Source organism: Neovison vison, chromosome 4, assembly GCF_020171115.1.
Source record: "Neovison vison isolate M4711 chromosome 4, ASM_NN_V1, whole genome shotgun sequence".
NCBI classification, from domain to species: domain Eukaryota; kingdom Metazoa; phylum Chordata; class Mammalia; order Carnivora; family Mustelidae; genus Neogale; species Neogale vison.
The window spans coordinates 59,315,185-59,387,273 of NC_058094.1; the positions used below are offsets into that span (position 1 = coordinate 59,315,185).

General features: G+C 36.7%; 1 protein-coding gene across 3 annotated transcripts; it reads right to left on the minus strand.

Annotated features, from left to right (window-relative positions):
- Positions 1-41,106: 41,106 nt before the first annotated feature.
- Positions 41,107-59,967, minus strand: GDAP1 (ganglioside induced differentiation associated protein 1). Of its 3 annotated transcripts, XM_044245434.1 has the most exons (8): positions 59,752-59,967; positions 58,870-59,062; positions 48,773-48,946; positions 47,474-47,568; positions 45,312-45,426; positions 44,126-44,304; positions 42,888-42,996; positions 41,107-42,602 (listed from the first exon to the last, which is right to left on the minus strand). In XM_044245434.1, the coding sequence occupies exons 1-8, from the start codon at positions 59,866-59,868 to the stop codon at positions 42,265-42,267; spliced, it is 1,320 nt and encodes a 439-aa protein (XP_044101369.1). In that variant the 5' UTR covers positions 59,869-59,967; the 3' UTR covers positions 41,107-42,264. The 3 variants fall into 3 exon arrangements, with proteins under 3 accessions (XP_044101369.1, XP_044101372.1, XP_044101371.1); XM_044245437.1 differs by lacking the exon at positions 59,752-59,967 and having other exon boundaries at positions 59,015-59,062; XM_044245436.1 differs by lacking the exon at positions 41,107-42,602 and having other exon boundaries at positions 42,912-44,304.
- Between the last annotated feature and the right edge of the window lie 12,122 nt (positions 59,968-72,089).

A 72,089-nucleotide genomic window follows, 5' to 3' on the forward strand; every position in this document is an offset into this window, starting at 1 on the left:
GAGATCTTTTTACTCCTTTTGGGATTTTTTAAATCACATCAGCATATGTAGTCAATCATGTCATCTCTGAATAGGGAAATTTTGATTATTTCTATCCAATCTGGATACCTTTTAGTTTTTTCTTATTACACTAGTTTAGACTTCTAGTATGATGTCTAATGGAAATTATTACTGGTTCCTTTGGTAAAACATTCAGATTTTACCTTGGAGTATGACATTAACTCTAAGGTTTATAGATGCCCCTCATCAGGTTGAAAAAATTCCCTTCTAAGTATGCTGCCAGTTTTTGTCATGAATGGATATTGAAGTTTGTAAAAAGTTTTTATGTTTTGCCTTATTTTGTTACATGGTTTTTCTTCTTCTGACTGTTACTATAGTGGTTTACAGTGATTGATTTTCATATATTGAATAAGCCTTGTGTTGGGGAGTGGTCATCAAGAGGACATGAGCTAGACCCAGGTAATCAGAGGCTCCTCACCCCATCCCCTGTCCTTGGACTATGCATTCTACTTGCATTTCCTACTTTCATAAGCTGCCCCAAGGGTATAACCTTGAGACAGTGATGTGGTATTGAGACCATCTGGTTGGTATATATGACTGAACTCAATTAAGTCTTCTGTATAAACATGTAGGATTTGGCAAATGGGTGTAGAAGTCTACTTATCTTGCATGTGCAATTTGCCATTGATGAGTCTGAGATTTTGGTAGTGATCTATCCCATGGTTCAGTTCTTAAAATCTATGTTTTAGATCCAGGCTTACACAACTCAAGGGTGAAACCAGGATTCATAAACAACATAAAGGGTTGTTTTTCAACAGCCTCCTTCTCTGCAGTCTTCCCAGTACTTTCTTATTCCCCACTGCTCCACTTTTCTAATCCTCTGGCCTGAAAACTGGGGCTTTATTTACCCATTTCTGCTATGCAATTCCCATAACTGCTACTGCTTTGAAACCAAATAGTGATAGAACAGAAAGGGGAAAAAAGCATCAGGGGAGTCATCCCACCCTCTGGAAACCACCACTTCTCTAATCTCCAGTTGGAGAGAAAAACACCCCTCTTTCAAGTTTTAGATTTCTACTGGTCTCTTTTTTTTTTTTTAAATTTCTTTTCAGTGCTCCAGAATTCATTGTTTATGCACCACACCCAGTGCGCCATGCAATACGTGCCCTCCATAATGCCCACCACAAGGTTCGCCCAACCTCCCACCACCCCACCCCCACTGGCCTCTTATTACTGCTGCCACCACACCATTACAGGAATTCTTGAGAGGATGAGGTGAAAGAGAACAGAAAATAATGATTAATTTCCCTACTGTCTCTGAACATTAGGAGATCCCTCTACTACTCTTCCAAACAGAACTAACACATAACTAGGACATCTTTCTTCATTCTGTCTGTCCCTACTTTCTCCCACTCACCACAATGCCCACTTTGAGATTTGGACTGAATTGAATCCATAGTGACTGAATACAGGAAGAACATTGGTAAATTCACAATCAGCAACATGGTTCTTCAAATTCTTGCATTTTTCTACAATCTGCCTGCTACTCTTGACTTTTAGAAGTCCTCAAATAGCTCCTCAGTGTATTCTGTCTGGATTTTATAGTTGTATTCAGTGGAAGAAACAGAAAGAAGTGTACTTACTTCATCTTATCAAAAAATGCAACCCTCTTTACTATTTTTAGCATACCCACCTAAATTGAAAAACCATATATAAGGGCTTCTGAAATCTTTGTATCTAATCACTCTCTTCCTATCTTATATATGCTCATATGCTTACTAGTGTTTATTCTATCCTGTTATTCTACCTTGTTATTCCTTTGTCTCAGTTTTTGTTAGCATGAAAATTTGTTACCTAAATATTAAATTTATGATTGGCAGTAATGGTCTCTTAGTACTCTGAAGCTATTATTTGCACTCTTCTTTCTTCTGTTTCTTTTTGTTAACATATATGCCATTAGTTTGGTTTTATTTAACTTATGAATAATATCTTTTCTTTTTTGTTGCTTTTAAAATCTTACTCACTTTCCGTGGGACTTGCTATGCTTCCTGAATCTGAGAATTTGTGTCTTTAATTATTTCTGAAAATTCAAAACCATTGTCTTTCAAATATTGTCTTTCCCCTCTCTAGTCCTTCTGAAATTCCAATTTGACTTTCATGTGTTTGACTTCTTCATTCCATCCTTCATATCTGTTTAATATTTCTCATCTCTGTGTATCTTTTTGTTACTTTTGAAAAATTCTTTGGAAATATTTTCCATTCATACTTTTCCCTTTGGCTAATTATAACTGCTTTTTAACCTATCCAATGAGTATAACTCACACATAGTAAATTTTTTTATTGTATTATTGTAGATTGTGAACTCATTTTCCAATGGGGTTTTATCTGTAGTAATCTTGAATGATAAAGAAAATGCTCTGAATTTTATCTCAATTTTCTTAAATGCTTTTAAAAAAAGAAACTGTCTCTTTGCTTCCAAGTTCCTGACAGATATTAATATTGAGATTTGGGAATAATAAATTAGAGTTCTCAAGAATTCCCCAAATTCTAAATGTTCTTAAAATACCTCAACATTCCCATACTCTTTATACTGTTATGGATACATACAATTTTGTTTAATAAATAAGAAATGCTAATTTAGTAGTATTTACAAGGAACTGTTTGACTATAGCAAACACTATTAGATAATATTCTCATAACATAACATTTGGATCTCTTAGCAAATTTAACACCAATATACAGAGTCAGATTTGGCACTTGGAGGTGTTACTCTGCTTCCCAAACTTGTAATTTCTTAGAACACCACTCAAAGGATGTTATAAAACATATTACATGTTAAAACATTGATATTTATTTACAAGGACAGCTCACCATTACCAATAGGGCCACTAACACATGCTTATAAATTCAACAACAGCTAGAAGCAAGACTGACTCAGTCCTGACCACTGAACTACTTCTTCTGTAGGTATTTGCCCTTGGCCAGTTCCCACAATTGTCCATGTTAACTTTCAGCTCTGCATGTCTGTATTTCCTACCCTTGTTTTTGACTTGACATCAGTGGATTCTTTTGGACCAGTAATGCTGTTATGGTGACGGTTAAGCTTTAATTCTTGCAGAGAATTATGATACATTTTCCCCATTTCTCTACTGAGTTTTCTCAGGATTAAGAAAAATCATTTAAATACTCCCAAGAAATTTGGGAAAGAATTTCCAAAAGGAAACACTAATATAGAACTATTTGAAATTATATCTAGCCTAATATTTCGTGGTCATAGACTCTGAGCTTTGCCTCTGAGTCTAACTTAGTACCCAAGTCTCCATATCTTCTGATGGTAAAAAATCTAAATTGTCATTTCAAGGTATTCCTTTTTTTTTAATTTTTATTTTTTATTATGTTCAGTTCGCCACTGTACAGTACCTAATTAGTTCTTGACTCAGTATTCAGTAATTCATTAGTTAAGTATAACACCCAGTGCTCATCACAGCATGTGCCCTCCTTGATACCCATCACCCTGTTACCCCTCCCCCATTCTCCTCCTCCAACCCCCAGGTTGTTTCTTGGGGTCTCTAGTTTCTCATGGTAACTGCCTACGTTATTCTCTAGGATTTTGATAGATTCCTGTCTCTCATTGAGGTCTTTCATCCATTTTGAGTTTATCTTTGTGTATTGTGTAAGGGAATGGTCCAGTTTCATTTTTCTATATATAGCTGTACATTTTTCCCAGCACCATCTATTGAAGAGACTGTCTTTTTTCCATTGGATATTTTTTCCTGCTTTGTTGAAGATTAGTTTACCATAGAGTTGAGGGTCTATATCTGGACTTTCTATTCTGTTCCATTGGTTTATGTGTCTGTTTTTGTGCCAATACCCTGCTGTCTTGGTGATCACAGCTTTGTAATATAGCTTGAAGTCAGGCAACATGATGCTCCCATCTTTTCCCATTGATAATGATATTTGCTGTAGGCTTTTCATAGAAGGTTTTATAATATTAAGGAATGTTCCCTCTATCCCTGTGCTCTGAAAAGCTTCAATCAGGAACAGATGTTGTATTTTGTCAAATGCTTTTTCTGCATCAATTGAGATGATAATATTGTTCTTGTTTTTTCTTTTATTGATGTGTTCTACCACGTTGATTAATTTGCAAATGTTGAACCACCCTTGCATCCCACGCATAAAACCCACTTGGTCGTGGTGAATAATCCTTTTAAGGTACTGTTGGACCCTATTAGCTAGGATCTTGTTGAGTGTTTTGGCATCCATGTTCATCAGGGATATTGGTCTTTAATTCTTTTTGATGGGGTCTTTGCTTGGTTTGGGGATCAGGGTAATGCTGGCCTCACAGAAGGAGTTTGAAAGTTTTCTGTTTCTATTTTTCGGAACAGCTTCAGTAGAATAGGTATTATTTCTTCTATAAATGCTTGGTAGAATTCCCCTGAAAAGTCATCTGGCCCTGGATTCTTGTTTTTTGGAAGTTTTTTATCACTGCTTCAATTTCGTTACTGGTTATTGGTCTATTTGGATTGTCTATTTCTTCCTGTTCAGTCCTGGTAGTAAGTTTCCAGGAAAGCATTCTTTTCTTCCAGGTTGCTTAATTTGTTGGCATATAGTTGCTGGTAATAATTTCTAACAACTGTTTCTGTTTCCTTGATGTTAGTAGTGATCTCTCCCCTTTCATTCATGATTTTATTAATTTGGGTCCTCTCTTTTTTTGGGGTAAGTTTGGCCAGTGTTTTATTGATCTTATTAACTCTTTCAAAGAACCAGCTTCTAGTTTCATTGACCTGTTCTACTGTTTTTCTGGTTTCTATTTCATTTATCTCTGTTCCACTCTTTATTATTTCTCTTTTGCTTGAATTGGGCTTTATTTGCTGTTCTTTCTCCAGCTCCTTTAGGTGCAAGGTGTGCATTTGGGATTTTTCCACTTTTTCGAGAAAGTCTTTGATGCCTATGCATTTCCCCCCAGGAACACCTTTGCAGTATCTCATAGGTTTTTGGACCAATATGTTTTCATTCTTATTGGTTTCTATGAACTGTTTAAGTTCTTTAATTTCCTGACTGACCTATGCATTCTTCAGCAGGATGCTCTTTAACTTCCAAGTGTTTGAATTCCTTCCAAATTGTTTCTTGTGATTGAGTTTCAGTTTCAAATCATTGTGGTCTGATATCATGCAGGGAAAAATATCAGTCTTTTGGTATTTGCTGAGACCTGATTTGTGGCCCAGTATGTGGTCTATTTTGGAGAAAGTTTCATGTGCATTAGAGAAGAATGAGCATTCTGATGTTTTAGGGTGGAATGTTCTATATATATCTACGAAGTCCATCTGGTTCAATGTGTTGTTCAAAGCTCTTATTTCTTTATCTTCTGTTTAGTTGATTTGTCCACTGCTGAGCATGGACTGCTAAAATCTCCTACTATTAATGTATTATTGTCTATCTGATTCTTTATTTGGGTGAATAGCTGGCTTATATAGTTGGCTGCTCCCATGTTGGGGACATAGACATTTACATTTGTTGGATTATCTTGTTGGATAGACTCTTTAAGAATGATGTAGTGTCAGGGCACCTGGGTGGCTCAGTGGGTTAAGCCTCTGCCTTTGGCTCAGATCCTGATCTCAAGGTCCTGGGATCGAGTCCTGCATCAGGCTCTCTGCTTGGCAGGGAGCCTGCTTCCTCCTCTCTCTCTCTCTCTCTCGCTGCTTGCCTCTCTGCCTACTTGTGATCTCTCTCTGTCAAATAAATAAAATTTTTTAAAAAAGAATGATATAGTGTCCCTCTGCATCTATTATTACAGTCTTTGGTTTAAATTCTAGTTTGTCTGATATAATAATTGCTACCCTAGCTTAATTTTGATGTCCGTTGGTATGAAAAATGGTTCTCCATCCCCTCACTTTCAGTCTGGAAGTGTCTTTAGGTTTAAATGAATCTCTTGTAGACAGCATATAGATGCGTCCTGTCTTTGTATCCAATCTACAGCCCTGTGCCATTTCATGGGAACATTTAGGCCGTTCACATTGAGGATTACTACTGAAAGATATGTGTTTATTGCCGTACTACTATCTGTACAGTCCCAGTTTCTGTGGATTGTCTCTGTATATTTCTGGTCCATATTACTCTTGGGGTCTTTCTTCTTTTATAGAATCCCGCTTAGTATTTCTTGCAAGGCTGGCTTGGTGGTCACATATTCTTTCAATTTTTGCCAGTCCTGGATCCTCTCTATCTCTCCATCCATTCTGACTGACAGCCTTGCTGGATAAAGTATTCTTGGCTGCATGTTCTTTTCAGTTAGTACTTTCAATATCTCTTGCCAGGCCTTTCTGGCTTGCCAGGTCTCTGTGGCCAGATCTGACATTATTCTGATAATCATCCCTCTGTATGTAAGGAATCTCTTCCCCCTAACTGCCCTTAGGATGGCTTCCTCAGTTCTAAGATTTGTGAGTTTTACTATTACATGCTGGGGTGTTGGTCTGTTCTCCTTGATCTTGGGAGGGGTCCTCTCTGCCTCCAGAACATGAATGCTTGTTTCATTCCCCAGGTTAGGAAAGTTCCCACCTGTGATTTGATCAAATATATCTTCTTGTCCTCTCTCTCTCTATCCTCTCAGGGATCCCAATAATTCTGCCATTGGGACATTTCATGGCATAACTGATTTCTCTAATCCTGTTTCCATAGATTTTAAGCTGTTTGTTCCAGGCCTCCTCCTTTTCTTTCCTTTTTATCAGTTTAACTTCTAGATCACTAGTTCATTCTTCTGCCTCATTTACCCTGACAGTTAGATTATCTAGTTTAGACTGCATCTTATTCATAGCGTTATTAAGTTGGGTCTGAATAGCTCTCATTTCTGCCCTTAGAGGGCTGTTAATGGTTTTCTTGCTGTTAATGGTTTTCTCAAGCCTTGCTATTGTCTTCATAATTGTTACCCTGAAGTCTATTTCAGACATCTTGCTTATATCCATATCCATTAAGTCTGTGGGAGAGGCCATTGTTTCTGGCTCTTTTCTTTGTTGGGATTTCCTCCTCCTAATCATTATGTTCAGTTATGGTTAAGGGGATGTACAGAGTCAAAAATATCAACCAAAATACAGGCAAGGTGAACCTTGGGAAAGTTCAGAGCAATCAGAAGCCACCACCAAAAAACAAACAAACAAAAAAAACCCAGAAAGAAAAAAGGGGAGTGAGGGGAAAGGGCCTATATTCCTTTGATGTGGGTGAGGTAGGGTGTTTCTGTTCTTCCTGGGTGTATTTTGTTCTCTTTGTTAGAGAACACTACATCCCAGAGATACTGGGAAATATCAACTGGTATAGTTGAAAAGGGAAGAAAAGACTACACTGAATCTTATATCTAGGTAGATAGAGAGAGAGAGAAAGAAAAAAAATATATGTGTGAAAAAGTTCAAGTTAGAAGTTACTATGGAATATGTTGTATTAAATATCTGTTTGAAATGATAAGTAGGTAAAAAGAAACAATAGAAGCAAGATGAGAAAGGATTTAAAAAAATTTGTAATCTAAGAAATGCACAGGCTGTGAGACAATACCAGGTACTTAATATACTGTTTTCCCCTGGTGTTGGAGGTTTACAGTTTTAGGGGGAACCTCAGGTTGTTGTCCTCTTGTTCTTCCAGCTTGTCTTCTGGGGTTGGGGACTGTCATATTGTATTTCAGTCAGTCCTGTTTGGGTGGATTTGCCCTGCCCCCTTCTAAGAGGCTGGGCTCCATGGGAAAGTGATTTTTTTGGGCTTTTGTTCTCTGGCGGCTTTTGTTTTCTGGTGGCTTTTCCCACGTTTTCAGAGGGCCAGGGCAAAGGAGAATGATCCCACCCAGACCTCCACCTCAGAGGAGAAGAGCCACAGTCAACTCCTCTCGTGCTCGCTTCGGCAGCACATACACAGTCAACTCCTCTCTAAATCTTCTGGAAGACACAGCCTCCCCCTCTGTAAGCACCACTGAAAACCACAGCCTCCAACAGGCGGCACACACCCCCAGCGATCCTCTTAGCAGAGGACCTGGCCCCCACTTGTCTCTGCCCACTGTGCCTTCAAACGTGCCAGTGATCCAGGTCTGGGCAGACCCAGGATGGGCACCGGCATGGGCAGAAGCGGTGGCAGGCCCAGGTCTGCGGGCACAGTTCCAAACCAGTCCTCTCGAGTGTGCGTGTGCAGGTAGTGGCAGTGGTGGCCAGGCCCCAGATTGGTGGGCTCAAATCCATGCCCATAGCTACCCTGTCCCAGCATTTGTCCCTTAAGCCCCTATATTCTGTTTGAGTGCTGTTATCAGTCGCTTCCTGTCCCTCTACCACTGCTTTCCAATCTATCACTGGTCCTCAGTGCAGGATATTTTACACTGGAGTATTACTTTCCAGTGACTAGTTCCTGGTGATTCCCTCCTCCTTTTGTTTATACTCCATCATCTGTCATGCAATCACAACTCCATCGTTCCTATCTCTTGACTGATGATCCTCTGCCCCTGCAGAGATCTAGACATACAGTCTTATATCTCAGGCTGATTTCATGGGTGTTCAGAGTGGCTTGGTAGATATCTTGCTGAATTCAGGGGACCATTTGAAATGGAGCCTCCCACTCCTCTGCCATCTTGCCACTCCAACCATTTCAAGGTATTTCAGTCATTTCTGATTGTAAATGTGGGCAAATGCAATCAATCAAGATTTCCTCATATTCCTCCTTCTCTCTTTTCCATGGGAACTTTTTTTTTAATTTTTTATTTTTTATAAACATATATTTTTATCCCCAGGGGTACAGGTCTGTAAATCACCAGGTTTACACACTTCACAGCACTCACCAAAGCACATACCCTCCCCAATGTCCATAACCCCACCCCCCTCTCTCTCCCTCCCCCCAGCAACCCTCAGTTTGTTTTGTGAGATTAAGAGTCACTTATGGTTTGTCTCCCTCCCTATCCCATCTTGTTTCATTTATTCTTCTCCTACCCCCTTAACCCCCCATGTTGCATCTCCACTTCCTCATATCAGGGAGATCTTATGATAGTTGTCTTTCTCCGATTGACTTATTTCGCTAAGGATGATACCCTCTAGTTCTATCCACGTCGTCGCAAATGGCAAGATTTCATTTCTTTTGATGGCTGCATTCGTTTTCCATTGTGTATATATACCACATCTTCTTTATCCATTCATCTGTTGATGGACATCTAGGTTCTTTCCATAGTTTGGCTATTGTAGATATTGCTGCTATAAACATTCAGGTGCATGTGCCCCTTTGGATCACTACATTTGTACCTTTAGGGTAAATACCCAGTAGTGCAATTGCTGGGTCATAGGGTAGTTCTATTTTCAACATTTTGAGGAACCTCCATGCTGTTTTCCATAGTGGTTGCACCAGCTTGCATTCCCACCAACAGTATAGGAGGGTTCCCTTTTCTCCTTATCCACGCCAGCATCTGTCATTTCCTGACTTGTTAATTTTAGCCATTCTGACTGGTGTGAGGTGATATCTCATTGTGGTTTTGATTTGTATTTCCCTGATGCCGAGTGATATGGAGCACTTTTTCATGTGTCTGTTGGCCATCTGGATGTCTTCTTTGCAGAAACGTCTGTTTATGTTTTCTGCCCATTTCTTGATTGGATTATTTGTTCTTTGGGTCTTGAGTTTGCTAAGTTCTTTATAGATTTTGGACACTAGCCCTTTATCTGATATGTCATTTGCAAATATCTTCTATTCTGTCAGTTGTCTTTTGGTTTTGTTAACTGTTTTCTTTGTTGTGAAAAAGCTTTTGATCCTGATAAAATCCCAATAGTTCATTTTTGCCCTTGCTTCCCTTGCCTTTGGCAATGTTCCTAGGAAGATGTTGCTGCGGCTGAGGTCGAAGAGGTTGCTGCCTGTGTTCTCCTCAAGGATTTTGATGAATTCCTTTCTCACATTGAGGTCCTTCATCCACTTTGAGTCTATTTTTGTGTGTGGTGTAAGGAAATGGTCCAATTTCATTTTTCTGCATGTGGCTGTCCAATTTTCCCAACACCATTTATTGAAGAGGCTGTCTTTTTTCCATTGGACATTCTTTCCTGCTTTGTCAAAGATTAGTTGACCATAGAGTTGAGGGTCTATTTCTGGGCTCTCTATTCTGTTCCATTGATCTATGTGTCTGTTTTTGTGCCAGTACCATGCTGTCTTGATGATGACAGCTTTGTAATAGAGATTGAAGTCCGGAATTGTGATGCCACCACCTTTGGCTTTCTTTTTCAATATTCCTTTGCCTATTCAAGGTCTTTTCTGGTTCCATATAAATTTTAGGATTATTTGTTCCATTTCTTTGAAAAAAATGGATGGTACTTTGATAGGGATTGCATTAAATGTGTAGATTGCTTTAAGTAGTATAGACATTTTCACAATATTTGTTCTTCCAATCCAGGAGCATGGAACATTTTTCCATTTCTTTGTGCCTTCCTCAATTTCTTTCATGAGTACTTTATAGTTTTCTGAGTATAGATTCTTAGCCTCTTTGGTTAGGTTTATTCCTAGGTATCTTATAGTTTTGGGTGCAATTGTAAATGGGATTGACTCCTTAATTTCTCTTTCTTCTGTCTTGTTGTTGGTGTAGAGAAATGCAACTGATTTCTGTGCATTGATTTTATATCCTGACACTTTATTGAATTCCTGTACAAGTTCTAGCAGTTTGGGAGTGGAGGCTTTTGGGTTTTCCACATAGAGTATCATATCATCATTAAAGAGTGATAGTTTGACTTCTTCTTTGCTGATTTGGATGCCTTTAATTTCCTTTGTTGTCTGATTGCTGAGGCTAGGACTTTTAGTACTATGTTGAATAGCAGTGGTGATAATGGACATCCCTGCCGTGTTCCTGACCTTAGTGGAAAAGCTTTCAGTTTTTCTCCATTGAGAATGATATTTGCAGTGGGTTTTTCATAGATGGCTTTGATGATATTGAGGTATGTGCCCTCTATCCCTACACTTTGAAGAGTTTTGATCAGGAAGGGATGCTGTACTTTGTCAAATGCTTTTTCAGCATCTATTGAGAGAATCATATGGTTCTTGTTCTTTCTTTAATTAATGTGTTGTATCACATTGATTGATTTTCAGATGTTGAACCAAACTTGCAGCCCTGGAATAAATCCCCTTGGTTGTGGTGAATAATCCTTTGAATGTACTGTTGAATCCTATTAGCTAGTATTTTGGTGAGAATTTTTGCATCTGTGTTCATCAAAGATATTGGTCTGTAGTTCTCTTTTTTGATGGGATCCTTGTCTGGTTTTGGGATCAAGGTGATGCTGGCCTCATAAAATGAGTTTGGGAGTTTTCCTTCCATTTCTATTTTTTGGAACAGTTTCAGGAGAATAGGAATTAGTTCCTCTTTAAATGTTTGGTAGAATTCCCCCGGGAAGCCATCTGGCCCTGGGCTTTTGTTTGTTTGGAGATTTTTGATGACTGTTTCAATCTCCTTACTGGTTATGGGTCTGTTCAGGCTTTCTATTTCTTCCTGGTTCAGTTGTGGTAGTTTATATGTCTCTAGGAATGCATCCATTTCTTCCAGATTGTCAAATTTGTTGGCATAGAGTTGCTCATAGTATGTTCTTATGATTGTTTGTATTTCTTTGATGTTAGTTGTGATCTCTCCTCTTTCATTCATGATTTTATTTATTTGGGTCCTTTCTCTTTTCTTTTTGACAAGTCTGTACAGGGGTTTATCAATCTTATTAATTCTTTCAAAGAATCAGCTCCTAGTTTCATTGATTTGCTCTATTGTTTTTTTGTTTGTTTGTTTGTTTCGGTTTCATTGATTTCTGCTCTGATCTTTATGATTTCTCTTCTCCTTCTGGGTTTAGGGTTTCTTTCTTGTTCTTTCTCCAGCTCCTTTAGGTGTAGGGTTAGGTTGTGTTCATGACACCTTTCTTGTTTCTTGAGAAAGGATTGTACCACTATATATTTTCCTCTCAGGACTGCCTTTGCTGTATCCCACAGATTTTGAACCCTTGTGTTTTCATTATCATTTGTTTCCATGAATTTTTTCAATTCTTCTTTAATTTCCCGGTTGACCCATTCATTCTTTAGAAGGATGCTGTTTAGTCTCCATGTATTTGGGTTCTTTCCAAATTTCCTCTTGTGATTGAGTTCTAGCTTCAGAGCATTGTGGTCTGAAAATATGCAGGGAATGATTCCAATTTTTTGATACCAGTTGAGACTTGATTTAGGACCCAGGATGTGATCTATTCTGGAGAATGTTCCAGGTGCACTGGAGAAGAATGTGTATTCTGTTGCTTAGGGATGAAATGTTCTGAATATATCTGTGATGTCCATCTGGTCCAGTGTGTCATTTAAGGCCTTTATTTTCTTGTTGATCTTTTGCTTGGATGATCTGTCCATTTCAGTGAGGGGATTGTTAAAGTCCCCTGCTATTATTGTATTATTGTCTATGTGTTTCTTTGATTTTGTTATTAATTGGTTTATATAGTTTGCTGCGCCCACGTTGGGGGCATAGATATTTAAAATTGTTAGATCTTCTTGTTGGACAGATCCGTTGAGTATGATATAGTGACCTTCCTCATCTCTTATTATAGTCTTTGGCTTAAAATCTAATTGATCTGATATAAGGATTGTCACCCCTGCTTTTTTCTGATGTCCATTAGCATGGTAAATTGTTTTCCACCCCCTCACTTTAAATCTGGAGGTGTCTTCGGGCTTATAATGAGTTTCTTGGAGGCAACATATAGATGGGTTTTGTTTTTTATCCATTCTGATACCCTATGTCTTTTGATTGGGGCATTTAGCCCATTAACATTCAGGGTAACTATTGAGAGATATGAATTTAGTGCCATTGCATTGCCTGTACTGTTACTGTATATTGTCTCTGTTCCTTTCTAATCTACCACTTGTAGGCTCTCTCTTTGCTTAGAGGACCCCTTTCAGTATTTCCTGTAGAGCTGGTTTGGTGTTTGCAAATTCTTTCAGTTTTTGTTTGTCCTGGAAGCTTTTTATCTCTCCTTCTATTTTCAATGATAGCCTAGCTGGATATAGTATTCTTGGCTGCAAGTTTTTCTCGTTTAGTGCTCTGAATATATCATGCCAGCTCTTTCTTGCCTGCCAGGTTTCTGTGGATAAGTCTGCTGCCAATCTAATATTTTTACCTGTATGTTACAGACTTCTTTTCCCGGGCTGCTTTCAGGATTTGCTCTTTGTGACTGAGACTTGTAAATTTTATTATTAGGTGACGGGGTGTGGACCTATTCTTGTTGATTTTGAGAAGGGTTCTCTGCACCTCCTGGATTTTGATGCTTGTTCCCTTTGCCATATTAGGGAAATTCTCTCCAATAATTCTCTCCAATATACCTTCTGCTTCCCTCTCTCTTTCTTCTTCTTCTGCAATCCCAATTATTCTAATGTTGTTTCGTCTTATGGTGTCACTTATTTCTTGAATTCTCCCCTCATGGTCCAGTAGCTATTTGTCCCTCTTTTGCTCAGCTTCTTTATTCTCTGTCATTTGGTCTTCTATATCACTAATTCTTTCTTCTTCACTAATTATCCTAGCAGTGAGAGCCTCCATTTTTGTTTGCACCTCATTATTAGATTTTTTTTATTTCAACTTGGTTAGATTTTAGTTCTTTCATTTTTCCAGAAAGCGCTTTTATATATCCTGAGAGGGTTTCTCTAATATCTTCCATGCCTTTTTCGAACCCAGCTAGAACCTTGAGAATCATCATTCTGAACTCTAGATCTGACATATTACCAATGTCTGTATTGATTAGGTCCCTAGCCTTTGGTACTTCCTGTTGTTCTTTTTTTTGTGGTGAATTTTTCCCCCTTGTCATTTTGTCCAGATAAGAGTATATGAAGGAGCAAGTAAAATACTAAAAGGGTGGCAAAGACCCCAGGAAAATACGCTTTAACCAAATCAGAAGAGATCCCAAATCATGGGGCAGGGGGAGAGAGGGGATAAAAAGAGGTTCAGAAAAAAAAAAGAAAGAAAAAGAAACAATTAAAAAAAGAAAACAAATAAAGAAAAAATATAAAAAAGAAATGTATATATATATTAGATAAGCTTGTTAAAAAGTGTTAAAAATGAAAAGGGTAAAAGTTAAAAAAAATTAGCAGAAGAAAAAAAAATTGAAAAAAAAAATTAAATTAACTGCTGCAAGACTAAAGAATCATGGGGAGAAAGCCATGAGTTCTGTGCTTTTCTTTCTCCTCCTTTGGAATTCCACTGCACTCCTTGGTAGGTGAACTTGGTCCTGGCTGGATTTCTTGTTGATCTCGGGAAGGGGCCTGTTGTAGTGATTCTCAAGTGTCTTTGCCCCAGTCAGACTTGCACCACCCTTAACAGGGGCCCAGCTGAGTAATCAGTTCGGGTTCACTTTTGGGAGCTTTTGTTCCCTGAATGCTTTCCGTAGAGTTTGGGAGGACGGGAATGAAAATGGCGGTCTCGCAGACTCTGGCCCGGAGAAGCCGAGATCTCAGGGCCTCACTTCTCAGTGCTCCCTCAGAGAATAGTGCCCAAATACTCCCGTCTCCCTGTCCTCCCTCCCTGCCAGAAATTACACTTCGAGCTCACTGAGCCTACGACTGGTTCAAGGTAACCCCGATCTGAGAGTTCACTCCTCGGCTCTGTCTCTGTAGCCAGCTTCCCTGTTCTAATACCTGCAAGCTCTGTGACACTCTGACACCCCTGATCCTTCTGTGACCCTGGGGGACCTGAGGCCACACTGACCCTGCGTTTAGCCTTCACCCGGTTTAGCCTCTGGAGCAATGACCCTCAGCAGAACAGACTTTTAAAAGTCCTGATTTAGTGCTCCATTGCTCCGCCTTTTGCCGGTAGCTGGTCCCTCCCCCCACAGTCTATCTTCCCGTTGCTTTGGATTCACTTCTCCGCCAGTCCTACCTTTCAGAAAGTTTCTAAATTGCTGTTCTTCTTCTCTTCGATCTCCCATTGGATTTGTAGGTGTTTGCAATGTTTAGATAAGCTATCTAGCTGATCTCCTGCTGCCTAATGTAGTCTCAGCCTGATACTTCTCTGCTATCTTGACTCCTCCCCTTCATGAGAACTTTTATTTGCATCCAGCCTCACAATTTCCTGGCTATATGCTGAGGTCTTAATGGAGAAGTTGGCATCAGATTTGACATCAGTGTGTTCCACTGGTGACTGCCTATAACCAATTCAAGACACAGGTGGATCTTATGTCATATTCTTTTATAGTCAACTGTCTCTTTATTCTCTTCTCTATGATAATGTGGATACTATTACACAAAGCTAGGGATATTTTCAATTTGTTAAGTGTACCTAATTTTAGAAGACCAAGAAGCAAAAGACCAAGGGGAGGTGGAACATTAAACAAAACTAATCATATCTGTTTCTAGTTTGGGCTCGTATACAAGATTCAAAATTCAGAATTGCCCATGGAGCATTTTTTTAAACTTACATTCCCTGGGCTTCAGAATTGCCCATGGAGCATTTTTTTAAACTTACATTCCCTGGGCTTCAATGCCAGAAATTAAGGAAACCTAGGATAAAGTCCAGAAATCTTCAAATTTTCAAGTACCTCAAGTGGTTATGATGTGCTGGTCTGGACCAAACATTGCCCTTAGCATTCTACAAATGATCCATCTCAGTTCACCTAGGAAAGTGATAAAATGGAATTAGTGACCAAATTTCCAACCAACAATAAAGGGTACATTTGCCTAGGCCTGTGCTCTATAACCCCATGATTCTAGTGTGGATCTCATGGTTACACTGGAAGGACTCAGAGATGGGAGTCCAGGTTGGTCCTCATGTAAGAGATACCATTCACAAGTTAGTGCTGAAATTAGCACAGGGCAGAGAACTGGAAGAATGATACCACTTTCACCACCTCCCCCTGACACTGGGACATAACCTGGAAGAATTCAATAATCTCTGGTGGAGAGTATATTACAAACCACTATAGAAATGCAAAACAACATTGCCCAGATACAAGAAAAATGTTTTAAGTCCATCCTCCAAGAAGAGAAAGAAGCAGATACATCCCCCTTTTCTCCCCTCCTCTTTTATTTTGAAGCATTACAGTCCTGGTATATGAGAGATTTTGGTTGCTCATTAGTGTAAAAGGATTGTAAAATTTGAGGATAAAAAATACTTAAGCAGGGTATGTCTGGATGAAGGTATAATTTGGCCTCTATATTTTAGTTTGGGGAACTCCATTGATTCTGAAAAGTTGAGAAAGTGATAAGGCTTAAGTCCAGAAGAGAAAGATACTATTGTAGGCTTGTAATCAGATATGATTTTAAAAAGAGAGGTAAAGAGATAAGTACTTTTCTGGTTGTCTAGGCTAGTTTGCCAGCAAAATAAAAGCAGGATATGAGGATAGATGTTTTTCCCAGGATAAAGCCTGTATTTGTTAAGGTGTCACCAAGAAATTGTTCCAGAAAGGTATTTCTCTCTAAGAGCTACAATTTCTTTCTGATTATTGGAACATACACACTTTCCTTTGGTACTTTCTATTGTTAAAGCCTAAAAATTGCATGTCACAAGTGGAATTGATACAGAATTTTTTTTCAGTTATGTCAACTGCAATTAAGCGTTATAGCAACAGTCAAAATTATTACTCTAAGAATAAGTAGCTAAGATACACCTGGTGGGCCTCCTTACCGGCCTTTATTCTGAGTAAACCCTTCCTTAAAAGTTAGCTGCACACAGCTATCAATACTTTATGGAACCTTCCCTTATAAGTTAACTGCATACAGCTACCAATACTTTATGGAAGCCTCACTCTAGCTTTGAAACATGAATTATCTCATGATAATGATATCTCATGGAACCTCTCAGATTTCACTGTAGCAATGTGATCAATTATTAGTCAAAAGTCACAGTTCCTAGGGGACTCCATGGCAGAAGCAAAGGATAAAGTGGTATTTAACTATTATATAAAATTCTCCACAATTTATAAACTTCACAAGGTTAAAAAAAAAAACAACAATTAGGAGACAGATAACACATTCTATCACCTATCTGTTGGTTTCAGAGTAAGAGTAGTAGTTGCAGAATTTATTAAGGGACTTTAAAGTTGTACCAAGTACAATAGCTCTTTAAATGACTCTTTAGCTCTAAGTGTAATTTTCCATAGTTTCTTGTCATAAGTGAAAGAAGCTGTTCACTTAAGGCAGAGCTCATGTCTCAGACCAGATTTTCTTGGTATCACAGAGTATTTTATTAATGCCAGTCCTGTTAGAAGTGCATGTGTGTTTATAGGGCCCACTCCAAAGTAAAGTCTCAAGCATAAAAAATAAACAGTGTTGTTGAGTCACTGTTTATTTATCATTGCTAACTTAGAATTCATTAAATGGTGCTGACTGTCCTAAACTTTAATTCGAGCCACAAATATTCTCAATGTATTGCCATGTTGCTGAAAAGACATGTGCACCACACATTTTTACCTCATCTGCCTTTCAGCATCTAAGAATTATAGCTCAGTAGTGATTAAAAACAGGATTTAAACTAAGACGAGGTCAGGTGAGTATCTTGGATGATCCAAGGCATGTCATCTGCCTGAGTGGTTAGCTTTTGTTTACGCCAGGGGCTTTTTATTCCTACATTAAAATGGTGTAAAAGCCTATGCAAGCTACTGACATTTATTGATTCCAATATATTTTTGGATCCTTTGAAAATGTCCCATATGGAAACTTTCACAATTTGGGATGTCTGAGAAGACCTCTATTCTTTGCCAGAACACAGCATTTCGAACCCCAATAGCTCCCCCTTAATGTTCTCAGTGTCATATTCAGGACTGGCCTCCAGTGCTGAAATACTGAAATTCTACTCCTGTGGAGAGAATTTGCCTTCAAGAAATTCACTCATGTTTTAGTCCCTCAACCTCATCCCTTGCTCAGTGTCAGAATTTACTAAAATGCTTCAACTCTGGTATATCAAAACTGACTAAGCAATCTTGAAAATAATGTGACTATTCACTTTAAAAATATTATTGGTAAATCCAAGAAAAATGTAAATGCAAGTATAAAGATATGACAAAGATACTAGCAAAGCACAAAGGAGGACTCTTAGACCAGGGCAGTGGTAAACTTTAATTTGGTTTGATTCAACAAATACTGTGTACCCTCAATGTCTCAAGAATATTCTCAAGGGGTGAGGGAAGAGGCTGGAAATGAGAGATAACTCTAACAGATTCAAATGTCACTGAGGAAAGAAAAAGTTTTCCTGAGAGATCAATCGAGAATACCAACAAGCATAAATTTTGAAAGTAAGCAGCTTTAAGAAGTATGGTGGTATAGTTTTTAAGAATGTAATTTTCAGAATCAGATAGACTTGCCTTTGGAGTCTTGACTCCATCACTGACTACCTGTGTGACCTTGGGTGAGGGACTTAAGTTCTCTACATCTCTGTATGCTCACTTACAAAAATGAGAATGATAGAAATATATACCTTAAACTGTTTTTGTCATGATTGAATATGGTAATTCATATAAACTAACTGGCACATAGTAATCACCTAGAAAATGATAGCCACTGTCCTTATGATTAGAGTAATGCTATCATTACTCTATCAATAAGCCCAAGATAAGATCTTTGGTTTTAGTTAATGCACAAAGTAAATAATTCTCACTTAGCAATCAAATGAGAATATGTACACATCACTTAATGTATTTTCTAGTACATTGTAAGCACTCAAAAAATGACCATTATCATTGTTCATTAATTGCAAATTACTGTCTCACCATTTTTTTGTTACTGGGATTTTTTACATTCTGAGTTAATGTGTACTATCTAAACTCAAAACACTATCCTATTTTCTCTCTTTAATATGGTCTGTATTTGAAGATTGACCATTGTAAGTTTTTAATAAAGAGACTTAAAAATCAAAACTTTCCAGGTATTTTAAGCCTCAAAGCCTTACACACAGCACCAAGTTAGAGTACTAACTTTTTAAATCTTCATTGAATCTAAACCAAAAAGTAACTCTATCAAGGTTCATACTTAAATATAGGAAGTGTCTTTCACATGATTAAACTTTATCCTTGCTGCTCTACCAAGTAGTCTCTAAAAGTCAAGGAGGCATACACAATGGAGACACTGCAGCTTGAGAAATCGGCCTTACCCAAATAATACTAACCATACGCCATCTACTCTTACTGGAACTGCTGGTGTAATTCAGTGGAGAAGCTTCATCAGCAAAAGCTGAAATGTAAGCATGTTAAACTTATAAATATTTGGCGGGCTTGTTTAGAAAGGAAAATTCCACCATCTGGCTTCATTTGCAATCGTACTCCTCTCCCATGTAGAATGGGTAGATGGGGATAGTCACCCAAATAAAACGTGTAAACATGTCCTGTGCTTTTCTCTGACTGGATGGGAATCAGAGAATAAGCTTTTTAAGAATCAAGAATTAGACTTTTAAATCAATTTGTAATCCTCCTTCTTATATTTCTTTTTTATTTTTAATTTTATTCAAGTGAAACAATAACATGCAATCAGTACTATAACAAAACTGGTAGGATGGAAAATCCAATACTAACAAACCTTAAACAAAAGCTGAAGCACCTATATCGTTAAAAAAAATACCTGAATGTAACCAAACTTAAAATATTCTAATATTTTTAATACATCAAACATAACCAGTAATGACCCTTTCTCCCATAATTTCAAAGCATAAAATTACATTTTAACATGGTCTTTGGTCATTATGGTCATGTATATATTTGTCCACTGTTATATCATAGAGGTATTCTATTTATGTAAATGTCTATTAATTTTTTTACAAACTTTTGAAGAATGTTATACATTGAAACTGAGATTTTCTTTACCTAAACAAAGCTCAACAGAAACAACAAAAAATAATGAGAAGGATTATTAGTATATCTGTTAAGATATATTTTGATAGCAATTTTATGGAACCCTAACTTCTATTATATTAGAGTTTTAAAGATTAACTTCAAGACTTTTCACATATTCAAAAAGTCATTTGTTTATATTTGAGGAAAAAGTATTTTTGCTTTCAGCACAAAAATTAATTTTTCATGAGATAATATTACATTGGAATTGTGAGAACCATTGCATAGGCTTTTGTTTCAATTTTTCTGATATTTAAAAAGATCTCTCTCTTAGGAATCTCAAAAATAAAAAGCTATATGGAGAGAAGGACTTCAGGTTTCAAAAAGATTATAATGGGGCGCCTGGGTGACTCAGTTGGTTAGCATCTGCCTTTGGCTCAGGTCATGATTCCAGGGTCCTGGAATCAAGCCCCATGTCAGGCTGGGATAGAGCCCCCTGTCAGTCTCCCTGATCAGCAGAGAGCCTAGTTCTCTCTCTCCCTCTGTCTGCTGCTTTGTCTACTTGTGCTCTCTCTCTCTCAATCTGTCAAATAAATAAATCAACAAAATCTTTTTTTTTTAATTACATGTAAATTCCACTGTTTCTATAGTAGAACTCCTTATGGCAATGGTTTTGAAACTCTTCTGATTATAACACAAGGTAAGGAATATCTTTTACATCATTAGCCAATGTACACATGCATACACATGGAAAAAAATTGCAAAACAATACTCCTTACTATATGTGAGGCACTCTATTTTTCTGTTCCATTCTATACTGTCCCTTTCTTTTTCAATCCCAATCTTGATCCACTGAATCAATTTCACCATCCTTTAATGGGCTATTAACACTATTTTGACAACACCGCTTACTCCTTAACTGTGTCTTTCAGTCCTTTTAACCTGTTTCTCTATCGCTGGTAACATCAAAAATAGCATGGTGCATATACTGGATGCTAAATAAATGTGAATTTGTATGGTTTTTGTAAACAAACTTTCCTTAAGCCTAACACCAAATGACTAGAGATACCCATACAGATATGATAAAAATTTTCTTTATTTAGGTTTGACCGAAGATGAAGTTAAGCCCATTGCCAGTGCTAGAACACCACAGTCTTACACCCACAAGCAATAGGACAGCAGGGAATTAGTAAAAGGCAGTGTACCCATGGCATCTGTTTGAAGGCAGGATTATGTGACACTAAGGTTCATCTCAAAGTATTCCATCCATACTCATTATCGTGCCCTTCGGACTGTTATACAGTGAAACAGTCTTTGGTACAAAAGAGAATAATTCTTTTCATCCAGTTTTCTCACTGTTCTGCACAAAAAGAGAAGGCATGAAATTATTCCTGTCTGACTGGATTCTTCGCTAACACACAGCAGAGCCTTTACATATAAATCACATACAGTAGTTTTAAGGCACAATCTGTTTTCTAGGCTGAAAAGATTATTAGGCACTAAATTGCCCTGCATTCTAACTGAAGTATTATGGTAGCTGTGTCCATACTCACTAATGTGTAAAAGCTTTGCTGAGCCCCTAGGTTTATCATCTGTAAAATGAGGTAAACAGTATCTTCCAGAATTTTTCCAAATCATTTAATACTCATTGTTTGAACACCAGAAACTGGGCAAGGCACTGTGAGCTCAGGTGAATACAAAGGATGCCCGCTAGAGGGTCACAGGTTGACCAAGAAGACAAGTATGACCAAGGGCTACCAACAGGACTGATGAGAGATGAAAAAAGCAGCTAAAGCAGTATGTGGACCCCAGGCACACATTTTATTTGCTTTTGGTGCAACTTCAGGTATCTTTCAACTTGGTGTTTCATAATTTTGCTTCCTGACCTGACCTGACCTTGTTATCATGATAGTTCCCTTCAGGTTTGAACATTCCTTGGATTCTAATTCCCAGATCCCCACCTTTTGGCTGTTCATCATTTCATTGGGACTGTATCATTTCAGTCCCAACTTGGCTTCATTCCACCTACCTTTCAGTGCTCTCTCTGGATAATCACTTCATCACTTTTGTACTCAAACCTCTGGTCAGTATAAGTGCATTTGTGTGAGTGTATGTACAACAGAGGGAGGAATCAAATACTCTAGAAACAGAGGAAGGAATGATTAACTCTGCCAGGAAGTCAACAAGTACATTTAACCTGAACATTGAAGCAGAGAAGAAGAGGACCTGTGAGAAGACATACCAGAGGGACAGCTACTAGGAAGTTCTATCCAACGGTTGATTGCCTCTCCTCACTCAAGGCAAACATGCACATGAGGACTTCACTAAACAGTCTTATGGAAAAAACAGAGTTATACAAGACTAGGAATCAGGGGCAAGTATATAAGAAGAAAAATATATTTCACAAAACATCCAGTGTTACTATCACCTTGATGGTTCTATTTTCTTCAGCTATATTTCTCAGAAGCTCAAGAGTTATTTAGCACATAAAAATATTCACAAAAACATATGTCTTTTGAAAGATATTTGCCCCCATTTAATTGAACTTAAGTGTTAACTGAGGTTTACTGTAATTTTGTAAAGTATTAGTTATGATAATATTTAATCATCTACTTTTGGGTAGGAGTTTAGTTTTATAATCAAACATACAACACATATATTGTGTCTCAGAACAGCAGAAGACACTGAGATTGTAGTCAAAGCCCATGGAAATTTATTTTTAAATCTCTTCCCCATATTTTTTCTTTCCTTATTACCAAAAAAACAGATGTAATATAGTCATTATCAACTTTCTAGACTCTTCAGGACATTTTGATCCAGGATACCTTACATAGTAGATACACATTAGACAAAAATTGGGGGCCAAGTTTTTTCATCTAAAATACCTTGAGGCCTTAATCATACTTTATGCCTATCACCCCTTATCCCAAACTTACTGAGTTCACTCAGCAGAAAAAAGATAAATAATGTGCCAAGATTTCAAAGCCAATTATTGGGAAAGTGGACAGAGGACATTGAAAAGTCATTTTTCTCATTTTTTGTCCGTGCCAGACATGTTCAGGTTCTCTTTTATGTTTTTGTCAAGCCCTTTACTAGAAAGGAAAAATTATTTAAATCATTTAAATTAAATCATTAAATCATTTAAATTAAATTAAAAATTATTTAAATCATAACTAATAAATCTAGATATGATTTATGCACTATAAATTTCATGGTTATTAAGAATACTACACCCATGTGATGCACTTCTAAGACACTGCCAAATATATTGAACTTTCTCCTTATAAATTTAAGGTTTTTTAATACCTTAATATTTTGGTATTAATAAAAATAACCACATAGAAAGTGAGTATAAAATACATTCTGTATTTATAAGAATAATGCTAGCGTCTATAATAAACTCCCAAATGTCCACACCTGAATCCTATAGATCTTTCTTGCTAATGTAAGTTCTATATGGATATTCCTAATCATTAGCAAATTTCCTTCAAGCTATGTAGCTACTTTTGTCTTTTGGCTTTGTCACTCTCTGTCTGAGCCTTAACATTTAAGTTCCAATGGTAAAAGAAAGTATATGGGAAAGATAGGGAAAATTTGTGTGTACCAGGTCTCTTTATGGCATCTATCACTTGGATTTGGTAATATCCAATTTCTGAAGAAATACCATAGTAAAAAAAAAAAAAAAAAAAGGAAGAAGGTAGAAGGAAGAAGAAGAAGAAGAAGAGGGAGAAGATGATCAAGAAGATCCCTGAAGTCTCATTTATTTCTGTGCTTTTAGGTCTTTTGAAAGTTAATAAATTTAACTTATGAGCATCCAGATCATTAGTTTTTCTGGCCTGAACATCATTCAGCTATGATTTACATCAGATCCACTTCCATATAGTGTTGTTCTTTAGTATACATTTTTGTGTAACTTCAAGATGTAAATTTAGCTACAAATAAAATGTGCATAGCTGTGTTGGCTGCAAAACATGCAATAGACTTCACTCAAAACTTAACGACATAAATTCATACTGGCGTGCAATAATACATAAGCATGGCATTTCACTGGTGGCAAGGATCATCCCCATCCTGTATTGCTTTAGTGTTTTTTTCATGAAGTTATATTGAATTTTTGTAGTGAAACCTGAAACCAAATGAAATTTTCTTGATGCGGGATTTGTTTCTAGAGGTTTGGGGTTTGTCTATAAACTCCAAATCCATGTGTGGTTCATAGAAAATGTTGGTAAGACTCAATCAACTTTTAGAAAACCTGGATAGAATTTCAAGCAGTTAGGAATGAAAAAATAAATGTGTTTTGCTTTCATTAGACCAAATTCTGTGGGTTTTGAATTTAGGATTGAACAATTGAGGTTTAAGTTCCATTCACAGGAAAACATGACTTCCTAGTGGAAAGAAAAGACCTGAAGAAAACAAATTTTACTTTGGAAAAATATAAAACTTATTCATGCATGGGTTCTGGAACAAAACATAGTGGTTGAAAAGAGGTTGCCTGAGAGGAATTTAAAGAAATTGTGTAATACAGTATGTTTCTCCTGGTTGTTTTTCTCCTTATTGAAGTGAATTCCCAAAAGTTGTAAGAGGTGTCAACACACGCCATCTTCTTGGGCAAGAAAATATTAATGTAAGTCATATCTAATAGACAAAATTAAACAAAACTTTTTAAAATAACAGTATGTTTTTAAAAATAAATAAAATAGCAGAATGTTTTAAAAAGCAAACAGTTATCGGTGTACTGTCTGGATTCAGCTGATTATATTCCAAATTATAAGTTCATGGGAGGTAAATAAATGAAACCATTATTCTCATCATTTCAGAGGCATGAAATCTGTAACCTGGTGTTAAGAGTTGAATTCATGGGTACTGGTGATAATGTGTGAGACTTACAACCTTACTGCTGAGACACCAACTAGAACCAAGACCTGGGTTAATTCACAATGTAAAAGAAAACTGTTATATTTGTGAGTACATACTTTTCCTTTTGGGCATTTCATGAGTTTTTATTGGAAGGCTTCATGGAAGAACTGAACCTGCAAGAGGAACAGTTAAATAACTGATAAACTGGCAAACTAAGAGAAACAAATAACCTCTTACAATTATACGGAGAGAGTGTGGAGAAGAGTGTGGATCACGAATGTCAGAGGACATAGTTATAGAGGTGATTAAGCCCCAGGCCCACGGAAGATGAAGAGATTTGGAAATGAGAAAATGTCTCTCCTGACTTAGATACAGTGTTGGATTCTTTTTTGCTAGAAAAACACATTTTTAAATTAAGGATGGAAATATTTGTAAAAATTCAAACAGATTATTAAATCTAACATTTTTGAAGTCACTCCTACTGCCCCAAAATACAGCCAGATTCTTCTCTCCCAAGAGAAAAAATGAGATTTCTAGAGATGAGTCTTGGACTCATCTGGGCTGCAATTTGAGTAGGATGATTTCAGGTCAAATGTAGGTCAATTCTAGAGCCAACACAGATTGGGTTTCAGATAAACTTGGATGGGGTTAAAAGGTGGAATGAAAGCCATCAGAAACCTGCAAACAGGTGAAATTTAACAAAACAAGCTAATTTGAATTGATTTTTAAGATTTCCTTCAACTTAATTTTGAAGAGTCCAACTCAAGTGTTGAATGGCTTTCCAGAATTGGATTTGTTTAAATATGTTTATCTGCAACACCCAGGGAAACAAAATGTCATGTTTCATGAAATTTTGCTTAATTTGAAAACTAAATCCAGAAAAGACCCAGACTTAACCCAGGTTTATAAAAAGCATTGGAAAGTTTCACATTTTGTAAGCTGACTGATTTGTAAGCAAATTGAGGAAGAAGTTCTTGTTTTTTGTTTTTGTATTTTTAGTTTAAATGTAATTCAGTTAAATTTAATTCTAAGATTTCAGTGCAACAACTGGAAGCAGAAGATTAAAAATGCTGGAAAGAAGAGATTCCAAATCAGAAGCAATTGAAATAAAAGATAGACAGAATTAATAATCCAAAAATTCTCCACTTAAATAATTCAAACTCCTAAGCTGATATATACTCAGGGGGAAAAAAAAGTAGAATTCTAAGCAGAGTACATTTGTTACAATTCCATAGATCATAGAAGACACAAAAACTCCAGCCTTCCATTTCTCCTCACTAATAATTTTTCTAAACAACATCTGAACCCAGCACTGAAAACAGAATTCATAAGCAGTATTCACCTATGGAGAAAAAGGATGATAGACTAGAGGGATTTATTCAAAGCATATTACTCAATATTTTTTATTCTTAGGCAAAATTAGTAAACTCCAACTTACTGAATATCAATGACAGTATTTTCTATTATCATTTTTCTAAATACCTAACAGTATCTAACAGTGTGTTAGCTGAAAGGTTACATCTTATTAAAACTTCATGCTCTTAAAGATGATTTTAGAATATATGAAGTTCTATCTACTGAAAAGATCTAGAAAAAATTATCAACCCAATAGCAATCACCAACTCTCACATCAATTTCCCATTAACAGGAATCAGGTATCTATGGAAAATTAGCTGATTCAAAGTTTGTGGCAGGAAATGTAAAACATGTACTTGAAGCACTTTATCATAGCAAGAATCAAGCTGTTAAATTATATCATGAGCAGAACTCAGAAGCCAACTTGAATAAGCATATAGTGACCAAAGATAGGATAATTTGAGTATAAGTAAGATAATAAAGGTGATGGATTGAAATACATGAAATACGTATAAATCCCTGAGTTCAGTCTAATCTCCCCCCCCAAAAAAAAAAAAACTGGAAATAATAGAAAAGGATGAAGCTTTTAGTTCTTAATGTACCTCCCAGAATAGGTTTTAAAATTAGAGGATATGAAGGAGAAAGCAGAGAATCAAGCTTTCAAAATAAGCAAGCTATTGATATAACATATGAAAGATACAGTAAAAAGTTTAAGTCTTCTCCCTCACAGATGCCTTCACAATTCCAATTCCCTTTTCAGAGTCAACCATAATTAAGAGTTTTGGTGTTAATTTTTTCTTGTGTCCTAACATGTTTCTTTACACAAATGGAATCACACATAATATACATATATACTAATCTTCAGTTTGCTCTTGATCTTTCCACCTGTTCTTTTAATAGCTGCATAGAACTATGGATGTACCATAACGTATTAATTTTCCTATTGATAAACAAGGTTGTTTCCTTTTTTTTTTTGTTCCAAACTCTACTGTGCACATCCTTATCATATGTCTCTGTATACATATGCAATTATTTTAATAGAGCCCTAAAAGTCGAATTATTGGGTCAGATGATACATGTAATTTTAACAGCTTTATAGAGATATAATTAATAATTAAATAATTTGTTACAAATATACTCATAAAACCATCACTATACCCACACACACAAAATAACTATGTCTACAATGCCCATGTTTTGTTATTCACATTTATAATCCCAGCTTCCCTAATCCCCAGTCACTGGTCTGTCCCTCATCAAAGAAAATGTTCATCAATAGGTAAATGGAAAAATAAATGCATTGTGTAAATACAACACTACTTGGCAATAAAAAAGTATAAGCAATTGATACTGCAGTAGCATGGATGCACAGAAACATATTTAAGCTGAGAGAAGTCTGATGAGAAGGCTACTGCTTTTATGATAACATTTACTTGAAATTCTAAAAAAAGTAAATTAATTTAGAGTGTGTCCAAGGTTCCTTAATGTTCCCCTCAGTGTGACTAAACTGTTATTTTTCTAATTTTGTTAAATATAGTGCAATATAGGTTTCTGAAGTAGAATTCAGTAGTTCATCATTGACACACAACACCCAGTGCTCATCATATCACGTGCCCTCCTTAATGCCCATCCCCCATCCATCCCATCCCCCACCCGCCTCCCTCCATCAACCCTCAGTTTGTTCTCTATCATTAAGGGTCTCTTATGGTTTGTTTCCCTGTCTCCTTACCCCTCCTCCCCATATGTTCATCTGTTTTCTTAAATTCTACATAGGAGTGAGAACATATGGTATCTTTCTCTGACTGACTTATTTCACTTAGCATAATATACTCTAGCTCTGTCCACTTTGTTGCAAATGGCAAGATTTCGTTCTTTTTGTTGTTATGATCAGTCTTTTTAATTTTAGGCATTACAATAGGTATACAGGAGTATTTCACTATAGCTTCAGTTTACATTTCCTGAAAGACTAATGATAAGCATCTTTTCTTTTTTAATTTTATTTAAAGATCCCATTTATTTGAGAGACAGCATGCACACAAGAGAGATGAGCACGTGCAAGGGTGAGGGGTAGAAGGAGAGGGAGACGCAAACTCCCTGCTGAGCCGGGAGCTTCATACTGGACTTAAGTCTAGGACCCCAGGATCGTGACCCAAGCTGGAAGGCAGATGCTTACCCGAATGAGCCACCCAGCTACCCTGAGAAGCATTGTTTCATGTGCTCATTTCCATCCATATATTTTCTTTGATAAAATGTCAGTTCAAATCTTTTACCTAGATTTTTGTTGGGTTGTTTTCACATTTTAAATTTTGGTATATTTAGCATAGAAATCTTTTATCCGACACAAGAATTTCAAGTAACTTTTCCAATTTGTGGCTTGTCTTTACATTCTGATAATGGTATCTTTTGAAAAGTGGAAGCTTTTAATTTGAAGTCCAATTTACCAATTTTTTTCTTTTATGGATTGTTCTTTTGGCTTGTTACTAAGAAATCTTTGCCAAATACAATGTCACAAGATTTTCCTTGGTGTTCTCTACTAAAAGTGTCATTGTTTTAAGTTTTATATTTATATCTATGATCTATTTTGAGTTGGTTTTGTATATATGTGAGGTTTGGATCAAAATTCATTTTTTACACATAGATATCTAATTATTCTAGCATCACTTGTTGCAAGACTATATCTTGCCACTGAATGACTTTTGCATCTTTGTCAAAAATCAATTGATGACGTATGTCAGTTGGTAAGAAAATTTATGAGGCATTTGCTGAGGAAAGCAATGGAAAATAATGGATTGCTAATTAGCAATTATTTGAAGTAATTACATCAGATTTAATTGATATGAACCCATTGTCTTAGTCAAACGATTATTTGGCCATACCTTTTGGGTTCCCTCTTGCATAGACTTTCTCATTTTTTTTAATGTATATAAGCTATGAATTTTCCAAATCTTTAAGGTCTTTTTTCTAATAATTCCATCTTTAAGTCTTTTTTCTCTTCTCACATTTTACTAATAGATGCTGAGAGAAGCCAAAGTACACTTTCAGCACTTTGGTTAGAAATTTCCTTAGCCAAATATCCAATTTCATTGCTCATAAGTCCTATCTTCCACAAAACAAAAAAGACAAGAACATGAAGACAATTCAGCTAAGTTTTTCACCACTTGATAACAAGGAGGGCCTTTCCTCTAGTTTCCAATAACATCCTGAGACCTTATCAAAATGGGCTTTACCATCCATAGTTCTACCAAAATTCTGTTTAGGATTACTTGGGTATGCCCTAAGAAGATTAAGACTTTATCTACAGTGCCCCTCTCTTCTTTCTGTGCCCTTAGCAGAATCACCCTTAAAAGTTTGCTCACAGCAACGTAGACTTTTTCTAGCATGCACCCTGAAACTCTTCGGCCTCTTTCCGTTATGCTGTTCCAAAGCATCTTACACAATTTTAAGTATTTGTTTAAGTATTTCAGCATTTGTTTTAAGTATTTGCTGCTGCTGTTACAGCAGCATTCCCAATTCTCAGTACCAAGTTCTGTCTTAGTCTGTTCAGGCTGCTATAACAAAATACCATAGACTTATAAACAACATTTTAGACCCCACAGAATTCAACTTGAAGATGCTCAAAGAAAAATTATTATTTTGTCTTTTGAATAATTTCCAATGGCTTTAGATTAATAATATTGGACTATTGAAAGCAGGAAGTAAATTTTAGTACTTCCACACTATCTGAAGAGGGATAGGCTGTGAGTCAATGCCTTCTATTTACATACTTGCCCTAGAGCTATAAGGAAAGAGATGGACCTGGCCACAGGTCCTTTGGTAAAACATTGAAAAAGTATTTGTCACATACTCTTGTGGAAAATTGCAAATTTCTTTCTCAAATATACATAGTCTCCTCTTTAGACAGTAGATCCTAGATCTGAGAATCTGTTTAGATCCAGTAACTGAGTGAAGGATTTCCCATTATAACAGCTGTTATCAGACTTCTTGTCACCAGCTCAATTTTTCGGGTGATACAAGTTAAGACCCTTGAGGTTTGCTCCTCTGAGAACAAATGATCCATTTGCTGTCACAACAGATCCCTGTGGGTTAAGAACTGTGACTCCAGCTGTACTCCTCATTTTGGTAATTATATATGCCATTCCTCTGTTATGTGCCTCTAACTAGACTCTGTTAGTTCACAATCCTATGTAATTAATACTAATTTGATGACATTGGTACTAGTTTAATGGTAACATCTTCTACTATCAACCCTGATCAGTTAAGGATAGCCACCACTGAACTCCTCAAACATTCTCCTCACCATTATTGCCCTTAAAAATCAAGCAGTCTGTACCCCCTTGATACAACCCAATGGTCACTGCACTTTAGAGGGTATTCTTCAAAATTTTCTAAGTCTTCCCCAGATGCCAGAACTGGCCATGGCCAGCAATTACGTCCAGGTAAAGCTTAGACCAGAACCAAACCTACATGAGACTTATCTCTGCTTTTCCTATTTTTGATATTTTCCATCCATATAGCCTACATGTAAGTTTACCAGATGCCCTGAGGAACTCTACAATAAGCACCTGTAAGACTTGCCTGGAATCCCATGGCCAGTTCCCAATTCCAGGAGGGTGGCCTAGTAGGCAAATCAGTCCACCAACCAGCAGTTTTTCTTTCATGAGATCACACAAAGTTGGTTCACCAAAATAGTGTTGATACACTGACCTGGAGTGACTCTTTATTGAGACATAGGAAAACTTCAGGGTTCTGGGCCAATGACAACCACCCTTTGGTTTGAGTCACATGTGTGAAACCATTGCTTGTTTCAAATAACATGTTTTTTGAGATTCAGCTACACTTGTGTGTAAATCAATAGTGTATTCTTTTTTATGATGAATGGTATTCCATTGTGTGAATTTAGTACAGCTTGTTTATTATTCATCTATGACATACATTTCAATGGCTTCCAATTATTTACTACTATTAATAAATCAGCTATAAACATGTATAGGCCTTGCACATAAATGTAGATATTGGCTCTCATTGCATTGGGATAAATCCCTAAGAGTGGAATTGTAAGATTGTATGTTAAGTGCATGTTTAATTTGTATAAAACTACAAAACTGTTTTAACAAAGTAGATGTAAATTTTACATCCCAACCAATAATTTCTAAAAGTTCCATTTACTCCATATCTTTGCCAATATCACTCTTTTTTTAATTTTAGCACTTTTAGCAGATATGAAGTAGTACCTCATTGTTTAATTTAAATTTGGCTTGAACTATATAACATTAATAAATCGTATGTTTGTGCAATAATTGGTGTATTGACTTCTAATTGAATCTAATTGTTTTATTGGATTCGGTGAATAAAGATGTTGAGCATCTTTTTGGAGGCCTACTGACCATATATCTTCTTTTGTGAATTATCTATTGAAGTTCTTTTTCTTTTCATTTTTTATTCAATTTTCTGTTCTGCTATTACTGAATTGCAAGAATATATATTCTGGCTATAAGCCCTTTATTAGGCACATATATTGTGAATATTTTCTTCCATTCTGTGGTTTGTTTTTTCAGTTCCTTAATTGTGTCTTCTGGAAAATAGGCAGTTATAATGTTGATAAAGTCTAACATCATTTTTCATGGTGAGTATTCATCTGTGACTCTTTGATAAATTTTTGTCTATCACAAAGTAGCCAACATTTATTCTTATATTTTCTTATAGAAATTTCATGATGGTAGTTTGTATATTTAAATCTATGATAGATTTCAAAGTCATTTTTGTGTACAGTTGGAGATTACTGTCAAGGTATATATTTTTTATAAGGCTATCTAGTTGTTCCAGCATCATTTTTTGAAAAGACGATCTCTCCTCTATTGAAAAATAATTGGTTCTAATGTTAACAGAAAAAAAAAAAATTGACCGTACATGGAAAGCCTATTCTGGATTCTCTATACTGTGCCACTGACCTATGTTTACCTTTATGCTAAGACCATTCTAAGTTGAACACCATAGCTTTCTTTTAAGTCCTAAAATAAAATAATGCAAATCCTCTTTGTTCTACCTCAAAATTTTTTTGGCTATTCTACATTCTTTGCATCTTCATATAAATTTTAGGATAAAGTTTTCAACTTCTTTTTATTTCTTTATTTTGCTTTTCCTTTTTTAATTATGCTCAGTTAGCCAACATATAGTACATCATTAGTTTTTGATGTAGTGTTCAATGATTCATTAGTTACATATAACATCCAGTGCTTATCACAACACATGCCCTCCATAATACTGATCACCTGATTAATCCCCCCAACAACTTCCTCCCTTCTGTAACCTTCAGTTTGTTTCCCAGAATCCAGAGTCTCTCATGATTTGTCCTCCTTTTTTATTTTTTCCCCCTTTTTTATTTTTTCCCATCCAGTTCTCCCACCCTTCCCCTGTGGCCCTCTACACTATTCCTTACATTCCACATATGAGTGAAACCATATGGTAATTTTCTTCCTCTGCTTGACTTATATCACTTAGCATAATCCCCTCCAGTTCCAACCATGTTGATGCAAATGGTGGGTATCTGTCCTTTCTGATGCCTGAGTAATATTCCACTGTGTATATGAACCATATCTTCTTTATCCATTCATCTGCTAAAGGGCATCTTAGTTCCTTCCACAGTTTGGCTATTGTGAACATTGCTGCTATGAACATTGGGGTGCATGTGCCCCTTCTTTTCACTGCATCTGTATCTTTGGGGTAAATATCCAGTAGGACAATTGCTGGGTTGTAGGGTAGGTCTATTTTTAACATCTTGAGGAACCTCCATATTGTTTCCCAGAGTGGCTGTACCAGCTTGCATTCCCACCAACAGTATAAGAGGGTTACCCTTTCTCCATATCCTCACCAACACATGTTGTTTCCTGTCTTGTTAATTTCTGCCATTCTAACTGGTGTAGGGTAGTATCTCATTGTGGTTTTGCTTGTATTTCCCTGATGGCTAGTAACGTCGAACGTTTTTTCATGTGTCCGTTAGCCATTTGTATGTGTTCTTTGGAGAAGTGTCTGTTCATGTTGTCTGCCTATTTCTTGACTGGATTATTTGTTTTTTGTGTGTTGAGCTTGATAAGTTCTTTATAGATCTTGGATACCAGCCCTTTATCTGTAATATCATTTGCAAATATCTTCTCCCATTCCATGGGTTGTCTCCTAGTTTTGCTGATTTTTTCCTTCGCTGAGCAGAAGTTTTATCTTAATGAAGTCCCAAAAGTTCATTTTTTTCTTTTGTTTCACTTGCCTTTAGAGATGTGTCTTGAAAGTTGCTGTGACGATGTCAAAGAGGTTACTGATTATGTTCTCCTCTAGGATTTTGATGGATTCCTGTCTCACATTGAGGTCTTTCATCCATTTTGAGTTTATCTTTGTGTGTGGTGTAAGAGAATGGTCCAGAATGAAACTGGACAATTCAACTTCTTTTAAAAGTGTAGGAGGGTTGCTAAGATGTTCATTGACATGTCATTGAATCTACAGATAAATCTAGGGAGAAGGGACTTCTTAACAGTATTGAGTCTTCCAATCAATGAACATGGTAGAACTATTTAGGTCTTTTTAAAGTTCTCTTATGGACTATTTGAAGTTTTCAGTGTAGCTGTCTTACACACCTTCTATTAAACCTAAATATTTTATCTTTTTTGATGTATTGTAAAAGAAAATTTTTCATTTTTCAAATGTAAATTGTTAGTACATATAAAAACAACTAGTTTTACATATTGATCCTGTATTCTAAGTGGTTTTAGAAAATCCTTAGGATTTTCTATATAGACTCAAATGAATTGTAAATAAGGAATTTTTCTTCTTCCTTTCCAATTTTATGCCTTCTATTTCTTTTAGTTGCTTGTTGTACAATTATTCCAGTAGGATAGTAAAAGTGATAACATTGGACCTTGTTGTCTTAATCCTGATCTATAAGAAAGAGAGAGAGAGAGACTGCTGATCAGTTTTTTATCATTAAATTATGTTAGCTTTGGATTTTTCATAGATGCTTTTATCAGATTGAAGAAATTTCCTTCTATTTCTACTATGCTGAAACTTTTTTATCTTGAATGTGTGTTGAATTTTACCAAAATATTTTTCTGCATTTGTTGAGATGATCATATGATGTTTCATCTTTGTTCAGTTAGTGTGGTTAGTTATATTGTGTGATTTTTCAAACATTAAAACAAGCTTGTTCTTCTTAGATAAGTCGTACTTGTAGCATGTATCCTTTTATAAACATTAATGGGTTCAATCTGCCATACTTTACTTAGGATGTTTTAATCTATGTCTGTGAGGGATACTGGTCACTGTCTTACTGTCTTAGTCAATTCAGGCTACTATAACAAAATACCATGGAATAAAAGGCTTGTAAACAACAGAAATTTATTTCTCAAAGTTCTGGAAGCTGGAGGTCCAAGATAAGGTATTATATGAACCTTGGATGGACACAAACATTCAGTCCATAACTGTCTCTTCTCTCTTGCTTTATAAATCTTTATCAAATCTTGGTATCACTGTTACACTGATCACATAGAATAACATTCTATTCTCTATTTTCTAAAAAATTAGTTTATATGTATGATTGGTATTATTTCTTACTTTGTGCATGATAGAATTTACCAATAAAACAAACTTGATCTTGAGTTTTCTTTCTCAAAAGGTTTTTTTTATCATTATTACAAATTCAAGTATTTCAATAGTTATATAGCTATTCCAATTTTCTATTTTTTCTTTTGTCACTTTTGGTAAGTCGTGTTTTTCAAGAAATTTACCCATTTTATCTAGTTATCAAATTATTAAGACAGTTTTTTTCCTAATAATCTTTTATTTTCCATTTACAAATGAACCAAAAACAGTAAGATACCTAGGAATAAACCTAACCAAAGAGGTGAAAGAACTGTACTATGAAAACTATAAAATACTGATGAAAGAAATTAAAGAGAACACTAAGAAATGGAAAGACAGTCCATATTCATAAATTGGAAGAACAAATACTTTTTAAAAATATCCATACTACCCAAAGCAATCTACACATTTAATGCAATCCCTATGAAAATACCACCAATATTTTTCACAGAGCTAGAACAAACAATCTTAAAATTTTTATGGAGCCACAAAAGACCACTGAACAGCCAAAGCAACTGGAAAAAGAAAAACAAAGCTGGAGGTATCACAATTCCAGACTTCAAGTTATATTACAAAGGTGTAGTAATCAAAACAGTATGGTACTGGCACAAAAATAGACACATAGGTCAATAGAATACAACAGAAAACCAAGAAATGAACCCACAACTTATGTGGTCAATTAATCTTCCACAAAGTAGGAAAGAACATTCCATGGGAAAAAGTCTCTTCAACAAATGATGCTGGGAAAACTGGACAGCAACATGCAAAGGAATGAAATTGGACCACTTTCTTACACCATACACAAAAATAAATTCAAAATGGGTGAAAGACCTAATTGTGACACTTGAAACCATTAAGGTCCTAGAAAAAAACACAGGCAGTAACTTCTTTGACATTGATCATAGCAACTTCTTTCTAGATCTGTCTCCTGAGGCAAGGGAAATAAAAGCAAAAACACTAGGAATATTAGCAAGTTATATTTAGCTATTTATTGATTTATCCTATTGGGGCCTATCAATTTTATTAATCTTTCAAAGACTGAATTTTGAGCTTTGTTAATTTTACTGTTTTTAAATCATGGATTTATTTATTGACTCCATTGTTTTTTCCTTCTTTTGAGTTTAATTTACTCTTTCTGTAGCTCTTAGAAACTTACATTAAAAATTTTAAAACTCTCTTCTTTTTTTATAGCCATTTAAAGCTATAAATTTCTCTCTAAGCACTGCCTTTGCTGTATCCTATAAATTTTGATATGTTGTACTTTTATTGTCACTCAAGTCAAGATACTTTCTTAGCTTCTTATAATTTCATCTTTGAGCCATGGGATATTTATACATGTTATTTACTTTCCAAATGTTTGGGCAATTTCTAAATATTTTAGTTATTGATTTCTGATTAGCTCTGTTATGGTCACAGAGTATACTCTGTAATCTGTAATACACCGGGCTTTGAAAATTTATTGAGATTTCTTTAATGACCTAGTCTATGCCTACTTTGATGAACATCCCACCTCACTTGAAAACAATGTTCATTCTAGTTATTGGGTACCATGTTTTATAAATGTCAGTTGGTTCAAGTTGGTTGATAATGTGCCCAGACCTATAATCAAACTAATCTTTGTCTATTACTATGAATACTGAGAAAGTGGTGTTAAACTCTCCAGTATTTTTTCCATTTGTTCTATAGATTTTCCTTCATGAATTCTGAAGCTTTGTTATTAGATACATATATATTTATGATTATGTCTTCCTAATGAATTAGTCGTTTGTGATTTATAAATGTACCTCATCTTTTAAAAATGCTTGGTTAAAGTCTACTTTTTCTGAAATTAATATAAACACATCAGCTATCTTATGCCATTTGCCTGGTATACCACTTTCAGTCTTTTTTTAAAGTATATTACTGAAGTTGGCATACAATACCATATTAGTTCCAGGTGTACAACAGTGTTTTGACAAAATCTATACATTACCAAATGCTTACCATAATAACTGTAGTCACCATCTGTCACCATGCATTATTACAATATTATTTACTATATTTCTTATGCTATACTTTTCATCTCCATGGCTTATTAATTTTATAACTGGAGGTTTGTACCTCTTAATCATTTTGACCTGTTTTGTCCTTCCCCTGACCCACCTCCCCTCCAGCAACCATTAGTTTGTTCTCTGTATTTATGTGTCTGCTTGGGTTTTTTTGTTTTGTTTTTTAAATTCTCATAGTGGTTTTGATTCCATTTCCCTGATTAGTTATGTTGAGCATCTTTTCATGTGCCTGTACACCATCTGTATGTCTTTTTTGGAAAAAATGTCTGTTCAGGTTCTCTGCCCATTTTTTAATAAGATTTTACTAAGATTGTTTGGTTTTTTAATTTTGAGTTACACGAATTATTTATATATTTTGTATATAACCCTTGTCCGGTATACTATTTGCAAATATATTCTCCCATTCAGTAGGCTGACTTGTTGATGGTTTCCTTTCATGTACACTTCCATCCTTTTATGTTCAACTTACATGCATCCTTAAATATGAGTTTCTAACAGATGCATATACTTGTGTCCTGAATTCTTATTTAAAATCTGACCTTCAATTAGAACATTGTATGTTTAATATAACTTACATTATTTACCTTTAATGTAATTATTGCAATAGTGTGTTTAAACCTATCACTTGCTAGTTGTTTTCCATTCTTCTCTTCTGTTATCTCATTCTGTTGCCCTTTTCATTGGTATTTTATTTCTTTTCCTTCTACTGGCTTCTTAGCTTTTTTTAAAATTAATTTTTAGTCTTCTTCCACTGACAATGCATTCTTAACTTATCAGAATCTCTCTGGAGTCAAAATAGTACTACTTCACACTAGACACTTATTACTTTGCCCTTGACATATCCCTCTTCCACTTCACACAAGCCTTACTATATCATTTCATTTATCCATCACCCCCTACATTTATTCTTCTTTTTGTGATATATTTATTTCTACATTTATTATAAAGTCCACCTTACAATATTATTAATTTAGTTTTTTTTATTATTAATTTAGTTTTAAACAGTCAAATTTTTTAAGGAAATTATGAAGTAATAAAAATAATCTTTTATAAGACCCGCTTATTTGTCATTCCTAGCACTCTAGTTTTTACTTCCTGTAGATTTGGTTTTTCCATCAGATTTCATTCCTCCAATCAGTCTGAAAAATGTCTTTAATAATTTTGGTTTTTCAGGTCTACTGGATCCAATTGGTTACTGTGTTTGCACTTATCAGGAAAATGTCCTTACTTCACTCAATTTTTAAGGGATATTTTCTCCAGATATAGAATTCTGATGATTTTTTTTCCCCATCAACATTTTACACACATTTCCATTTTCTTCTGGACAGCCACTATTTTGGATGAGAACTCAGCAAACATTCTTATTGTTAATTTTAGTATTATGTGACTTTTTCCTCTTCTGGCAATTTTCAACAATGCTTCAGTGTAGCTTTCTTGATATTTACCTTTCATTGAATTCAGTGTTTTTCTTGGATCTTTAAATCAACACTTCTCAACAAATTTGGGGAAATTTGGCATGTTTAATTATAAATTTGTTTCCACCCCATTCCTATAAAATATATGTTAAACGAGTTGATATTATTCATTTGTCCCTGAGGTTCTGCTCCTGCACCCTTCCTTTACCATCTCCCATCTGTTGCGAAGCCCATCCAGTGAATTTTTCACTTCAGTTACAGTACTTCCCTGTTTGGGTTTTGTTATGGTTTTTATTTCTCAAATGCCTAATCTGTTGGCTCAGTCAGACTATATTTTATTTTAACTCTATGAATATATATTGTACTTACCTGTTTTAAAGTCTTTGCTAAATCCAACTTCTGAGTCACATCACATTCTGCTTCCATTTACTATTGCCTTTTTCATTGTCTATGGATCTATTTTCCCATATCTTTCAGGGTCTGGTAATGTTTTAATTGTGTACTGGACATTGAGAGTGATATGTTATAGTGATTCTGGATTCTGTTTTCACTCTGAAGGGTATTGGTTCTTGTTCTAGTAGGCAGTTCAATTAGCCAGTAATTGTGGCTATACCTTTAAATTGTGTAGGTCTGATTTTATGTTTTGATATGGAAGATATGTGGAAACCCAAGATATTTCCCAAGCTAAGTTGGCAAAAGCCAACCTCCAATATCTATCTCCCCCGCATATTTTGTCAGGGTTTGGTTTTAGGCTTTGTTAGAGTGAATGTAGAGCAGAGGTGTTCAACTGGTGATGATTTTCTCTCCGGTGACATTTGGTAACATCTGAAGATGTTCTGGGTTGCCAGAACAGAAAATAAATGGGGAGCTACTGGCATTTAGAAGGTAGAGGCCAGGAATGATGCTAAACATCTCACAATACACAAAACATATCTACACAACAAAAATTACCTGGCCCACAATATCAATAGTGCCAAGACTGAAAAACTCTTTTCTAACTTCGACCTTACTTGGTGGCATAGTCCCTACTTCTGCTTGCAAGATTAACAAGGTATTAATGAGGACCTCCAGTGACTTTCATCATGATGTCTAATGTCTCTGGTAAGTTCCTTTCTGAGTGAGCCTAATATAGTCATGTTCTGAGGATACTATTTCTGACAAGAGGATTTGAGCATCACATTGCAAAGAAAGGAGCAGAGTTTGTGGCCATATTTACAACATATCCACCTCTGCTTTTAATGCTAATAATTCTTAGTTTTTCAATGTAAATCTTTACTTTTTTAATTCATTAAGCTTAAGTGTGGAATTGGTAAAAGTATGTCATATTTTTATCATGTATATTTGATGTTTATGACTTTGTTGAATATCAGATTCTTAAATTTAAAAGATAGCTTAATCTGATGATATGAAAAGGTATACATACTAGCCATAGTATGTATGCCCGAAAAATTACCTATATGGTTAGGAATTAGCTTATGTATATGGATGTGAATATTTCTATTAGCATGGAAACCTGACCCTTTGCATTACATTTCATTAACATCTTTATAGTTTCATCCACACTATGGGTCTATCTTAATAGCGGAATTTAAAGATAGCACCTTGTAATCCAGGAGCCAATATATAAATAATGAATATAGTGAAAGACTGAAGACATAAACATCAAAACTTCCCAAAGAAGCTTTACAATGGGATATACCACCTACTGGAATCAGAACATATCAGAGCCCATTACAAGTACTTTTTGTCTCAAGCTCCATATGGCCTTGTTGCTTTATACCTCAGAGCCTGCTCTACCCTGTTGCCTTGTCAGTTCTTCCTCCTTCCCAAGACAAAATTCCAGGGCTCAACTCAGATTCAGTAATACAAGATACTGCTTTCATCAATGCACTGCCCTAACCCATGAAGTGAGTTGTCTTTTCTCTCTCCCTCTCTATATTTTCACAATGTAATACATAATTAAAACTATTGTCCTCACTCTAGAAACTATACTTACTTGGTTTGGAATCTTCTACCCTAGCTAGTAAAACACAAGTATTGTGGTAAATTAGAAAATCAAGACATTCTGATATGAATACATAAAGAATAACAATATAACTGAGCCAAGTATTTGGCATAAACAATATCAAAGTCTTAACTAAATACTAATTTATTAATTGCATTAATTTGACTTTTGTATCTTTACCATGGTGTTTTTCCCTTTTCTGAGTAGACAACAGAATTGTGTATCACTTGACTTTCCATGGGTATTCAATATTGTGGCTTTCTGTTTTTCTTGTAAACGCAGGAAAAATAAAGTCAATTAGTTTCTCATTTGCTTTGTTCACTGTAAGACAAAAATAGCATTCAGCTTCTGTTTGATGATTAGAATAATGGCCAAGGCCAGAAATATAGATGGCAAGTTGAATAATCATAATCTTGAATAACCATAATCTTACTCAACAAAAGAGAACTGGCTACATCAAAAATAAACATAAATATCATAAAGGTAATCTTTGAAACCAAGTGAACATGTAAAAAAACTATTTCAAAAAAAAAAACAACATTCTCTTGGTATTTGTCTTTTCCATGCCTATCCCATTAGATAGCTGCAAAAGAACCCCTTTAATGACCAAGAGCAATATTTTGTTTTTTTAAGATTTCTTTCTTTATTTACAGGGAAAGAGAGAGAGAGTTCAGTGGGGTGGGGTAAAGGGAGAGGGAGAGAGAAACTCAAGCAGACTCTGTGCTGAGTGCAGAGCCCCACAAGGGGTTTAATCTCATAACCCTGAGATCATGATGACCATGACCTGAGCCAAGAATCAAGAGCTGAATATTTAACCAACTGTCCACCCAGGGACCCCACAGTAATATGTTATTCTTTAAGCTACCACTTATTTTAATGATTAAAATTTTGTGTATTTAAATAAATCATGAGTAATTGTTATAAGGAAAATATGGCATCTTATAACTAAATATCTTTAATATCTAACTTCTGCTTATTTTATTATTTCCAATTACCACAGTATGTTATGATTTTAAATGAAATCTGTTTTCTTTTAAAATATTATAAAATTAATACTTGTAGAGTTCATATTGATTATCCAGTTACTTTTATTGATCTTACAGGCAGAATAGTATCTTGATCTATCACATTCAACAACACCAAAATATATACAACTCTGGTGTCAATATCAATAATCACTAAAAATCAAGCAAACATTTACAACTATGTGCAATTAAGGGAAATTGATTCAAAAGGCATGTAATTGTAGTAACAATAAAATAGCATTTATATATTAAGACATACATAGTCAACCTAAATTTAGTACCTCAGGCATGTTTATAATTTCGATATTGATACAAACTTTGGAAACTGAGGAGTACACTGGCCAGTCACCAATGATCATGGAAAAAAAAAAAAATAGACAAAAGTGCTTATTTTGCTAACAGTATAGCTCTTTAGCCTGACATTGTGTGATATTGTTATCCCTTCCCAAGCATTAGAAATCAATACTACATGTGCCTCAAGCTTTTTTACAGATGAATGATCTGATCAAGATGTCCTCAGTTTTCAGAAACTAAGGTCATTAATGTTTATCTTCACTTGAGCCATTTTAGAAGGCTTGCTGAACAGAATGCCCAGTCTCAGACTACTGTATGAACAGCGACATCTAGTGGGCATTATGACCCCAAACATTTTATAAGTCCAAACCAAGGGTATCCACGAAACAAGCGAAATCACTAGGATGCATCATCTTTAATATTAACACAAGAATATTTCCAATGGAACTATATCAGAAAATTATACTTCCCAGTAGACTTTCTATGACTTAGTTATAAAATAAATTTAAGAAAATCCAGCACTGGCTTTTGATCTTTGTTCTTAATCAACAACCTTTACATAGGTAAGTATCCTTTGTAGATTTTTATAAAAATCCAATTTCGTTCTCTTCATGTCTGAATTCTTGCTTCTAATAGGGTTATATAAAGATCTCTGAAACATGATGAACTACTAAATAATCAGTTTTGTGGCTCTTTTAGGAACATGAACTGAAATGTCCCAGCAATAAACAAATCCAGTCAGTCTCTATGACAATGCACTGAGGGGCAATATTAAGATATTAGAAAAGCTGCCAGTCGTTAGTGATTGTTGTATTGAGTTTACACTGAGATGTTATTAATTTATGTAAACAAGGAATATCCATTTCAAGACTCTCTAAAATAACTGATCCATGAAACAGAATTATAGACTCATTTTACCATCAAAAAGTCATTTCCTAAGTATGACTGTTTCCTGTTCATGAAAAAGTCAGTACATTCTTTGCCTGTTTTGCATAGCCAATCTGAGGCAATCCAAAAAGCTTTTGTTGTTTGCTGGAACCTTAGCTCATCATGCTCTATACATACTTCCAGCCAGAGATCTAAAACTATCCCCCAACTCCCTTCAGGCCAGCTCCAGGGAATCTGTATCTTCCTGTCACCATGAAAATTTTTTCCTGAGCACAAACTGTGTATGATGCAATTCCATGGTTGTTCATGGGACACCCTGGGATTGTCCCTTCCAGATGGACTGAGGTACCCCCGATACGCTGAAACATACATAAATGAATATAAGCGGACTTCACTATGAACTTATTTCATTTCCCCAAATTAATTTCCATGGACTAAGACTAGACCTTTCTGTTTCTCTCTTTAAACTTTTAAGACTTTGTTAATGACAATAAACAGATGCAAGGTCTAGACCACAGTTGTTGTTTTTTTTTTTAACATACCAGCCTCTTCAAACACAGAATGGGCATATTTAATCCTTCCAGATCATTAAACTATCCACCACCCAGCCACATGCCATGTTGGTGATTAGCTGAGACATTCACCTGACTTCCATTTGCGTGCTAAAAAGGGCTGTATAAGCCCAGACCCCCAGGGACTGGACACAAAAGTCCAAAGGAGGGATATCTCACAGGCATCACCCAACTGGGGGAACTGTGAGGAAAAGAAAGGAACCATTTTATAGCACTTAAGATTTTCCTGTAAATGCTAGGCAGACACGTTCCAGTGGTCATTTCATACCCAAGTATATAAGCAGTTAATCTTATTAAAACAATGAGTGTGATTCATATGCATTTAAAATTAATACTAAGGTCAGAGGAGGTACTGTTAGTGTAAAGCCCAGAGTTTTCTCCAGCCCACTCCCACCAGTAACTCCCTAGTGCTCTTCCCAAGGTCTTAAGTATAGGAGGATATGTGGGCAGGGGCCACAAAAAGTCTAATGTTTACTAAGGGGACAGGTGGCACTGAGTGGCGCTGGTGGCACCTGGAGGTTGCCCTTTACGGCTCTTCACTATATAGACTTCCTTTTCCCTCTTTTCCCTCTCTCTGTTCCCTTTGTCTCTCTTATTTCTGCCTGAATCGAACAGTGATCATGTGAAGCACTGTTGTGCCCTGCTGCTGTCTGAACCCAGCTTGTGAGACAAAGATGATTTCTGAATTTCAGTGGAAATGTTGTTAACTGCTCTACACTCAAAACATCCAGATCACCTCAGATGAAGAGCTATGGGCAAGCACAGATTATTACTGTCTGCTCCTAGTAAGAACCTCCTCCCAAAAAATAATTCAGAACTTGAACTTGCATTCTGAGTTAAAGGTTAATTCTCTATCGACATTTACATATCTTGACCTTGCACATGTTTTAAGGATGGATTAGTTCAGATTTGCAAGTAAGTAATCTCAAAGTTACCAGCCCACAAAAACGTTTTCATTACCTCCTCTCTCCACAAAAGTACCCAAAGAGTAAAGTAAATTATACTTTTTACTAATTGCCCAGGGTCATTCTTCACTGGGCCTGGAAGAGTATACAAGAGTCTAGTTGAATGGTTGGATGAGTAGCCACCACTAGATCTCTACAAGCCTAGAAATAATTTGGTCTGGGTCTAAGTGCTAATATCATGCTGCCAAGTCTCTTTCTGAAAAGCATAAAAGCAAAATATCCCATTCCTGCAAGCAAACCAACCACGAGGGTAGTGCCAAGAACTTTGGGGGCCCTTTTCTTGGCCACCCGGAATGCTGTTGGCAGCACTGCAGAGATTAATATATTGTTGACATGTCCTAAAACCTTGTTAAATGTTTTTCTCTTCAAGACACGTTCGTAATAGGTTTCCAAGTTTGGTCGCTTTCCATTTCCCCAGTTTCTCCTCGCAAACCCCAGGAACTTCAGTCGATGTAATGTGACAGCAAGAGAAACGTCTGCCAGGGTGAAGGATTCTCCGCAGAGCCAAGGCTGGCGGCCCTCTTCTAATCAGAGAGATGGACACAGAGAATTAGGGGCAAGAGCTATACACATAGATTAGCTGGCATCTTTCGTCTCGGTCTTGGGGGCAAGTGTGAGTACAGCAAAAGATGAAGGCCATGGTACATTCTCTTGACAATCCTACTCAGTGAGTAATTCTAACCTAAGACAAAGTCCACGCCAGTGTATCCCAAGCTAAGAGGGATTTCTTGGTACCTGTCAACCACCTACATCCCTTAGTGAAACAGGAGCCATCAGAGCTCAGAGCTGATCTTTGATATTGAAAAGAATTCTAAGGAGCTGAGAGCCTCCAAACCAAAGGAGTCAACAGATCTTTCCTCCTGGCTTAGGAAAACAGCAGGTGAACTTTAGGAAGATCTGTAAAATTGGGCCTAAAATGTCACTCAGTGATTGTTGCTCCTAGTTACTTATGTAAAGCAGAAGAACGTTCCTATTGTGAAGCAAGCTTCATGTAACATGGTCTTCAACTTTGTCGCCAATTAAAATAGCGCAAATGGTCCATGTGCATGCAGGTTCATGCAGTTAGGTTCACAGGTACAATACATGGATGCTCACCAGCCAGCCTGCCGATTTATACAGGCCAGCCCCCATTTTATACTTCAGATTGGAAGTATTCTCCCTGCCTAGGGAAAAAACTAGATGGAGCTTTCAAGCAATTACTCTGGTTATTCAACCAAATGAACTACTGTAATTAAAAAATGTGTCAAATGGTCTAAGTAGGAATCTCTCAACCGTAACTTTAAATGGTGCAGAAAAATCCTCTACCAGTCACATTTCTCATAAACACAGACTGGTTATCATTAGACATCTGGGTTTTGCTGAGTTCAGTATTATTATTATTGTCAGGATAATTTAAACTGCCCATGAATAAAAATAATTTAAAAAAAAAACAGACTACAGAATGTTTTTGGTAAAATCTAAGAGTATTCCCATAAATACGCTTGGCATCCAGCAAAAAGAAAAACAAAAATAAAAACAAATGAGAACCTACCTGGGGTTTCTTCATTTCTTCTTTGCAACTCGGTTTCAACCTGATCCAAGACTTTCTCCAATTCATCAAGAATTTTCTTCAAATATTTGACATTGTCATGGTCAAGCAGCTTTGACTAATTAGCAAAAATAACTAAATAAGTTATTTATGCCTGCAAAAAAACAACCAATACGAGCAAAGCAGACATAAACTCTTCTAAAGCTGGAGACTATTAATCCACAACAATGAGGAGATCCAGAATAATGTTAAAGCCAAAGCAAACCTGAGGGAAAATGCTCTGGCTGTGAGAATACTCCATGGGCCAGACCCACTGGTCTACTGAGAACTCCTGTAGGACCAGGTGACCAGACATGGCCAAGAACACAAGGGGTACACAAAGAGACTCTCTCAACCCCCAAGGAATGAATGGAACTTAAGCAACTTTTGAGGAATGAAAAACTGAAGGGTTAGGCCTGAAGGAGAAATCTGAATGCAGTGAGTTAAAGACCAAGAGGAAAGTAAGGAGTGCTGTGTGTCCAGGCGTTTCTTTTGAGCAGCACACTTAGCTAAGATAAGATAAAGGAAAATGGGAAGTTGAAGAGGGTAGGGAGTGTTGGTGTTTGCTACATTTTTAATATGGCAGAAGCTTGCATGAGTTCTTAGGCCCTGAGGAAAGAAGCACCAGAAAGAGAAAGGCTGACTGTAACAGATGAAGCAAAGCCCTGCTCCTCAGGGGGCAGGCAAGTCAGAGTGAATTAACTCAAAATGGATTAAAGACTGGAACGTAAGACCTAAAACCATAAAGCTCCTAAAAAAAAACAGAAGTGGTAAGCTTCATGACATAGGTCTTGGGAATAATTTTTTGAATCTGACACCAAAAACAAAAACAAAAATAAACAAGCAGGACTATGTCAAACTAAAAAGTTTCTGCACAAGAGAGGAAACCAAAAACAAAACTAAAAGGCAGCCTATTAAATCAGAGAAAATATTTGCAAATTATGTATCTGATAAGGGGCTAACATCCAAAATATATAAAGAACTCCTACAACACAATAGCAAAAAATAATCTGATTTTTAAATGTGCAGAGGATCTGAATTGAAGACATAAAGAAGACATATAAATGGCCAACAGGTACATAAAAGGATGCTCACCATCATTCATCATCAGGGAAATGCAAGTCAAAACCACAGTGAGATATCACCTCACAGCTGTTAGAATGGCTATTATCAAAAAGGCATGAAATAAGTACTCACAAAGATGTGGAGAAAAGGAAATAATCATGCACTACTGATTGGTATGTAGGCTGGTGCAGCAACTATGGAAAACAATACAGAGGTTCCTCAAAAAAATTACAAATAGAACCACCATGTGATCCAGCAATTCCACGTCTGGGTATTTATCCAAAGAAAACGAAAACACTAACTCAAAAAGATATATGCACTCCCATGTTCACTGCAGTTTCATTTACAATATCCAAGAAACAACCTAAGAGTCCAGTGATAGATGAATGAAGAGATGTGGTATATATACACAATGGACTATTATATTTTTATTATTCAGCCATAAAAAATAATGAAGTTTTACCATTTGCACCAACATACATAGACCTCAAGGGAATGATGCTAAGTGAAATGGGTCAGACAATGATATATCCTATAGGATCTCTCTTCTACGTGGACTCTAAAAACAACAACAACAAAACAAAAACTCAGCTCATAGACAAGAACAGATTGGTGGTTGAAGGTGGAGGAAATGGGTGAACGGTAAGAAGAAAAAAATGAGAGAAAGGAGGGGAGTATAATAGAAGAACAAACTTGCTAATTGCCCTATTGGTATTAAAGTCCTAAAGGTTTAGCTAGGCCTTAAAGTGGCAGACTACCTGAAATGACAGATTTCTAGTATATATTATGAACTTGCTTTTTCATTTTATGACTTTCCTTGACAATCGGCATATTCCTTGACAATACCTGCCTTTTAAGCAAATGTCATTAGGTTTGAATATTAAATCTAATTAAGAAAAATTCTTTCTAAAAGCAGAGTGTAAGCCAAAGGTAACATGCACCGGTGATTTGCAAATATTTAAGAGGAGATGTTCTAGAAATAGTAAGAACTTTTTTTTACAAAAAGTAGAACATTTAATACAAAAAGTGGATGTCAATTGAGGACAGCCTGGTTTACTTACTTTAAGTCGCTTCTGTTTTGCGATGTATGCCTCTTGTAAATCTGGGTTTTCTTCAGCAAGCTTTTTCAGTTCCGATTCTGTGTTACCAATTTGGCCTGATAATAAAATCATTTGTGAAATAGGAAATTATTTCCTCCCGTCTATACAAGAAAAAAGGAGAAGCAGGAAACTTCATGGTAAGAGCTTGAGCTCTGGGGTTCATGCCCTGACTCTGCCTTAGACTTAACCTCTCTGTGCCTCAGTTTCCTCAGATTCAAAATGGAACTATCAGAGTATCGGCTACATAGGCTAAGGATTAAATGTGAGGCACCCAGGAAAGTCCTTAGAGGGAGGCTCAGCAGATCAGAAGTGCTCAATGCACAGTGGTTGTTCTAAATTTCAGTACCTTTCTAGTTTTTGTTAATGGACTTCTATATGAGACAAGGAAAAAAAGCCTTATTTAAAAAAAAAAAATTAACTCCAGGTGACAGAATTATATTCAGACCACCTGTTTCAAATCATATGAGTATTTATGCAGAGAAGGAGGAGGAACAAGAAGATAAAGCAGAAAAAGGAGAAGGAAGGAGGGGATGGAAGAGGAGAGAAGAAGTATCTAAAGGAAAGAAAAATAACATAAGTCAGAGAATTATAAAGATGAGATATGATGTCATAGAAAAAATGTAATTTCTAGAATCAGAAGATCTGGATTTGAGTGTTCCTAGTCAAACATCCCCAGAGTCTGACCATGGCCACCTTCCCTTACTGTCCTATTCCAATCACATGTGCCAGAGAGCACAGTTTTTCTTCCACATCCCATGCAATGACCATACTCAGCAAAGAGGTGAGATGGATTACAACTCAATCTTAATAAATCTCAAATCACTCAATTCAGAGGTAGACTAATGGTTAGACAGCCTCTAGTCCAGCTCCCTCACATAATGAAACAAAAATTAAGGACCAGAAATGTGAACTCAGTTGCCCATAATCACCATCAGATTCCAGATTTCATGATTCTTAGTCCATCTTCTACAAAAACATGTTATGTTCTTTACTTTTCCACAGGCTACTCTTCTGAATTTTACCCAAGCTTGGCCCTCAAGGCTAAGAGCTGGAAAATCAGCTCCAATAGACCATAAATGTCCAGCTGAAAAGCGGAAGCACAGATTAATCTGACTGGTGCATGGATCGATCTATAACATGAATATCCATGAAGCAAACTCAACAACTCTGTCCCCAAGTCTTCATGAGATATGCCCAGACTCAAAAATGAACCAGAAGAACTTTGAAATAAAATTCCAAGCCTTTAAGATTGTTACATACTGCGAATCCGTGTGGTTGCATAAGCTGGGATCATGGAGTCCACAGTTAGCTCAGGATGTAAAATGCAGCCGTGGGTATAAGCATCCATTGGCAATGAGTCAAGCAGTTCTCGATAATGTTGTACCCGTGGGTAATACATGCTTCCTTTATCAGGCATTAACCTGGGTGTTTTTTCTAAAAACATACACACAAACATTAAAGAAAAAGTTACAAATCAGAGGTTACATCCAAAAGCAAAATAAAAAACTCAAACCCCTTTAGCAGTGTTTTCAATGTTACATCAAGGCAATTTAAAAGATGATATCTCCCCAGCCCAGACATTCAAAATTTGAAATGGACTGATGTACCAGATTAGACCCCAAACAATGATCACACTGCAATTCTCTCACTTCTCTACCTTACAAATTGCTACTCTACCCACAAGGCCGAGTTAGTTATGTTAACGCCTCTATGGGACATTCCCTAACCTCCTACAACTACCAATATCGGATTGGGTCAGGTGTGCCTTCCTCTGTACATGGAAAATACCTTTGTAGATATACCATCAGAACCTTATCACCTTAATTAGTTGTCTGTATCTTTTTGCCCTATGAGCTTCTTCAGGGCAGGGAGTCTGTGATTCACTGTCTCTCATAATGTCTTATACATATTAGGCCATTGATAAACATTGGTTAGGTGAATTAAAACTCATTATGAAAAGATAATCAGAAACCACTCTTTCTAGGTTCTAATTAACAGCAAGAGTGACCCTTTTGATGCTTTGTGAATGTGCACTGAAAGTCTTCACAGAATTCACCATGAATTTCTAATATTTTATATCTAGAAAGTGGGTTCTACATAAATCCTCAATTTGCTGGTTAAACCCTAGACTATTTGAGGGTAGGGACCATGCACTGTTCTCTGTTGAGTTCCCAATGCCTAATATAATATTTGGCTCACAGCAGGTGTTCAATAAATTTCAATTAATTAATATATTCCCAAATTTCTAGTTGTCATAGAATATTTGAACTGGAGGAGCTCTGTAGCAGTTAACAAGGACACTGAGATATAAAGGCTGAAGTATTCCCCAAGATCACAAAGCTAATTAAAAGCACAGTAAGAACTAAAGCCATTGATTCTTAATACCATGGCCTGCTTTATAACATCATGTTCAAGGGGTTTACATTTCAGAGACTATCCAAGAAGAATAATGATGAACCACATGATCCAAAGATCAGGACTATGTCCCTTCAGAAACACTTCCTACTTCTGACTCTCCAACTGCCCTTGAAAAATGCCAATGAGCTTATTCCAACAAATGGAAAGAACAGACTCAATTTTATTCATTTATTTCTTAGTTTGGGCTATTTAATCTTGAATCCTTTGAGCATCCCACACTCATTCATAAGTGTTGACAATTCAGAATTGGTTGCAGAGCATTTCAGACAAGATCTTGTAATGCCATAATCCAAGTGGAACAATCTCTCTAAGCCAACAGACTATTTCTGACTGTAAGAAAAAATAAGATGGATTACTCCTCAAACCTGTGGGCAAATTTCTAATTCCCTGCTGGAGAGTCCAATTCTGAAGTCTGCCTTGGAATAACCAGGAATGAAGTGTCAGCCACATACTGCTTGTCAACAGTGGATTTACCCAACTACAGCACACTTCCTTGCAGATCTTTCAGGATCTCAATATATCAGTAGAATCCCAACCAATGCCTGGTAGACATGTCCATAAGGACAACAGACTGAAGTCCTTCTAAAGTCCTTGAAACACTGAAGAGTTCTTAACCTTTTGTGTGCCACAGACCTCTTCTCAAAATAATATTCTTAAACATACAACACATAGGATTGCAACGGAAACTGAATAGACTGAAATACATGTATCAAATTTTAAATTATAAAATATTAAAATGGGTGCCTTTTATTAATACATTAACAAGATCTAGCAGCAGGTCTAATAACTACCATAATTTCGAAGTAGTTATAAGCATAAGTTATTTTTAAGATAACTGCAATAACCTGATATGCTAAGAACATATCTGTGATTTCTATTGGTAACAAAATCACAGGCACTCCTTATATTGTAGGTTTATGCCTACATTGGAAATGAAAGGAATTGATGTTTCTGTTAGAAATTAGTGAAGATATAATTTTTTTCCCCTCTAGGACCTCAAATTTCCTGCATTCTATTCATAGATCACTAAGGGCAACAGCTCTCTAAGTGCTATCTAAGAATCCTGAGCTTTTTCTAGATACTCTCAGTGGGTCTACAGAGTCAAAGCTACTTTTATAGTAATACTACAATGTTAATTGCTTTTTCACTTACTCTCCCTCAAGAATACAGCAGAATTTTTCAGAGGCTACAGGACATGTGATAGCTCTATCACTCTGACAGTTAATGAGATGTGGGCTTGTGTATTCATGTGTTTTAAATTTTTCTCAATTTTAATTCCTAATTTGGCAAATATTAAAAGTTATACCCCACAAAGCTCTCCAGTGTTCTCAATAATCTTTATGATAAAGGGGCCCAGAAACCAAAAGTTTAAGAACCACTGCTCCGGGGGTCCAAAAGCCTCAAGTTAAAACCAAAAATGGTACAGCATATTAAAATTCTTCCAAGTAGTTAAATTTATGGTCACTGGCTCAGGCTACTTTCTGGTGCCAGGCCTGGGGCTTGTCTTCAGAAGAGGATACCACTTCCTTCTGGGAAAGTGAATTAGAGCAGGAAAAACACTGTCTGGTAATTGCTTCTGTGGAAGTTCCATCTGGCTAAGCCCAAATTCTTCAAAGGAAGATAAATGTTCAAATCCATGAAAAGAATTTGTTCTACTCAGGACACTATTACTATGTAACTCTCTACTATAACGCTTTGTCAAACAGAGCATAAGATACCCACTGAACCCAAATTCTCATCCAGCCTGTCTCTCGTCTACCACCTCCATGGCAATACCTGCAATGTGCTGTCATTATTCTCTACACCAGAGCACAATAGTGTCCCCTGCCTCTGGAAACAGTTTTTCAAAAGGCCATTGGGAATTCCCTTTGAATTTTATACAGACCTTCCCTCTCACTCTCATTCTATTTTATTTCCCAATCTTTCCATAAAGCATATTTGTTATAACACATGCATGAAAGAAGGAAAGGAAAGGAAAAGAAAGAAAAGGAAAGGAAAGGAAAGGAAAGGAAAGGGAAGGAAAAGAAAGGGCCAAGGGAAAGGGAAGGAAAGGAAAGGGAGGGAGGGGAGGGGAGAGGAGGGGAGGAGAAAGGAAAGAGGAAAGGAGAAAGAAAACAGAAGAGGGATGCCTGGATGGCTCCCTCAGCTGGGCATCTGCCTTTGGCTCAGGTCCTGATTCCAGGGTCCTGGGATCAAGTCCTGCATTCGGCTCCTTGCTCAGCTGGGAGCCTGCTTCTCCTCTGCCGCTCCCCCTGCTTGTGCTCCCTCTTTCTCTCTCTCTGATAAATAAAAATAAATTAAAAAATTTTTAAAAAGAAAGGAAAAGAAAAAAGGGCACCTGGCTGGCATTCAAGTATGCAGCTCTTGATCTTGGGGTCATGGGTTTGAGCCCCACATTGGGTGCAGAGATTACTTTAAAAAAAAAAAAAAGAGCCATTTTAGTATGCTACCTCAGTCAGGAGTAAAAAAGCAATAGAAGGTTTACAGGGGGAAGGCACGAAATCAGAGGACTTTTAAGAAGCAGGCATTGAAAAGAGTTTCCAGCATTAGGGAATAGAGTTGCTGTACTGGAAACCAGGATAAGTGACTAAGCTGGAAGAATAAATAAGTAAACTGGCAGGAGACCAGACTTCCTAGAAGAACTGAGTAGGGAACAAGGCAGGTCTTGAACCGCACCTAAATTTAGGCAGGTGCAGATAGACATAAAACAGAAAGATGTGATAATGAGAGAAAACAAGTTTTTTAAAACCAGAAAGAAAAGATACAATAAAAGCATTCTGCAGATATTTCACAGGGACAAACACCTCCATACAGTCTCAAGTCTCTGCATTGCTCAGTAGAATAACAATGGCCTTGAGCCATTAAAAAAAAAAAAATCACATTCAGTTTCCCCAAGTGCAAAAAAATTAAAAGAATTTAAGAGGTTACAGGCATAAGCTTCCACTATCTTTCTACATTGATTTTTTCTGATTTCCCATGTTCCTCAACGATGGCAGATAAAGAAGGCATAATTATACCCTATTTTCAGGGAAGACTCCCTCCCCTCCACAGGTCTATTTGAATAATTTTCATCTCTTCCTTATCATTATTAATTCAATGAAAACAGACTTCATTCCTACCTTTATCCCCTTGAGAATTTTTTATTTTACTTAGGTCATTTAGTAATAACATCGATATATTAGATAATATGCAACAGGTAGTTGAATAAAACTGTACCCTTCAACCAGTCAAACACCACGCTATTAAAAAAATATAATAAAAATGGTAAATAAATTATGACCTGAAATAAAAGTTATAGTTACAATTGACTACAATTCAAAGCTGTCACAACTATAGAACTGGAACAATCAAATCTAAACACAGATTAAAAAAAAACAACAACAACATACAGTGTCAAATTATAGAAGTTCATTATATGCAGCCATGGTTTTCTGAAAAAGACAAATTTATAGCACTATTTTCAATAAATTTTATACCTTAAGTGGTATAAACAGAAACATTTGCAATTGGGGAGCAAAACTTCTTTATCAGATGGTTTGTTCCAATTATTGTTAACACATAATATGGAATTAGAACCTTTGCATTTTGACACCCCGACCTGTCCACTAAAATTGGACAAACCAAAGAGTAAAAAAAAAAAAAAGTAACTTTTTAACTCCACTTTTGGCACAATCATGAGTTTTAAAGGCTCATTTTCTTTTTCTTATCACATATCATATTTTCTCCACACTTAATTAGAACCTTTGTGCTAATCTACAATTTTAGTAGATGTGCTAAAAGGCATATAAAGTGACTCAACTATATATGATAGGCTCTATTAATAGACAAAAATTTGAATAATTGGAAATTCTTGCCTAAATAATTGCATTTTTAGTGTAACAGTGACTTCAGAATTATTTTTAAAATGAGTTGATTTTCAATAGATATTGACAAAAATCTTATCCAAAAAATATATTTCCTAATGAGACTTATATACACTACCTTAACATCACACCAGAGTACTTTATTTCCAAACCAAGTTCTATTTCCTAAGAATAAATGAGGTATATATATGAGTTCATATATATATGAACTGAGGACATGAGACATGATCTTCAGGGAACTCTTATATACTAAATTACCAAAACTCCATATTCACCATATGACAGCCTCGATTCCAGATTACCAGCAGTAGTAAGTAGTAATGTTCTAGTATTTTGTAGTCATTTCAGATCCACTTTTTTTTATTACCTAGTGTCCAAATTAAATTCACTGAGAGAGATTATGAATAGTATAAGAAACATCTAGATTTTAAAATCTATATTAGCAAAATATTCACTTGTTACATCCACTGTTTCCGAGTTTCCCTAGTTTGCTTAGTATCACACCTCATCTAATTTAATCAATTGCATGTGTTACTATATCTACTCTTCATTGCAAGCCTGAAGAGAAAAAGGTGTCACATATGTGAAAAGGAATCTGTAAAACTGAGTAGTAATAATAGCCCATAAAAACAGATTTGGTATTATTATCAAGTTTACACAATGAAACTATCTTTGAAGATTAGTAAGCTTCTAATTATTAGGGATCTTTGAAATATCTCTGGTCCTTGCGCCAATTAACACCCAAAAAATAGCTATTAAAAGAATGAATAAAGAGATTGTTCTTTGCCAGCATTGATTGAGCACCCATAATTCAGTACTTCTAAATTCTTCTTTTGACTCAAATTATGACTTCAGGAATATCACCACTGATGTCTACATCACTATTACTTTCAAAACAGAAAAAAAAAAAAAATCAAGGAGTGCCTGCCTGGCTCTGTCATAGCAGCACGTGACTCTCGATCTTGGGATCATGGGTTCAAGCTCCACATTGGGTGCAGCAACTACTTAAATAAAAGTAAAACTTAAAAAAAAAATCAAAAACTTACTTACATAACTACTTAAATAAATAAACTACTTTAAAAACTATTTAAATAAAAATAAAACTTTAAAAAAATCATAGCCATCATTCAGTTTAGATACTAACTTTTATAAAGCTAAGACTTGAAAAGGATTGCCTTGGCTACCAAATTTCTCCTCACAAACAACCAATTATTTAATGGACTTATCCCAAAAGCATAAGGATATAAATATTGATTACACACAAATATTGAGAAGTATCTACAGGTCAGCAAAACATCATTTTTAATATAATCCCCAGCTGGTAAACTAATAAGGGATGGCAAATAACAGCAAAGGAGATACCAGTTGACTACACTCTATTTTTTACATGAATGAATACACTTTAAGTTTCCTATTACAACCATGAGCAACTATACGTCTCATGAAATCCATTCACTTAGTATTCTAAGTTGTAAATGTTCCTCAAAGTTCCACACATAATTGAACAAAATGTTGTATGTTCTGACCAGTTCACAATTTGCCATGTTTTAGATAGAACCAAAACGACTTGAGATCATCCCAGCCTTTTATCATTAGCTTTAATCAATAACCTTTTAGCAAGCCAGGTCTCCCATCCTTGCTTAACACAACTGATTTTTTTTTTTAATTCTCATACTACATTTAGCCTTGTTAAACTTTATCTTCATTTTTTTTTCATTTCATTGTCCCATGATAAGCACTTCACAAATTGGTCATCATCTTAACTATCCCAGCTTTTGCCATCCACAAATGTAACAGTATCTCCACAATGTCTTTATTCAAGTCATTAGGCTCAAGTCAGAGAACAGAAACCTGTAAGAACACCAGTAGAGATCCCTGTCTAGGCTGATTCTATCTTCAAAAGTTCATTCATTTTTTTTAATTATTCGAAAGTGTTTATTGAGCTCCTATTGAAAAACATTCACCATAGGAAGCACTGGGGATACAACTGTTAATAAGACAGACACTGTCTCTGACCTTATGGTACTTAACAGTAGTCTACAAGTAATTGAAATAAATGTAACAAAATTATATAGGATAAGTCTTTAGCTAAGTGTGCATCCTTATGTAAGATGTTTATAAGTGAATATTCTTTAATATGGTGGTTTGTTCATCTGAAAATGTGCATTACTTTAATCTAGCCATATTTGCTCCTTTATTCCACAAGGGTACCTTATGAAGTAGTCTCAAATGTTCTACTTAAGATACCTTATATCCAGAACCATGCCCAGTATACAATAGATTCATTTTTCTTAAGTGTTAAAGCCATTCTTCCATAACGTAAAACTTAAGCTGGTTCCTTTTAACTGAGATACTCTAAAGTTATATATATGTACGTGTGTATGCATATAACTAATTTATAGTGCTATGTAAAGTTTAAGTGATTACTTAACACACAGGAAGTGCTTCTCAAATTTTAATGTATATATGAATCACTTCGGGATCTTGTTAAAATGCAGGTTCTGATTCAAGAGATCTGCATTTCTAAGAAGCTCCGAGGTGATACCAATGCTGCTAGTCAATGGAACACACTTTGAGTAGCAATGATTGGTAGAATTTATCTTTTCCCATCCCTGACAATTGGGATAAGATCCATCTTTTTTTTTAAGATTTTTATTTATTTATTTGACAGAGATCACAAGCAGGCAGAGAGGCAGGCAGAGAAAGAGGAAGGGAAGCAGGCTCCCTACCGAGCAGAGCAGAGAGCCAGATGCGGGGCTCAATCCCAGGACCCTGGGATCATGACCTGAGCCGAAAGCAGAGGCTTTAACCCACTGAGCCACCCAGGTGCCCCTGGGATAACATCCATCTTATCTGGCTCTTTTCCTAATCTCCATGGGTTCTTAATGACATAAAAATTATCTTAATGGTAATAGTGAAAATGCATGCATGTTTATTTTTTATTTTATTTTAATACATTGGGATAAACTTTCCCTATAGACTAGACTAGCTTTTATGTAACTGTTTTCTTGCTGTCTTTCTATCTACCACAGGTTTTGCTTCCTTTAATCCTATTTGAACCCCTTCCAATATAGTGACAACTCTCCGGAGAAAGAGAAAAGAATGAACTAAGAATTGATTGGACTTGCTTTATCTCTGCAATTGATAAAACTGTATCACTTAATCCAATAGACAGAAAAGTAAAGTCACCAATGATATGTAACAAGTTAGCAATAGCTTTAGATAAAGAGCTGGGATTCTTGATTGTTTACTGATCCTATTGGTACAGCCAGAATTAAAGTCCTTAGTTTCCATATTTTCATTTAACATTTAGCCCCAGTGCCTTCTCCTCTGATTCCATAAGTACTAAGAAGAACTTAATTAACATTTCCCTTCTTTGAGTAGGACTCAGAATGTATCTTAGTTTTTTTTATATGATCAAAGCAAAAGAAAAAACCTAAGGAAAACTTTAAGAAAACCTAATAATCATTAACTTTACTATATTGCAAAGTAACATATTTTATATTACTGAATATCTTAAAGGACAAACAGTGCTAGAAGAGGAAGAGAATGGCAGTAGTAGCAGTAGTAGTAGTAGTAGTAGTGGTTCAAGGCATGCCAACAAAATATTTTAATATGATTTTCCATTTACTGTATCTTTTTAAGATTTTTATTTAAAATGGAATTCTTATACAGTGATTTTGTTTTATTTATATTTTAACCACTTTTCCCAAGAAATACAAATTATTTAACAGACTTGTCCATTTCCAAAAAGCTCAATATTGAGAAAAATTGTCTTAAATCAATTAACCACCATTTTCAGTACAGTCCCCAGCATATAGACATAAAGAATAGCAAGTAATCATACAAGAGAAAACAGTTCATTAAACTCTGGTTTAGCTCAACGTCTCCACCTCTAAAATCTCCAATCATAATCCTAAATAACCAAACACTTGGAGTAAGAATAGGGGCAGCCGTAGTGCCAATCTAATTCCCTGGGGTCCCCTCCACACACATTTAGGTCCCATACCAATTTTTTTTAAGTACCTCAGACATTTTTTGGCCTAGTAATTTGGGGTTATATTCTGGTTTTTATCCTGCCCAATTAACACCAGCACAACTACTGGCAGATAAAAAGTAACTGGATCTCATGCAGCTTCTATTTCAGAAGAGTACTCAGCTGAAAGGAGCCTTTTGTTCTCTCAATTACGCCAGTGATCAACTGTATAATCTTGGGCAAATAGCGAAGCTATAGTTCACCTCAAAGGATTGTCATTAGGGGCAAGCGAGATAATATTTAGGTAGCAATGACTATGGGAGACAGCTAGTATAAATATGAAGATATGGGTTTGAAAGACTTCCATTCTAGTCCTACTTTGCCAACAAAATAGTTGTATTACCTTAGGCAACCCGTTTCTCATTCATCAGGTACAATGGTAATAACTAGTCTACCATGCCTGTCTCGGATGGCTTCTTTTGAAGACCGAATAGAATAGAAATTATAAAATGCCTAACATAAATCAGGCTATCAATAAATGTCAAAAAATAACTTAAAAGCACCATACAAATATAAGTGCTTTAATTCTTTACAAAAGATATAAAATTAATGCTATAGAGAAGTCACAGGAAAAAGATCTCTAAATATACCAACATTCTATTCTTCCTTCCTAAGTTTCACTCCTCTTTTTCCCTCTTATTATTTTTAAGATGGAACTATTTGGTAGACTAGAGAAAACTGATTTTCATCACATACATTTTAAATCGTTAGGAATTTTCAAGGCTAAAGATTCACCACAACAAACCACACACCTGCAGAGGAAAACCTCTGAATTAAAAGGAATATTCCAACATTAGAATTTGCTTACATAAAATTTGTGGTATCAACCTATTTTATATTTGTGTGCTTATGGAAATGGAAAAGGTTTTTAGCATGAAACCACCATCATGAAACAAAAAGGAAAAAGAAGGAAGGAAGGAAGGAAGTGGGGAAGGGAGGGAGGACGGAAGAAAGGGAGGGAAAGAAGAGGAAGGGAGGGAAGGAGACATATATTTGTGTTGAAAGTAAATCCAAAAAATCACAAATAGCCTTAACATTACCATCCAGGAAAGTCTGTTCAAGATAATCAATGATCTGAGTGGCCTCACAAATAATGTTTTCCCCGTGGATAAGGACAGGCACTTCTCCAGTTGAGTTCAAACGCATAAACCAAGGCTCATTGTGCTCACTCAAGGGCAGACTTACATCATGTTCCTCGCACTTCAATGCCTTTTCAGCAATTACCAAGCGCACCTGAAAGAGTTCACACTGGTTACAACACATGTAGGCTTTCAGGTAAATGACATCTCTGGATACCGTTAAGCAGCCTTTCTGGGCTTCCCTGAATTATTATTATCAACATTCTTTTTAACTATTCCTATTCTAGGAATTAACAAGTGAGATACATTCTAGCGTCTTAATCGTATAAATTAGAAAGGACCAAAAAAAGAAAAAAATTGTAAATAATTCTGGCTAAATTTATTCCACAATGACTCTCTATCATCACTACTTTCTTTCCATCTAAACCTAAGGATGTGTCCTCCCCAGACAAGAATCTGATATATAGATGTGCTAGGCCTTGTTGAAGAGGACGAATGCGTACAAGAAAAAGAAGGAACTGTAGATTATGCGGTTGCGTGAAAGCGCTTCCCTCTGCCTCACTCTTCAAGGCCCAGGGGACAAGGCCTCCGGCCCTAATACCTAAAGTGATGCTTTTTTGTCGCATATCATGAGTGGTAAAGCCTGAGTCATAGCCTTTCCATCTCAGACCAATTGTCTGTGCTCCCCTACAAGGCGCATCCCGGACATCCAGGGAGCGCCCGCCGGATTTAGGGCTTTGGAGGCCTGGTTCGAGACCCGCGGGAGGACCCAGGAGAGCCCTGAGGGAGCTGTCCCGGTGCTGAAACCCGATCCGCGCCGCCCGCCCCAACAGAGGCCTTTACCTTTTGAGAGCTGAAAGAATGTGTCCAGTGGTACAGAATGAGCCTAACCTCCGCGTCCGACTTGCCTTCCGCCATCAAGGGCGCGCCCCCTCTCTGCTCCTCCTGCCTCCGAGCCATTTTGGGGTACGCGAGCGCTGCAGGGCCTCGTCTGTTCAGCCCTTTATTTCTCCCACCCACACTGCCGCGCGAAGCGTAGTTAGTTTTTTCCGCTTTGCCTCCAGGAGCCGGGAAAGAGATTTTCGCGCGGACGAATAGACCTCTGGGAAATGTAGTTTCCACCGCCAGAAAGCTGCAGGGCAGTGTCTGCAAAGATGCGGGGGTGTCTTCGCGCCAGAAAGCCACTGATGTACGGAAGTCACATAGGAGGGGCAAATGCACTTTTTTTAGAGGAAACCATCTAAAAAGAGTCCCTGAATACTAAGATAATAATAAATAATGGTTTGGCGGGGTGGAGTAGAAGTTGCTGAGGTATAAAAGCAGCAATTTCTTCTTGGTTGATTTGTGCCCTTTGCAGAACGGAAGTTCCGGGGTGGGGGGGGACGGTGGGGGATAGAATAAGGACCCATGAGTTTTCATTAGAAGATATTCTCAGGGAGTCATGCAAAATAATAAATGATAACATCTCTTATAAACGATGACGAGTTAAAATAGCCTTGCTGCAAAACACAGAAGTTTTAGGACAGAATTACCCGGGTTCACATCCTGATTTTTGAAGCGGTGGTAATAATTCTTCTTCCCCCATAAGGTCTTCCTGACAAATAAGTAAATACAATGTTAAACACTCAAAATAGCCTCGCATATTGTAGGCACTCCGTATTATTCACAAATTCAGTTGCTTTATAAATACCCTCGTATAGCCATAGTCAAATCATAATTTTATACTAGTCTAATGAGTGTACATCTCTTAAAATTTGGCATAATGGCAAAGTAATAAAAATTTTCCATTAGTAAATATGTTTTGATATGACCATAAAAGGAATGCTTGTATAATTCATTAAGTAAATACTTAGTGAGCACCTAGGTAAGCACATTCTAAGCATTGTGCTAGGCTCTGGTAATACAAAGACCTGACACTCAAGATATGTCTGGTGGCAGAGACAAGTAAATAGACAACACAACAGAGATGATAACTGTCAGTCTTAGAGTGAACACAACGTTTTATGAGGAAAGAGAGGTAATATGCAACTCTGATGAAAAGAGACAAAAATCTCATGAGGCACTTCCTCCCGTCTACAATACATCATTTGTTGGTCTCTATAATTCTTTTATAATTTTTAAAGATTTAAAAACATCATTCATAACCATAAGTTAATTCAAATGCTACAGAAAAAAATGACCCTTATCAAATTTGCTTTTTTTTTTTTTAATCAGTTGGTTCTTCAGAGTAGAAGAGGAAAAAACAAAACCTTGAAATCAGACAGAGTAGGGTTTAAATTCTGGGTCCACCCCTACTTTGACCTCTCTTGAGCCTTCACTGTCTCATGTGTAAAATATGGATATATAAAAATATATGCCTGCTGTGGGAATTCAGTAAGAGAATGTATATAAAGCATTTAAGCTGTTGCTTGGAATATAGCAGTTGATGAAAGCATATGTGGAAAGCTCCTCCATGACATTAAGAGAACATATTATACTTTCTCTTCTCTCTTAAGGCCTGAAGATTTTTTTCAACTACCTATATAACCCTCAATTCCCACTCCTCCTCAGAAAAAGTTTATCTTACATTCTTCAACTTCGGATTCCAATATATGCTGTACAGTTAACCTTTCCTTAACTAATTCAATCACTTCAGTATCTGAATAGACTCAACACTCTTGGCCAGTCATCTGTCACATGCCATTGAAAGAGTTCTCACAATAAATCCCATGCATATAAAACACTGAGTATTTTCCCTATGACATCCTCCCAGTCACAAAGCCTTAGAGCAAACATTGAAGGAATTGACTGATTATGTGTTGGTGTCTAATATCAAGGATTCATAGATGTCTTTGGGAGTACACATGTATACCTGGCTTCTAAGGAGAAATTGATCCATATGCATCAAAAACCTTGAAAATGGGCATAACTTCTAGCCTAGCAATTCTTCTATTTGCAGTTTAAGGGCATAACTTTTAGCGAATTCCAGCAGTTGGCTAGATAATAGATGGTAATGGTCATAGAAATGTTAGCTATGCACATAACTGCTGAGAATAAAGACTGCATTTCCTAGACTCCTTTGAACCTAAATGTGACCTTATGACTAGATTCTAATAAACGGGATATGCATTTCAAGTTAGTAACTTGAAATTGGCCATGGTAGGGGTATTGATGTTATAGAAATCGGCAAGTGCTATCTATACTCTGTTTGTTTTTTCAAGAAATTTCGTTGTTAAACATTTACCAGCACACCACTGGATGCACATATTTTATTTAATATTGAATAAATTGTTTTGAAGGTGATCATGATCAGGAGAACCCTAAGTATATTTTGAATGTGTAAATTTATATATTAATTTGTACTTGGTACCTTTTCCCATCCCAACCAGCTTCAGTTCTGCTTTCTTCTGTATTTCTCAGACAACCACAATCCTATTTCCTTTTTCATTCTCTTCACCATGGTTAGGGGGAAAGTAGTTACAAACACATCTATCAGCCCACTTTCGAACACTGAGCCCTTTCTCTAACTCATCTTTCCAGCAGCAAAACCATGAGTCACAGTAAACACGAAAAGTGCATTGATTATTGCACTGCTGTTTAATACTAATAATACCTCATAAACAAAAGGCATAATGTAGAATTTTGGATTAAAGATCACAGACCACTTTCTTACAGTCTCATTTGATCCTCACTGTAGCCTGTGAGGCAGTTACAATCCCGAATTTAGAGTCAGAAAAATAAGGTTTGGTTACTGAGAGATTCGTCTGGAATCCTACAGTAAGTGAAAGAGCTGTAACTCAAACGTGACTTTTCGGACTACTCATCAAGGTATTATTTTCTACTACAGTATGATAGCTTTAAGCCAAAGACAAAAAGTTATGGACTTGCAAAGTTTACACAGCCTGGGACAGATTTTGAGGAAAATACAGCCACGTTCTTGACAATTAGTCCCGTAGTTACATGCACTTCTCATTAAAGCACAAACTGTCATTTCAAATCACTATTTATATCTCTTTCTTGGGTTTATATTCTGAACCTTTTAAGGGCAAGGACCCAATATTATTTATTTCAGTATCCCCAGGAACCCAAAATAGTGCTTGGTACATAAAAGATGCTCCAAACTGCTTTTTAATTAATAGTGAAAAAGAGTAAGTAGTCATCACCACTACCAATAGCAAAAAATAATGATGAAACAAAAAATAATAGATTAACAATAAATTATAACCGGTTTATATAAATAAATTAATAATAAATTATAACCTGTTTAGCTTACTGCTCTAGAAATTGTGTGTAAAGGTAAGTTTATTTGACAGAATTTGATATTTATTTACAAATCTGGACTGTGGATCATGGCTCTGAAGATGAACTGCTTTTCATGTTAATATTTATGGACATTCTTTATTCATTTAAATATTTGAAAGAATGGAGTGCAGGTGGATTTGATTGATCATAACCATTCTGAGCCTGAGTCACTTAAACTATAAAATTATGATAAAAATCCTCCAGATATTCTGGCTACACAGACATAACCAGCTTGGGAAAATTCCTTGATCTAGACAGTTATAATATGTGCCCTTTGGAGTCTTCTGCTTCAGTCAAGTCTTGATTTACCATAAAGAACTATTACGGCAAAATGATCTATATATTTATAAAAGTGATTATTACTCAAAATCTTATTATTCATCCATTTTGGCAGGTATTAATTCATATTATATTTACATACATATATTTTCCAATTATGTCAACTAAGCCAGAGATCTTGAAACCTCGTGACAAATTAATACTCTAGGTTTCTGATTTTTTTAAAGATTTTATTTATTTATTTGACAGACAGAGATCACAAGTAGGCAAAGAGGCAGGCAGAGAGAGAGGAGGAAGCAGGCTCCCTGCTGAGCAGAAAGCCGGATGTGGGGCTCAATCCCAGGACCCTGGGATTATGATCTGAGCCAAAGGCAGAGGCTTTAACCCACTGAGGCACCCAGGCGCCCCTAGGTTTCTGATTTTTAAAGTACTTTTATGAATGACCACAAGAGGTCTCTATTTTTTTAAGAATAACCTGCTTGCTTTTTCTTTTGTCCTTTTCTCTTCTTTTTTTTATTTGGCTTTACAAATTAGAAAACAGAAATGATGGTATTCTCAAGAGAATATATTTAACTAATTAAGCTATCTCATTCAAAATCAAATTTTCCAAAATGAAAAAAAAACCCCTTTACACATAGGGGGGAAAACAGAATGGTCTCCAATTCCTCTTGATAGTAGCAACATTAACACTAAGCACTCAGAAGCTACTTCACCTGCTCTGCTTTGACCCTTGCCGGTCATCCAACACACATGAATTGTATAGAATTTGTAATTAGTGTGCACGTAAGAAAAATGGAGAGGAGATCCTTATTTAGAAATTATTTTGAGAATTTTTATCTCAAAGGTGAATAGTTGCTGTCTGACATTCTCAAGGATCTGCAAAACCTTAAGTATTATTTAATTGAATGGGATAAAAGTTGGCTCATGGAGTACATTGATTTGGTTAAAGAATTGTGGTGATTCTGCCAAGTTTACCAGAGCTCTAATGAACATGACTCCCGTATTTGATTCATCCTAGTGGTTCTCAAAGTGTGGTCCCCTGACAAACAAATGAGTATCACCTGGCAACTTGTTAGAAATGCACATTCTACTGAATCAGAAACTCTGGAACAATTGGTGCTTTAAAAAGCCCTCTAGATTTTTCTGATGCACTTGGGGTTTGAGAACTAACAATTCCGTGTAAAACTGATGAACCATTCCAATTCTCTATCCCTTATGTGTCCCATCTGTAAAATTAATAGAGCAGAATCATGTGTGAAAACACAACTTACAGTATCTGGCTGACTTAGAGGAATCTGGAAAATGTTCAAATAATCTGAAAACACTTCCACAAAACAGTCTGATAAAACCCCATGGTGCCAAGTCACCAGTGACAGTTTATAGGCTCAAGATGCCAAGACATCTCCACGTCCCCCTCAAAAAAATGTAGATTACCCTCTGTGGGTTTCTAAGCAAAAGTCTCAATGACCTCAGAATAGCCCAGATGTACTTTTGAAACTCTAAAATGTTACCTCTGATCTTTCTAGCATCCCAGAACAAATAATCATATTTAATACGGAGTGTTACTTATTAATTCAGGAGGCTCTAGCTATGAGATTACTGTATACTTATAAAAATTGGATTAATTTTCTAGTCTCTCGAAGAATGACTACTCAGGTTAATGTACTAAATTCTTTATTTTTAACTAGAGAATTCACTTTGAGCCATATTTCTGGTAGAAAAAAAATGTGATGTATATGTCCACCCTCTCTCATCTATCTCTACTATGATGAAAGGTGTACATTTCAGAAAAAAACACATGAATATGGTTTAATACATAATTTAAGCAAAAATATATTTGCCCTGCATGCTTGCTAATATTTTTTGGAGTGTTTACAGTGTGTCAGGAACTATTTGGAGCCCTTATGTGTAGATTGTATTTAACACTTGCAAAATCCCTTAAAATGAGAAATATCTCCACTTTATAGACGAGGTTACTGAGGCACAGAGAGGTCAGGAAATTTCCCAAACTCACCCTTATTAGCCCCAGAAGCCTGATCTAGAGCTCATGTTCTTACCACTGGAAGATGCAGCCTCTGTTTATAAGGGACAACCATAGGGTCATCAGCTCTGATTTCACTAGTCTCATATGCAAATATTACCTATTTCTTCAGACACTAATTGTTTTAATTCAGGAATTTTTTGCCCAAGACTGAGTTCATAGAGGGGAAAAAAAAAAAAAAAAACAGGGAATAACAGGATGGAAAGACTATTCTCCTAAAACTAAGCCAACACTTATTATAAATTTGAATCAACATTCCCCTAGTAATATCTAATATCCTTCTAAAAGTTTACAAAGTACTTTAAAAACAGTATTCATTTGATTGCCCCAACAAACCCCCTTTTGGAGATAAGGAATCAACACTGAGATATGATACGTATAGCACCACTAATAAGTGGTAGAGCAGGAACTGGAACACAAAGTTTCCAGCTCCAAATCCTATGGACATCCCACAGCTCTCAAGAGGCTCACCACTTGCCTCAGCCTAGGTACGGGCCAACCCGAGAACACTCCATTATTTATTACATCACAGTCTGACTTCAGTCCCCTTTCTTGACTTTACAGTGAAGGATTTGGACACAGTGATCCAGTACTGTGGGATCCTTTCACTGTCTGAGTTAAGTGCCTGAGGTTACGCTTCACTGTGTAACTTGTCCACTTTGATTTAGCGTCGCCCTCCACTGCAGACCATAGCCCAACTGAGAGCTCAGACTCTAAAGTCGGAGCTGGGAACAAATCCTTGCTCCACCACTCACCAGCTCTGTGATCCTAGGCATAGCTTCCTCACTCGCAAAACAGGAAAAATAATCGTACCACTTTGACTGGGATAGATTGAGGATTGGTCATGATTTATAAAATGTTAAGTATTTAACACAATGTTTAACATAGGATATATGAAAATTATGTCAGATAATAATGATAAGATGGTAAAAGTAACTGGTATTTTTTTAACATTCTGGGTAAATGTTTACTGTTCGTATGGTATGTTCTCCAGTCAGAGGAGTTTGGCTGCTAGATCGGCTGATCCTTGGAACTTCATTTTTGGCAATTCTAACAATTTCATGTAAATTTTAGCCATTTAAACTTCAAAAACACACATGAAAGCATCAGCATTAGGTAGAAATTAAATATTTATTTTTTTTTCGAAGTTAAAAATTCCTAACGAAAGAAATAACAACAAAATATTTAGATACTATGCATAGATACACACATTTCTAGGCTTTATGCTCTGCTGATTTGTTATGCCTTGCTGATTGTGTTAATATTAGGCAAACGTCAATTATAATATGAAGATAAGAGAAGTCAAGGAGGAAAAAAAAGAGCCACTTCCCAGTGTGCTTGACTAGTATTTGAATAATATCACTAATGCGTCTTTCTTAATGTTACATTAATAAAAGGTCTATTTATAAATGTTTGCAACTCTGAAAGCCTCTAGAATATTCAGACAGTCTTGAAGCAAACATATTCCATAAAAGACACTTAAACCTTGAGTGTGAAATTGTACCTTTGTATTAGTTGTGTTTCCTAAGATAAGTGCTTTCTTACTAATTTACAGTGTGCTTGTATACAGTTTCTCATTTAATCACAACTACAGAGTGCCATTCTCTCAGTGGAAGGTGACTTTTTCTCCCCATTTCCCAAAAGGTGACTTAGATAGTTTTCCCAGACACCTTTTATCATTCTCTTTTTATGTTTAAAGGAATCTTCCCAGGGATTTAAGATCATCTGGCACTTATCTTTGTAATTCAAATTAGAATATTCAGTAATACACTGGAATTCATTTTTCTAATATCCTTGCTCTTGTGTTCTTTTAGTCACTAAATAATAAGTGGAGAAGTTAGTTTATGCCTACGTTGTCTCTGGCCACATAAGAAAAATGGCATAAAAACTCAGAGACATAAGCTTTAAAGAAAGAAAATGCTAATGTTGCAAGGATTGCTCTAAGTCAGATTTTGCTTTGTTAATTTATAAATAGGACAAGATAAGGTTCTGGGCAGCCACATATCCTGGGCATTAAATAGTCGTCTATGTTCTTTGGCGCCAACTTCAACACACTGGAATGATTTTTTTTTTTTTTTTCTTAACTACCCAATCTCACCAGGGATGTTGAGAGAACAAACATGAGAACTAGAGCTACAAAAACTACTTCATTTATCTTGTTGGTCTTAATAAGATCCTAAAGAAGCATAAGATAATAGTGACAATAGAACAAAGTGCTGAATTTTACATTGTGATACCCAAGTCTAAAGCGGTGAATTTTAATTTTTCACATACCATATTTTTTAAATAAAAGCCATACTGTGGTTCAGAGGGAAAAGATTAATTTGAATCCTAAGCATATAACTGAGACAAATGAAAAAATGAAATTGAATCTGTGACTGTTCATGCTGCATGAGAGAAATGGGTGACATGTGACCACAATGAACTGTTGCCAGTGACTCCCTAAGTGACATTGGGGACTGGGTGGGGAGACCAGTAAACCCCAAACATCACAGAGAGGAGCATGGCTTTATAAGCAATCATGTCCTTTTAGAGCAGGGCAATTCAACAGAAAAAGGAAAACTTGTCCAATTCAGGTGATGCTTGCTTCCATTTCCAAAAAACCAAATATATGTATCAACTTAAAAACTTTTCAGCCTGAAAAACTATTGCTCTGTGCAAGTCCTGCGAATGTAAAAGCCCACTGTTGCCAGTTCCAAGTGGCAAGAGAATGTGAAGATGGTAAAATCACCACCACCGAGAGACATGGCCCTATAGTAAGATGAAATTGAAATATACATGAAATGAGACAGATGGAGATGAAGCACCAGGAGTCCCAGAAATGGCTGGAGCCCAGAAGCTTGGTCTGGAAAGGGAGACTGGAGTAGTTTTAAAGGGAGGGAGGTGCCCCTTCCTCTAAGACCTCCCCGGAGCAAAGGTGCTGATTCCGTACAATGAAGTAGCTGAAATCCAATGGGACCTCTTTAAATAACCGATGACCAACAAGAGCCCTCGTTGTCACCTTCCTCATTACACATGTGCCTTGATGGTTGTGGCAGCTGCAGATAGCAGCAAGTTCTCAGGCAGACGTGCAAGGAAGTTCACGGCTCAGCTCTCAAGAGCCCTGAGCCAGCTGTCCTAAAAGCTGATTTAGAACTTACTCCCCAGTGGCCAGGAGGGTGCGGAGCCCCCTCTAGGTCTGCAGTGGGTTCTGTGCCTTTTTCTTCATAAGCTACATCACAGCTCCAAAATCAAGGCTCTTGGTCAGCATCAGTTTCTGTACATGTTTCCTCCCAACTCCTGAGCCAGCCTTTGGTCGCCAGTAGGCCTGTTTGGTGCTGCAAATGTGATCCTGTCTGTCGTTTCAGCCTCAGCAGAAGAGCGACATGACCATATTTATTGCTGTTGCTATTCTGGGGCCCGGATGACGTTTTTCTCCCCTTGTGGCTGAGCACTGCCCGTTCATCTTTCACCACTCCCTCCAAGTCTGCAAGGCTAAAACCAGGGATACAAATAGACTCGATCAGGAGGAGAGTTATAATGAGAAATTCTTAAGTAGTCTCAGTCTACTCGCTTTAATGCTATGGTATTAAAAGCTTTAAATTCTATAGTCCTAAATTTTACATGTATGCTGTTCACATCCCACTATTATCATAAACTGCTATTGGTGGTAACTTTGCTTAGGAAAGAAAACTTTGCAAAAGGGACAGGGGGAAAAACCCTGACTGATAAGCACAGCTTGGAAATTTGGCAAATGTTGAGTTTCCACTGCTGTGTGTTGGGACGGTCCAAATGTTACCAGAATACTTCAAGATTCTCACTTGCCTCCATCCCTTCACCCTTCCTACTAAGACACTCCCCTTCTGTGACGTGAAAGGGATGACATGACAAGCCACAGAAATTCCTATTAAGGATACAATGATACAGGACACAGGTGATAGCTCCTGGAAAGTAACTATATACAGATTTTCTAAATGAAGAACGTAGACACATAAATAACTACTTACCACATCCCTTACACGATGCCCCAAAGGGGAGTGACGACTCTGAATTTACCACTAGCCCCGATTCATTACCAGTCAGTCAAGTCTTCTCCATGGCTCATAATCCCTCCACGTTAGCGCTCACCTGACCGGTCGTCTGCACTTGGCAATCGTTACGTCTCTAGCTTTGCTAACATGACTTTTCAGGTTTCGTGTGTCCTGACACAAATCACATCTGTAATGGACACTGAAGCAGAAAATGGAGGGGAGGCAGTGGGTCACAGGAGCAGCAGGAGTGGGCTCTGGAGCCAACTGCCTGGGCTTGAAGCCCTGGTCTATCAAGGTGACTTCAAGTTTCCATTTCCTTTATAAAATCAGGATGATAGGAGTAGCCCCCTCAGGGGTTGCTGTGAGAATTAAATGAGAAAACTGTATGCAAACAGAAAGATTCAAAGCATGAGAACAGGAGCCTTGTTTTCGCATTAGAGTGGAGGAATTTAACATCACGGTAGCACATTTCCTTTGAATGAGTTGTGGTTCACCTCCGGTCTGGGCTGCTCACTCTGAGAATGTCAATACGCAGGAGTTGTGCTCCAGATTTGGATGTTCTGGCTGCCAGCCGGGGAAGTACCTTTTCAATACCCAGAGTAGTATTTAAAGTGTACTATCAGCTGGCAGCTTGGGGGGTTTTCACCTGAAAAGTCCACGCATTATAGAACTTTTTCAATAGAAGAACCTACAACGAGGCCTGATTCTTAGCGTTAAGAAAGTAGTAGAAATACTTATCGTATCTGTAGCTTCTTTGCCCTGATTTGTGTTTTTATCTTTGCTCCCTCTTTTCAGTTGTGCATTCATTTCCACTGACAGAATAACTAAATGGAGACTCATTTCCACCCATTTCCTCTTAATTTTGTCCCTTTCCTGGTAATTCAGGCACCTGCCAGTGTAATACAAATCTCCTTGGGGTGAATAGTCAAGTGTCCATTCTCCCTCTCTCTGGTGGTTGGAGTGCAGGCTGGGAATAGGTCTAATTTTTTTGGTGCCCTAGTATTCACCTGATCTCAATAAAAGGGGCATTTGGGGGTGCCTGGGTGGCTCAGTTGGTTAAGCAACTGCCTTCGGCTCAGGTCAAGATCTTGAAGTCCCAGAATCGAATCCCATATCCGGCTCCCTGCTGGGCAGGGGGTCTGCTTCTCCCTCTGACCCTCTCCCCTCTTGTGCTCTCTCACTCAAGTAAATAAGTAAAATCTTTTTTAAAAAAATAAAATAAAAAATAAAAAAGGGACACCTGGCTGGCTCAGTGGGTTAAGCCTCTGTCTTCAGCTCAGGTCAGGATCCCAGGGTCTTGAGTCCCGCATCGGGCTCCTTCCTCAGTAGGGAGCCTGCTTCTCTCTCTGCCTCTGCCTGCCACGCTGTCAGCTTGTGCGCTCGCTCTCTCTCTCTCTCTCTCTGACAAATAAATAAACAAACAAACAAATAAATAAATAAATAAATAAAAGGGACATTTGGTTTGACAGTCTCTGGTCCTCACTGGCCTTCCCTGAAGTGTCTTGTCCAGCTGGATCTTTGGGAATTGAGCTCTGGTCTTGCCGCTTATGCTAAAGGGCTCATGTCTAAGGTCACTCGTGGCCAGTCCCTCCGGTCAGCGTGTGGTCCAGTCCAGTCCGGTCAGCGTGTGGCCATCCACCCCTCCCCAGTGCTGACTCAATCTTGGCTCTAACTGCTCCTCTGGAATTCAACCACATCTTCCATCCCTGCTCTTAGTGTCATTTATCCCACTGCGATGGATTGCAAGAGTTGTGACAACACTGAACCCTGAACTTGAGTTGACATCCCACATATATTAACCTGATCAATTTAACACCTGTAGACTACATCACCTTCTGCCTTGTCAGAAAAAAACACTGTTTTTTGCATTTGGAAAATTATACAAATTGCTTAGTTTTACAGAGTCCCCACTCAAATTTCTTTGAAAGCTGTTCTTTATGTGCATGAGGGCAGGGCTAAGCTTTTGCAGGACCCCTAATATTTTCTTCCCACTCTCCAATAGATGGGTTTGTGTACCTGACTTGGGAAGCTAGTGCTATAAGCCTTTTTCAGCCACAAGTCCCAGGGAGCAGAAACCTCTTTGTTGCCTCATTCTGATCTTGTCTGTCCTGAAAGCCATAAGGAGGAACCACGGGGACATGTGACCATGTCCCAGTTGGCCTCTTCTTATACTCAAATCTTAATGATTCCTCTTGACTCCACACCAAACCTTGGATTTCAATGATCCCTTTTGAGACTGATTAAAAAAAAAAATTCATCCTGTTCCCATGGCTCTATGAGAAGAAATAGTTTCCTCTAGAAAATCTCTAGGAGCAATCCACTCTCATTTAGAACCATCTTCCAAACAGAAGTCCACACAGCCATAGCAAGGCACCCAAGTATTCCAGGGGGTCTGGTAATTCCAGATTTTTCCTTCTTCATGGCCATTACCTGGTTCCAGTGGCTGATCTTGTATTAATCTTTAGGCTAACATTGGCACCGAGTCTCTCTACTTTAATTGTTTCTGACGGATGAGAAGAGAGGCAGACCCAATGGTAAATGGGGCATCTCCACCAAGCAATAGTCAAATG

Coding starts and splice junctions, on each gene's coding strand:
- GDAP1 (XM_044245434.1), bottom strand. CDS start 59,868: ATGGCTCGGAGGCAGGAGGAGCAGAGAGGGGGCGCGCCCTTGATGGCG. Junction 47,569..48,772: donor TGCAACCACACGGATTCGCA/GTATGTAACAAT, acceptor TTTTATTATCAG/GCCAAATTGGTAACACAGAA. Junction 44,305..45,311: donor AAGAAATGAAGAAACCCCAG/GTAGGTTCTCAT, acceptor CTCTCTGATTAG/AAGAGGGCCGCCAGCCTTGG.